Source organism: Martes martes (assembly GCF_963455335.1).
Source record: "Martes martes genome assembly, chromosome: 9".
In the NCBI taxonomy this organism is placed as follows: Eukaryota; Metazoa; Chordata; class Mammalia; order Carnivora; family Mustelidae; genus Martes; species Martes martes.
In genome coordinates, this window is record NC_137896.1 from 105,416,046 (window position 1) to 105,486,805 (window position 70,760).

General features: G+C 49.8%; 1 protein-coding gene and 2 long non-coding RNA genes across 3 annotated transcripts; all 3 read right to left on the reverse strand.

The window, feature by feature from the left end:
- Window positions 1-6,484: 6,484 nt before the first annotated feature.
- LOC308349921 lies at window positions 6,485-11,284 on the reverse strand. The gene is made up of 3 exons (XR_013967496.1): window positions 10,859-11,284; window positions 10,618-10,711; window positions 6,485-10,222 (listed from the first exon to the last, which is right to left on the reverse strand). It is a non-coding gene; the product is annotated as an uncharacterized lncRNA (long non-coding RNA).
- An 18,632-nt stretch (window positions 11,285-29,916) lies between these two features.
- LOC308349489 lies at window positions 29,917-40,331 on the reverse strand. The gene is made up of 3 exons (XR_013967451.1): window positions 40,132-40,331; window positions 38,270-38,456; window positions 29,917-32,134 (listed from the first exon to the last, which is right to left on the reverse strand). It is a non-coding gene; the product is annotated as an uncharacterized lncRNA (long non-coding RNA).
- Window positions 40,332-45,835: 5,504 nt separating this feature from the next.
- Window positions 45,836-55,945, reverse strand: PKDCC (protein kinase domain containing, cytoplasmic; the record flags this gene model as incomplete). The annotated part of the gene is made up of 7 exons (XM_080814241.1): window positions 45,836-46,811; window positions 47,038-47,211; window positions 48,742-48,849; window positions 49,101-49,180; window positions 49,843-50,114; window positions 50,775-50,897; window positions 55,307-55,945. 7 exons carry the CDS (start codon window positions 55,943-55,945, stop codon window positions 46,726-46,728), a joined length of 1,482 nt encoding a protein of 493 aa, XP_080670367.1. The 3' UTR covers window positions 45,836-46,725.
- Between the last annotated feature and the right edge of the window lie 14,815 nt (window positions 55,946-70,760).

Sequence of the window (70,760 nt, forward strand, 5' to 3'; positions counted from 1 at the left end):
AAGAATACGCCCCTTTTACTTAAGCTGGCCCAAGTTGGTTTCTGTCCCTTGTAATCAAAATCCTGATTAATACTCAAACTCCTGTAAGATCCAGGGATGGACACTTCTGTATCCCCCGCAGAATCCAACAAAAGACTTTGCATACAAGCAGTGTTTTGTTCTCCATTCTTTGCCCCAATATTCTTCAACCCCCCCCCCCCCCGGCTTATGTTGAATCTTGATCCAACCATCTAAGTGTATTGTCTGAATCCAGACTCTTCTCTCCTGTTCACCTTATATTCTACCATGAGATCAGTCTTCCAAAACTTTGTTTTCCCCCCATGTGTTGCTTTCCAGCTCAAAATTCTGGCTCACTAGCCCCTAATTTTGCTTCAAGAAACACCAGAGGAGATGTTCCATGACAAAAACAGTTCAATGGCTAAAGACTCTTGGGAAATCCGGTTCCCCTCTCTTGACTCTGCCACGGACATCAGCATATTAAAGGCTTTGAGAAGTTCTGCTTATAAATCATCTCCACCACTAACCAGAAGAAAAACAAAAACAAAAACAAAACCCAGTTTGAATTTGTTTGATTTCATGTTTCCTTTCTTAGTATAACACTGGCAGTGCAAGGGGAAATGCCTGCAGAGCTTTTTGGCTCTCTGTTTAAGTGCCCCACACATGAGTTACCTGGTTTGATCGGCCTTTTCTCCCTCGGGGGCAGCCAGACACCCCAGCTCGCTTCCTGTGCTTCTCCTCTGCGCCTCTGGCCCAGTGCCCCTCGGTGTGGGAGGCTCCTGGTCCACTCCACCTCCGAGCTTCATCGGCACTACGGAGCTTTCTCAAATCACTCAAGTCCATATTGTGCCTATACTTTCCTCACCTCCTAAAGCCCTTGTGATCGGAACCAGAGGTAGCCTTTAGACCTACACAGTCTTGGCTCTCCACCTAAATCCTTCATAATTATATGTTTACCAATCCAAGAAGACTGCAAGTGTCTGAAAGGTGGAGATCACATCTTTTCTTCTATACTATCCAGTTTGGGACTAGCACAAATGCACTGAAAGATCTGGGCCAGCTCCCTGAGAGAATGACCAATGTTTTCTCTCCATCTGCTCGTGAATGGTCTAGTGTTGGCAGGTGGAGGTAAGGATCCTCACGCCAGGCTTTCTCTGAGGAACACAAGGACAGCGGAATGCTTTTGAAGAGTTACTTCCACCAGGGCAAGGTTCTCTTGGGTGTAGGATGTTAGAGGGATCCTTACCTGCTTGTAAGCAAGCCTGGAAACAGGGGTTGTGCAAGACAACCTTGACACAATTAAAATTCCACGCTCAGAAACAGCCTAACCGCTCTTGCACACCAAACTGGTTGACTCTACAGAGCACGTTCATAGCATGAAACATAAATAGCTTTAACAAATCATACTGTTGAAGAATATTTAATGACTTTGGGAGATATTTAGGATATACTGTTATATGAGAAAACAATTCCAAAAAAAGCATCACACTGTTTTTATAATTTGATTGAAAAGAATATTTAGGCATTGAAACAGCATTGGGAAGGTGAACTAACATGTTATCACTGGTTCTATCTGGGTGGTGGGATCACAAGTATTTTTTTTTTAATCCCTTCTTGTATTTTTCTGGTTTTCTACATTAAACATATATGACTTCTGTAATCAGGAAAAAAAAAATTATCCAAAATACAACTCCATGTTTTCTCTCTTTCCCCAGCACTTGCTTTCACATTGAACATTTTAAGTCAGGTCCAGAAGCCCAGAGAATCCTATTTTAACTTTGTACCTTAACCCCTTGTTGGCTGTGGCCAGCTTTCTTTTTTGCTAGGCGTTGGGCTAATACAGGAATGTCTCAGCATCCACTGATAATCTAGACACTGTTCGGGGTCAGCATCCAAGTATAGAGAGATCAAATAACCTTTGCCTCTTTCCTTCCCCAGCCATGTTCTGACTCCTCCCTGTTCCATTCTCTTTTCTCCTAGAAATAAACTACTGACAAATTACTGACAGATGTGGATGTTAGAACCCCCTTCTGGGGGCTAAAAAGAGACACGGAGGAGAGGCATAGGATCACACATATCCACAAGAGTACGGGTTTACCTACTACTGCCTAGGATTCCAGCTCAGCTGCTCTGCTCCTGTGCTGATCAGAATAATAACTAGAAAGAGTTAACTCTTGGAAGCAGCCTGAGCAAGCCAGAAACCCTTATGTTGGAAATGGAGAAACGAAAAGATCCAGGGAAGCAGGGAAAGAGCAAAAGCATCAAGAGCTGCCTGTGTATGTATGTGTGAGAGAGAGAGAGAGAGAGAGATTGAGAGAGAAGAAGGTGCAGGGGGTGGGGGAGGGGTGTGGGTTGAGTTTTGGGAGAGTGAAGAGGGACAAAATGGGGCAGCTCTGAATGGAAAAAAGAGAGGTTCGTTTGTCTACTGAGAATACACTTAACCCCTTTGACTTATTCTCATGAGACTGAGTAAATATTTTAACTGCCTTAAATTACATTTCTCTACAGGAGTGCTGTTTCTTCTATTGTGTTTTTGTGCTTTACCCTGAGCAACACAGGGTTCCCTATTGTACTTGGGTTACACAAACATGAATGCATTCCTCAAGAATGGAAGAATTCCACGGAGAAAATGACAGGCGCTTACCCTATTTCAATGCCTACTGGCCACTCTCTTAGCACCAGGTGGCCTCCGTCAATGCACATATATTTTATGTAATGAAAGGTGCCGCTGAGCGTGCCCCTGCTCTGCAAGAGGCACTGCTCTATGGTTTGAGTATCTCCTGTGCCTTGGGGTCTTGTTATCGTGTCTGGTCAAGAGACATCCTCTAGAGCCTCTGCCCACAGTCTTTTGGAAACTAAGCGATGCTTGGGGGTGCTTTAGGTATGTTTTGAGGTGAGGTCTCAAGACTGTAAAGGCTTCTGAAATTCTATTTCTCTCTAGGCAGGGAAAGCTTCCTGCCCCAGACCCTACTCTGGCCTCAAGCCCCTGAGGCAGAAACATGGCTGAAATTCCAGTGTCTGTAACCAAATAGTCTAGAGGACCTTAGAAGCCTCATTTGACTTGGTTTATCCTGAGTGCACAGGCTCCTTGCATAACACTGGCATCTCTGGAGAAAGGATATGTTGGCAGTCAGCCTCGAGGCTGCAATCCCTGAGGGAAAGGAAGGAATGGCCTCCAGAAGGCCTGTGTTAACAGTGGACACAGTGGGGGCCAGAAGAACAGTGAACCCATCTGCATCCAATGATTGTAGAATTCTGGTGAAATGGGCCTGGAGAACGCCCGAGAAACGTCTGATACTGCAGTATCCTCAACAAAGGGGCTTAGGGGAACAGGAGAAGAGAGAGGAGTTTCTGCCCCTAAGACCTCACTCACAGGATCCTCTCTTTTTGCCTTTACTCCTTCTGGCGCCTGTCAAACTGCGTAAAGGGCACACATAAGGCTGGGAAGGCAGCTAAAAAGCAACTATCCACAAATGGCAATTGGGTAAGTCAGTGTTATTGTCCCAGGGCTGCATTTACTCTGTATGTGCTAAGTAAATAAAGTCACTTCATTCCCTACCACGTGGGAGATATCTCTCTCTCTTTCTCTCTCGTAATTATAAGCATGCAGCTTGGCTGTTCCTTTCAACTGCAACTTGACTGACTTCGCTCATTCCTCACGTGTTGCTAGTCAGCTCCAGTCGCTCTCAACTAGTTCCATTCTCTTCTTTGTTCCTGGACTAGCCATTTATGATGACCAAGGAAATAAGTTCCCCTCTGTTTGGATTCTTTTCATTCACTATATATATAGTCTCCCTACCATGTGTGAGGCATATTCTGAGCATTTGGGATATATTTGTGAACAAAACAGACAAAGATTCCTGTGTGTTTTGGGGGAGGGAGATGGATAATAGACATAACAGATGTAAATTACACAGTATGTTAGAAGGTAATAACTGCCAAGGGGACCAAAAACCCCCCAAGATTGTGCGGGTTAAGGGTGACCAAGAGTGTCGGGATATAGGGGAAAGGGCAAATTTCAGTATTCAAAGGGTGGTTAGGGTGGAACTCATTGAAAAGGTAAGATACAAAGATTGAAGGAGTGAGAAAGTCCATTAGGTAGATTTCTGGGGCAGGAGTGTTCAGGTTGAGGGTAGAGCTAGAGCAGAGACCTCCATGTGGAAACATGCCTCGTGCATCAGGGAACAGGAACAGCAAGGAGGCTGGACTCCCAGAATGAGCGAAGATGAGAGAATCAAGAGAGAGAGAGACAGAGAGGGAAGGGGTCAGTGGACTGGACAGATGATGCAGGACTCTTCTGGCCACTGTAGAGATTTAATATTTACACTGGGAGAAATAGGGAGTTACTGAAGAATTATCCTAAAAGAAACAGAGGGGGTGTCTACTGAAGGGTTTTGATTAGAGAAGTGCTATGACCTAAGGTATATTTTAAAGAGGTAAGTCTGGCTTCTGTGTTGAAGGTGAGAGTAAAAGCAGGGAGACTTGACAGGCGGATACAGTAGTAACACAGGTGACAAATGATAGTGACTTGGACCGTTCGGCAGCAATGATGGAGATGAGATGTGGATTGGGATGGACTTCAAAGACAGAATTAATTCCTGTCATAGGAAGACAGGAGTCAAGAGTGACTCACTTTTGGGTCTGAGCACCTGGAACAAGAGAGTTGCCATCAATTGTGATGGGAAGGTCTGCAGGCAGATCAAGTTTGGGGGAGGAACTCATGAATTCCGTTTTGGACATCCTGAGCTTGGAGATACAGAGCAGACAGTTGGAAATACAGGTTCAGGGTTCAGAGAAGAGGTCTGGGCTAGAGACATAAATGTGGGTCATGGGCATATTTAAAACCACATACTGGGACGCCTGGGTGGCTCAGTTGGTTAAGTGGCTGCCTTTGGCTCGGATCATGATCCCAGCGTCCTGGGATGGAGTCCCACATCGGACTCCTTGCTTGGAGGGGAGCCTGCTTCGCCCTCTGCCTCTGCCTGCCACTCTGTCTGCCTGTGCTCGCTCTCTCTCTCTCTAATAAATTTAAAAAAAATAAAAATAAAACCACATACTTCTATGAGAACAGAAGAGGTGGATGTGGAAGAGTAGAGGACTGAGGTCTGAGCCCTGGGTATGTCAACATGTAGAGATCGGGCAAAAGAGGCGGGACCAGAAAAAGAGACCAAGAAGGTAGGAGTAGTGAGGTAGGAGAAAAACCAGCAGAGTGTGGTGTCCTTGAAGCCCAGTGAAGAAAGTGTACCGAGGAGGAGAATGTGGTCAACTCTATCAGATGCTATTAAACAATGAGAACTGATAATTGACCACTGGCTTTAGTTGACATATAAGTCATGGTAAATTTGACAAGAACAATTTCTGTGGAGTGGTGAGGCTATAAGCCTGACTTGGGGGTGGTTTAAGAGAGAACTCGAGGAGATGAGTTGGACACAGCAAGTGCAGAGGATTCTTTGAGGAGTTTGCTCTAAAGGGGAGCAAACAAATGAAACAGAGGCTGCCAAGGGAAATATGGCCATTAAAAGACCTTGCTGTTTTTTAAGATCTGGGAGAAACAATGGCATGCTTGTGTACTCATGGAAATGGTCCAGTGGTGAATGACAGTTTGGTGTAGGAGAGAAAAGGAAGAGTTGCTGAAGTAATGTCCTTGAATAGGTGAGCTGTGATGGTGGGAATGTGCAGACTTCTCTTCCGGTTGCTTGTATTTATCTACTGGAAAAAGAATCCAATTAGGAACTGAGAGTGAGGTTGGGAAGGAAGTGCTCAGGGTTTGAGAAAAGGTATGGAACTGTCATCTAGGAGCCTAAGTGAGTGAACAGATCAGGGAAATATAGGTATGACCGCCACTGAAGTGCCATTAGCACAGACTTAAAGTGAGACGGAGCTCTGTGGCTGTGTTTTTCTCAAGCCATGTTCAGCTCCCGATGTGGAGTAGTCAGAGTTGGATTTCACTGGGTCTATCATCAGGCCAGGTGAGTATGACAGAGAAAAGAAGCAAAGAATTGAGAGTGCGTAGAAGAAAGAGTGGGTGGGAGTATAATTAAAAGACTGATCAGAAATTTACACGAGGTCAGGAGGGGAGTAAGAACATCACAGGCATGGACCACAGCAAAGGCTAGTGGGCTCAGCAGATTGTGGAGGTTCTGGTGGGATCAAAGATGGTTGGAATCAGGCAAGGAAATGAGCTGGAAGGGCAGAAAGCTGGGGTCAGTGAGTGGGCTGTGTGAAACCAAGATAATGGAGGGGTTGCAATTGTGGGTAATCACAACAATCATAATCATGGAGGGAATATTATTAGAGGAAAGGCGTTAAGGGACTGAGTGGCCTGGGTGTTGGAAGGGTCTTCTGCGTGTGTATGGCAATCACCAATAGTTAAGACAGTGAGGGGAAGAGCGACAATGAACCAGGATCTAGAATAAATTGAAACATGATCCCTGGGGGTCAGGAGAAGACAGTAGTGTTCGGGTTTTTTTGGTTTGTTTTTTAAGATTTTATTTATTTATTTGAGAGACTGAGAGAACAGAGCAGGAGGCAGGGGCAGAGAGAGAAGCAGACTTCCCGCTGAGCAGGGAGCCCAACACGGGGCTTAATCCCGGGCTCCTGGGATCATGACCTCAGCTGAAGGCAGCCGCCTAACCAACTGAGCCACCCATATGCCCCAAGACAGATTATGAACTCTAGAGGTCACGGAGGAAGAGTTTCAGGAGTTAGGGAGGGCAGAAGGTAGCCACAGAATAGGGAAAATACAGAGCCTCATGGGGATGAGAGGCCTGGAGACAAGGTGACTTGGGAGCCAGGAAAATTGTAGAATTGACACAAACAGGTACAAGGATGCAATGAGATTAGTGCTGTTGGATGGAAAGTGGATGATGGTGGCAAGACTGAGTGCTGGGGTTCAGGAGTGATTTCAGGGGCTCCAGATGATGGAGGAAGGCTAGGGAAGATCTCTGAATAGAGTGTGCCCCTGACTCAGCCTGGCAATCACCTCCACCCTCTGTAATTTTTCACCTTCTCCAAACCCAGGAGTTACGACAATTCTGATTGCCATATTGTCCACTGGTTTTGAAAGAAATCGGATAGACTTTTCCATCTGATTCCAGAACTTCCTTTTTCTCTAAAAGCCCTAAAAATACTTCACCACATCCACCACTCTCCCCCTCCCTGAGCATACAGCCAGGGCTCTGCTGACACTTGTCACGTGGGCTGCTGCCCCAAATAGGTCTGAGTTCAAATAGTCATGGAGCTGCCAACCTCCCAGGTGGGCATTTGGGGAAGGGCAGGACTGCCTCAAGGTCTGTCAGTCCACCTAAAGCTATGTCATCAACTCCCACATCTCCATATGAAGGCTCTTCCCCTCTCTGCCTGCACAATAAATTGCTTTGGCAAGAAGGGCTTCCAAATTCAGGGAAGATGGTTTTCCCTCATGTAGTCCACGTTTCAGAGAACACATCTGCTCACCATCTTGGTGAATGAGATCGTGCTTCAGTCCCTGGCTGCCCGGGCCCCAGTTAATCACTTGGTCCTCATCTTCATTCAGCTCCTCTTCTGGGCTTAGCTCTATCCTGGTCAAAAGCCAGACCCATTCCTTTGGGCTCACTCACAGCCTGAATCGGCGGCCCTCTAATCATCTCCAGGGTTTGCTTCTGGACATTACCCAAGGCACTTCCAGAAGGAGGATCAGGGAAGGCAGCCCAGGTTGCTAATAAAAACTTGGTGTTCGCTGAGTTAGGAGAAAGGATGAGCTCCTGGGAAACAGGTGATGTTTTTGTTACACATCCACAACAGCTGTTTGAACACCAATTTCTCATCTTGTGGTCCGCTAAGACCCTAGAAATCTCTGCTCTGCTCTGGTATGACCTGATGCCTTGTCTGGAGGGAGCCCCGCTTTCTCTATCTTCACCTTAGTTTACCACAATTAATCTCCCTAACACTCTAAGTATGGTAAAATGTCCATACTGGTATGTGACTAGGCAGGTTCAACAATTACCTCTTTAGTGAATATTTGTACTTTAGTGAAGGAGATGAGGGCCAGCAAATTCCAAAGCCAATGGAGCAGGCAATAGAAGGGAAGACAAGATGGGACAGTTGGGACTGTGGTGGAAGGCAGAGCACTTGGTGCAACCAGACCTTCAGATTGGAAAGAGAAGCTTTAAATATCTAGATATTTCTGTGCAATCTTCCAATTTTAAATGTTTGGTAATTAACTCAACTTAAAAACAAAATGCTAGGGAAGCCAGATGAAATTTATCTTGGGACCATGGCCCAAAGTGAGATACCAGTAACCTGTACAAATTTAAGCACACATCTGATTCTTTTATGGTTGAATTTTAGTAAAAAGGCCACTTGGGCCTCCATGTGGTCCTGAAATCACATAGGAAGGGCTGGTCCAGGGCTGACCCTGATCTGGGTGACTTGCATCCCGTCCATTTAGAATCCTGCTCGTACGGACAGCTTGCTCCTCTATACACCAAGGTCTTAGAGTTGGTTGCCTGGGCCACTCAGGAGAGCCACCAAGTTCAATGAGGCTGCAATCACTCAGGTCTGCTAGGGATGGGTGAGGGTTGCAGGAACATCTTGCTCACTGTGAAAGGCAGTTAAAGACTGCGGCAGAGCTGTTTCCATTTCTGGTCAGAGAGACCATCAGAGTTGGTTATCCCACAGCAGAAGTTCAAGTCATGACCACTGGAGTTAGATCCCTGGATTCAAACCTCTCTGGGGCTGGCTGGGTATCTGCTTCCTCCACTGTAAGATGGAGGGTTGACAGTACCTTCTAGATAGAATTCATTGTGCTAGAGCTGGCAAAGTGCTTCCTTAGAACAGTGACTGAAGAGTGTGCTCCCACAGTGGGAGAGGAATGTGACCACATTTTTAGAAGGATTACCTACTATGTATTAACATGGGGCGTTCTCTAGTTCAAGTTTCTTTTTACAGTCACATTTAAAGTCTGTTTCACGCATCATCTTCAAACCTGCTACCCTCTCTCCAAGCCATCGGGTCTCTGAGTTTCCTGGGGACATTTTTTTGTGTGTATGTCTGAGTCCCTTAGCCTTAGGTGATAGAACTTTAGTAACTTTCCCCCCAGTGGAGTCTCTTGCTGCCCAAGAGGCTCTGTTTTGGTGAGCTGCATCCCTCAGAGTCCCAGACCCAGGAGACTGTCTTAGAACATACCACTGAACTCCTGGGAACCAGCCTGCTGGGAAAGCAATTCTCTATTCTAGTGGGGCTTTATCCCCTTGTTGCACAGACAACAACACCTACTCTGCCTCCAGCCTGTTTCTTCCCCCACAAACAAAAAGTGCTACCGAAAATTTAGAATCAAACTGTAAAATCTGCTTGAGGTTGTTGTTTTCCAGCCAAAGGCAGCATCTCATCCATCTTGAAAGAGAAGTCAGCCTTTCTTGAAGACTGGCCTCAGGGGACAGAGGAAGTGCTTACCTTTGGGAGTTAGGGAAAGGATCCCGAGTAGAGGGAAAACCCTCAGGCTGGGGAGTGGGGGAGGTGTGTTAGAGACAGAAAGGGGAAACAGGCTTCTGATATAGATGATGTGCACCCCTCCCACCATGGAACATCAGCCTGCAGCAAGGCAGTAGCTCAGGTTCAGAGAAGGATGGGTGGGAAGGGGGCTGCCCGAAAGCTTGGTCTCCTGGCTGGACTAGGATATTTATAGCACCTGTGTTTCTGGACCTGTCTCTACCTGGATTTATGCGGTCTGCGGCTGTAGCATGTGCGGGGAATGAGGGGGCACATCTTGCTGCAAGGGCTGATTCTTGGCCTTGAGACTCCGGCTGGAATGAAAGTTATAAAATCAAAACAAGGGGCCGTCTGGGGGAACACCGAGGCAGAATGGCTCTTTCGTGTGCTGTGTCTGCAGAGCAGACCGTGGTCAGGCTTGGCTAAACCCGGGGCTTTCCAACACCACCTAGTGTTTTATTTATGGCAGCTGTGGGCCCGGGTGAGGCAGGTGTAGGCGGTGGGGGAAGTGAACACCATCCTCCCAGTTGCCTGGGGCTGTGGCTCTGTTTCCTCGCTCTTCCTCCAAAGGGTTAAAGCCTGAAAGAATGTTCTCCCTCTCTGGGGATCTGCACTTTGAAAGAGGAGCCGGGAGAGCACGTGGTAGCCCATCCTCTGGGTTCCGGAACAGCAAAACTGGAGTCCAAGTTTGCAGCCCCATCGGCCACGTCCTCATCTTCATCTTTCCCTAACCAGTATGTGTCTGGCTGCTCTCAGACTACATTAAAAAAAAATAATAAAAAAAATGTAAATTGCTGGGGCACCTGGAGGCTCAGTAGATTAAACCTCTGCCTTCAGCTCTGGTCATCATCTCAGGGTCCTGGGATCAGCCCCACACCAGGCTCTCTACTCAGCGGGGAGCCTGCTCCGCGCCGCCCCCTCCCTTCCCCGCCCAGCCTGCCTCTCTGCCTACTTGTGATCTCCGTCAAATAAATACATTTAAAAAAAAATCTTTTAAAAAAAGTAAATTTTTGTCTTTTACACTTCTCAAGAACCCGGAGGGCAAATAATCCATAGGAAGTCTCTGCCTTTGGACCTTCGGGCATTCTGTACATATATGAGGGAGCAGTCATGAGCAGCCTGGGCTGGGAGGCAGCCATCTCCCGTGCCTACCTGTGAAGCCGGCCCTGAGTGCAAATTAGACTGGAGAAGAGGCCGCGGCCGGGTGGATAGGAAGATCTACGAAAGCGAAGGGCAGTAGCGATACCTAGAGAAACAAAACCTCGCTGATGTTTATCCACCACGTCGTTTTTCTCATTTAACACCCCAGGCGGCACAAAGGAGGGTGCGCTATTGTTACGGTCACCATTTCACAGATGGCAAAACTGAGGCTTAGAAAGGCTAAGGGACTTGCCTGAAGGTGACGCAGCAAGTGCGAACTTCAGTTTCAAACTCGGATTCTGAGGGACTCCCAAGGGTCGACGGCGGCCGGGGAGGGGGCGCAGCGAGGGACACCGGAGGCGGCAGGGGGGCCGAGAGAGGCGGGGGAGAAGGTGCCGGCGGCGGCGGCCGCGGCGGCCGCGCGGGGAGGAGCCGAGCCCGGGGACGCCGCACAGGCCCGGGCTGCCGGAAAGGCCCGTTTGGTGGCCCAGGACCAGGGTCGGCTGGCCGGGAATCCCGAGCCGGGCAGCGAGGCCCGGGCAGCTGCCAGACGCGCCTGGTGACTGGCCCGCGCCGCCCGGCCCCCACCTCCCGGCCATGCTGCGGTCGGGCAGCGAGCAGGCCACATACCGCGCGGCGCAGAGGAAATGGCTGGAATTCCTCCCGCGGCGCCTCGCTCGGGCCAAGGGCGGGCGGGGCGGGCGCCCGAGGGAGCGTGCGCAGGCGCTGCGGGGCGCCGGCGGGGGTAGGGGTAGGGAGGCGGGAGGCTGGGGCGGGAGGCCTAGCTCCCAGCCCTGGCTTGGGCGGGGGTCTCTCCCCGGGGAGCGCTCCCGGAGCTCGAGAAGGGGCACGGGCCCGGCCTCCGCAGAGAGGGGCGGGCCGGCCCAGCCTCCTGTCCCCTCAACCTGTCCCTGACTCAGGTTGTCTTGGGTGGCCATGGGGGGAGGGGTGCTGCACTCCATGCTGATCAGGCATCGAGCCCCCAGCCTGTGGGGTGACTCGCAGCGCGCACCACACAGAGCCGGCGTGGGTCCCTGCTGAGGGACACGCTAAAGCTCTCCGCCGTGAGGCCTCTGCAAGTCCCAGCCTACACTTTGGGAAGGCCCTGGCCCGGTATCTCCCAATGTTCTAGGCCCTGACCTTCTGTGGCTTTGCTGCGCAGGCCTTTCTTTATTACCGGCCTAGGAAGCAAGGGAGCAGTTGGCTTGAAGGGAGAGGCTGTCCCCGCAGGAGCAGGCAGCCGCTGGATGGTATAGGGTGAGAAGTTGGGGGGCCGCATGCACTGTTAGAAGACACAGCTTGAGTACTTTATTGGCCGGAGTAATGAGGGGCAGACTGTTTCAGAGTGTGGAGTCATTCTTAGGGTCAGCCTAGCCTGGAAAATCTCCTGTGCTTCCCCTGGACAGGACCAAAACTTAATTGGGGGGAGGGGAGGATTTGGATGGAGGACCTTAGGTTGGGGTCCAGGTAACCTCTGCTAGGAGGATAGCCCCTAGGGGCTTGAGCAGGGGCTGTATGACTCAGGATCTGTTCAATCAGGAATGGCATTTGCCCCCTTACTGGTAACTCACCCCCCCCAGCCCCCACTTGTGCACTTAATACACTCTCCAGGAAGATCCACACTTCCTTTCTCTGGCTGGCGAGTCCCACTTGGGCTTTCAGCTCACACATCTTTGTGAATTCTTCCTTGACTCTCCACTCTATTCTCCTCCCTCAATCTGCTTCCACTGCCTGCCTTATTTCATCTTTCACACCGGACGGCGATCCATTTGTTAATAAATAGATCTTCCCAGTTAGACAGTGGCTCCACAAGGTGGAAGACTGAGCGAATCTTATTTATCTTTTTGGTGCTTGCCTTACAGGAAAGACACTTTAAATGTTTGTTGAATGAGTGAGTGAATGAATGAGAGAAGGAGGAAGGAATTGGGTGCACAGGTACAGACAGAAACAGAGATCAAAGGAAAAGCAGTTGAGATAAGGATCCTGATAGAAAGCTTAATCTCTGCTCCCTGCATATATAGAGGGAACCTACTATCTAGCTCCCCCCCCCCTTCTGTCCTCTCTGATCTGCAACTGCCAGGTGGGCCCAGTCCAGGGGGCCTGACAGCATTACTTACTCCAAACCACTCTGACCCTCACAAGAGGATCCAAACCTTTATCCTCATGCCCATTCTCACTCTTCTTTAAAAAGGATTTTATTTACTTGAGAGAGAGAGAGAATGAGACAGAGAGAAAGAGAGAGAGAGAGCACGTGAAGAGGGGAGGGCCAGAGGGAGTGGGAGAAGCAGGCTCCCCGGTGAGCAGGAAGCCCTATGACGCCTGATCCCACCCAGGCGCCCTCTCACTCTTTCTTACCCTGGCTTTAGCCTCTGGGCTTGGCTTTGTTGAGATGAACATGTTTCTGTCTCCGACCCTTCCCTATCTCCACATCCAATACTTCCCACGCTGGCCCTCCTCATTTCTCTGCTTCCACATTGAGCGGTGCTGTCCATCTTTTCAGAGATCTACAGCACAGAAGGTGACGCCCTGGCCCAAGGCTGGCAGCGGCGACGATGGTGACTTGACTTTCCCCTGGAATGGGATGGCTTCAAGCCTGGAAGCAGGGCAGGGACAGAGTTTCCCAAACTGACCCACGTCGCTTCTGATTCCAAGTTACCAGCTTAGATTTCCACTCTCTCCACGGGCTTCTGAGAAGCCAGACAAAGGCGTGGGGAGGGACTCCCTTTAAGTCCCTGGGAGGAAACAGGAGCCAGAGGCAGGCCTGTCCTAATGCTGTTGCCCCTCCTCAGGCGGTCCCTGGTGGGTGGCGCAGAACCGGGGAGGGGTAGGGTATGAGGTTTCATTTCCAAGGCTGCCCCGGACACTCATCCATGAGGGGCAGGCTGAGAAAGCCTTGGCAGACCCTTCATACAGACACAGGCAGACAGAAACACGGACAGCTCACAGTGACAGTGTTGGTTCTGGGAATTTTGGAAGTCAAAACCCCTTCAATTTTTCACAAGAAAAAGGAACAGATTTTGGCATCCTTGCTCCAGAAACAGGAACTGACCAAGACAGTGACCTCTGATGATCACTTCCTCATCTCCGTGCTCAGAAGGGGGTGTTTCCCTAAGGCCTTCTATTTTCTGCCCAGGGTTCTGTGGGCAGGAGCCCTAGGGTTTTATGGCACCGTAGAGGAAGGAAGGGAAAGGGAGATAGGCATGGCAGAGGGAAGAAGGGGAGGCATTTTTAAAATGGCGTGTCCTTGAGAATTGAGGAGGCCAGGATCCTGATGGGCACGGGGTTGGGGTCAGAAGGCACCTTGTAGACACTCGGGGTTACTTTCATCTCCTTGTGGAAAGAGCATCCATATTGTGTTTCTCTTAGAGCTCACGGTTCCTTGGTCCTGTATCTCGTAGCACTGAAGGACAACAAACACCTTGACCTGTCTCACCTCCTCTGCACTGACTGAAGACCTGCTACATGTCAAACCAGTTGCTAGGTATCAATTGAATCAAAGACAGCTTTTCCGTTACAGATCTTAGACCTGAATCAAAGGAACTGGGATTCACATAAGAAAGCATTAAGAGAATGAAGCTGACAATAACTATTGCCAAGAGAGGAGGGAGAGGCCACATCAGGTTGGGACAGAGTATAAAAGCCTTAGGAGGAAGCTGACTTTAGAGTGGGCCTTGAAAGGCAAGTGGGGATTTGCCGTGTAGAGATGGGGACAGAGGACCTTCCAGGGTGGGGAAGGTCATGCATCAGCAAAGGTGCAGGAGAGAGAAAGTGCAAGCACGTCAGGTACCGAGAGCATAGGGCAAAAGCGGATACAAAGGAGTAATAGAAGAAATGGCTGGAGTAGGAGTCCCTGAAAAGGGCAAGCCCTTGGGGTAGCCCAGGTCTGGGGGAGAGACAGTCTCCTGAAGCAGCTGGGGTACAGAGGGATCTGGGAGGAGGTGTTGGGGCCCAGAGGGGCACTGGGCAGAGGTCTCTGGGTCAAAAGATCTCTGAATAGACCCAGTTGGCTCTGGGGCCCTCTCCTTAACAGGGCACTTCTCACGTGCGTGCGATGGGAAGGAATTTTCTCAGCAACAGGCAGAGAGAATTGTATTGGTGGTTGTGTTTTTTTAAGTGAGCTCTCCACTCAACGTGGGGCTTAAAGTCACGATCCTGAGATCGAGAATAGCATGCTCCATTGACGGAGCCAGCCAGGTGCCCCTGGCTGTTGTGTTTTTTAAAGATAAACTTTACCTTCCTAAACTGTGAACGCCTAGAGAGCAGAGGTGGTATTTCCCACAGGTCCTAGTACTCCCTGGGCGCTCAAAAAAGCAGAAGGGAAGAATCAGAATCAGATGCCACATTATGAGGGGAAGTCTTGGGGGTGACAACAATGGCTGAGTTTACTGTTTTATCATGAATCCCCCTCTGGGCCCCTCTGTGACTTCTATGAGCCTGATACCCCCACTACTTTCTCTGTACTTCTCTGCTTTCCCTGGCTCCCCCCGTCCCCCACCCCATCTCCCGTATCTCCCATGGAGCATGTTAGCATTTCATCAATTCATTCCATACATATTTATTATTTCGGTTTGCCAGGTTCCATAGTAGACATGGGAACACAATGGTGAATAATGCTAATGATGGAAACAGATAAAGGCCCTAGAAGGGCCTGGGATCCGTCATGCACAGCCTCATGGGGTCTGAGATACCGCTTGGCTAGAAGAGGCAGCATGGTCCTCGCTAATTATGATTTTATGGCGCCATCTGCTGGCCACATATAAACACGTAGACAGGGTTAGGTGTAAAGGTCAGCTCGAAAAAATGTGCTATTAAAACAGAGAGCAACACAGCTGTGTACATACCTAAAACACTATGTGTTCACAAAGAGATATATATGGAAACATAGATATATAGTCACAGGTAGAAATTCAGGATCTGGCACAGTACTTAACCTTTGGTAGGACTCCACGCAATACAGTTGACCTTTGAACCCCACAGGGTGGGGTTGGGGGTGGGCAGGGGCTCCTACCCCCGCGTAGTTGAAAATCTGCCTATTACTTTGGACTCCCCCAAATCTTTTTTTTTTTTAAAGATTTTATTTATTTGACAGACAGAGATCACAAGTAGGCAGAGAGAGAGAAGGAAGCAGGCTCCCCGCTGAGCAGAGAGCCCGATGCGGGGCTCGATCCTAGGACCCTGGGATCATGACCTGGGACGAAGGCAGAGGCTTTAACCCACTGAGCCACCCAGGCACCCCTGATTCCCCAAAATCTTAACTTGCTTATAGCCTACTGTTGACTGGAAGTTTACCATTAACATTAATGGTCAATGAACACATACTTGGGTTTTTTTTATATGTGTGTATATATATATATATATATATATATATATATATATATAGTATTCTTACAATATAGTAAGCTAGAGAAAAGAAAAATGTTATTAAGAAAATCGAAGAAGAGAAAATACACTTACCATACTGTACTGTATTTATAGAAAAAAATCCACTGGACGGGGCGCCCGGGTGTCTCAGTGGGTTAAAGCCTCTGCCTTCGGCTCAGGTTATGGTCTCAGGGTCCTGGGATCGAGTCCTGCATGGGGCTCTCTACTCAGCGGGGATCCTGCTTCCTCCTCTCTCTCTGTCTGCCTGCCTCTCTGCCTACTTGCGATCTCTGTCAAATAAATAAATAAAATCTTAAAAAAAATCCACCAGTAAGTGGACCTGCACAGTTCAAACCTGTGTCATTTGAGGATCAATAGTACTTGGTAGTCTACAAAATAAAATCCAAATTCTTCAGATCAGGTTCTTTCAGGCTTATTATTCATTGCCCTTTCTAGCCAATTGGCTAAGAGTGCTCTGTTGTCACTACATTCCTTCTCCCCCCACCCCCCACTAATTCTTTAAGGCCAAGTTCAAATGCCACCCTCCCCCGCCTTACCTCTCTAGCCAAGGCAATGACTTTCTTGTCTGGATTTTCATAATTTTATGATATTTATCATTTCACTGACTTGCATTTTAGCTACGGGGACGTGTGTTTCTCCTTTTCTAGTCTGTAAGCTCCTCGAGGACACTTGACTTGTGCTTGACTCGTGTTTGTGTCCCCCCGTAGTGCCTGGTATATGACTTTGTACAAAGTTGAGGCTCAGTACGTATTTGTTGAATGAATGAATAAATGATATAGTCATAGACACGGAGAAAGGCAAAGGTAATACAAGAAATGAACATCTATTTCCATATATTTCTTTATCCTTGCAAAAATAATACACATTTACGTGATAGCACAGAAACACATGTACCTATGCCTGTAGCTGTGAGTAAACACGCTGTTTACATGAAGCCCTTTATTATTTCTGCTGTCTTCATTCTAATAGATCTTAATCCCACTCACTAACAGCAAGAGCCTTTTCACTCCTTTCCATTTCTAGTTCTTTCTTTTCCACTTTTCCATGGTCCCCAAACTGTACTTCCTAAAACACCTCTTTGAGGATATTATTCTTTAGCTCAAGAACTAAACATGGGGTTCCTGGATGGCTCAGTGGGTTAAAGCCTCTGCCTTCTGCTCAGGTCATGATCCCAGGGTCCTGGGATGGAGCCCTGCATCAGGCTCTCTGCTCAGCAGGGAGCCTGCTTCCCCCTCTCTCTGCCTGCCTCTCTGCCTACTTGTGATCTCTCTCTCTCTGTCAAATAAATAAATAAAATCTTAAAAAAAAAAAAAAGAACTAAACTCAACAGTTCTTGTTGCTTTGCATGCTAAAATCTGGGGGAAAAAAACCCAACCCAAATCCTTTCTTTTCTACTCTCCCTTCAGGTAAGGGAGTCACAGTTATAACCAGTGAAAAATGAGTGGAAGTGGTTTCTGGGAAAGTTTGTCACTGCCTGTTAAAAGAGATAATTGTGGTTGGTGCCTCTTGACCTCCCTCCTTACTGCTTTGAACGTGGTTACAAAGGAGCTGCAGCAGCCACTTTGCAACCATGAGGGAGAAACCAAGCTGTTGCTCTTGACCTTGCCGAGTAGCTGAACAAATGCTACCACTTCCTTGTTTATATGAAAAACATGTAATAGGGGCGCCTGGGTGGCTCAGTGGGTTAAGCCTCTGCCTTCAGCTCAGGTCATGATCTCAGAGTCCTGGGATCGAGCCCCATATCGGGCTCTGCGCTCATCAGGGAGCCTGCTTCCCCCTACCCACCTCCGCCTGCTTCTCTGCCTACTTGTGATTTCTCTCTGTCAAATAAATAAATAAAATCTTTTAAAAAATATAATAAACCTCTGTTTAAGTCATTGCAAGTCATGTTTTTTGTTATGCTCATCTGGATGCAGGCTTCCCGTGGAGCAGAGAGCCCGATGTGGGGCTCGATCCCAGGACCCTGAGATCATGACCTGAGCCGAAGGCAGAGGCTTAACCCACTGAGCCACCCAGGCGCCCCCTCCAGGAGTATTTTTTTTTTTTTAAGATTTTTATTTATTTATTGACAGACAGAGATCACAAGTAGGCAGAGAGGCAGGCAGAGAGAGAGGAGGAAGCAGGCTCCCTGCTGAGCAGAGAGCCCAATGCGGGACTCGATCCCAGGATCCTGGGATCATAACCTGAGCTGAAGGCAGAGGCTTTAACACACTGAGCCACCCAGGCGCCCCGATCCAGGAGTATTTTTAAAGTGATCAGTGGCTGAGCTCCATTTTACACATTCTGACTTAATTCATATGGGATGAGGTCTGGGACATGGACAATTTTACAAATTCCCAAAGTAGATGCCAAAGTAGAGTCAGGGGTTACAATCTCTGATTCAGAGCCTGACTTTTTTTCCATCCTCACCTAACACCACCACGCATGTGTACGGCTCACTATGCTTTCTCTGTGTTGGTTTTCTTTCATTTCTTCAAACGTGCCAAACTCGGTTCTGCTTCAAGAGACTTTCGTGGATGCGGTTCCTTGTGCCTGGAAAGCTCTTTTTCTGTTCATCCTATGTCCGCTTGTTTTTTCATCCTTCAGGCTCAGTTTCATTATCTCTTGTTCAGAGAGGCCTCCCTTAATCATTTAAAATTGTCCCCCCCCCGCCCCGCCCCGGTCATTCTCTTGTAACTTTCTAATTTCTTTTTAAATACTTATTGCCATGTGAAAAGTATGCTTGTCTTTAAAAATCTTTGTTGCTCCAGACTATAGATCGCAGAAGGGAAGATGAGGACTTTATCGTGTGTGGTTCATTTGTGATCAGAGCCCACCATAGTACCTGGTGTATAATAGGTGTGTTAAGAACTGTGAAGGAGGCTGAAATTCTACTTACAAGCTGACAAGTTAGCTTGCTGCTCTTTCATGGTTGCTGGCAGAAGACATAAGACTCTGAGGTCAAAGAAAAAAAGACTTTATTACTCATAGCAATAGCAATGGCCAGAGCATCTGCATTTGCACTGCTTCCTTGAATCCCAGTTCTCACAGGGTGATGTGAAGAGGTCCAGGTGACACATGCAAAGGCAGTGGGTTACATCACAGAAGAGGAACACTGAGCTTAGGGAACCGGAATCATTTTTAACGGGCAGTAAGCCTACTTGACCTTTGCCTTGCAGGGAGGCATTATCTTTATGACGCTGGATAATACACAAACCTGCCCTTTGCTCCACAGGGAGACACTATCTTTAATTGTCAAGGCTGTTCATTGTACCAACATGCTTGAAAAGATGGTCAGGAACAAAGAAGTCAGTGCCTTGGCCTGCAACGTGTGCAGAAAGGGGAGATATGCACGGAGAACCCTTGGATCACCGAGGCTTTCTGCCTGGGTCGAGCCTCTCTGCCTGGCACCCTTTACAGACCCAGCTCAGGGATGGGGGGGCAACCCACACACAGTCTGCAGGGCTCGCTGGATTGAAACGCCAGATTAGAGGTCCGGGAGGTTGAGGCAGCAGGAACTTGTGGGACAGAGTACTAGCAAGGAGGAAGCTATGCAGAGAGAGAACGCTAGCCATTCACATAGGGTTTTCTTGAGTTTTGGCTAAATACTAAGCTGTGCGTGGGTGGGCCAAGTCTCTCCTAAGTCAGGCAAGAGCCAACTACCGGAAAAACTACCACCAGGAAGCTGTAAGCCGAACAGTGTCCAGAGCTTACATCAGGTTGGGAGATGTTTGAGTTCCAGCCAACCGGAACGGAGTGTGGAGAGACATTGACTGAGGCTTTCAGCAGATATCTTAGTCGCTGGGTTAACATTGGCCCTAGAGTAAAAGGTAATCCAGATCACAGTTTTTTATGCTTGGTACCATTGGTATTTTGGGGAAGGGTAATTCTTGTTTTGGGAGGCTTTCCCGTGTACTGTATAATATTGAGCAGCATCTCTGGCCTCTAACTATTAGAAGCCAGTAGCCCTTTTCTGGTTGTGACAACCAAAAATGTTTCTAGACAGTGCCAATATGCTGGAGATAGGGCTGGGAGAAAATTATACCTGATTTAGAACCCCTGCTCTAGACCCACGGTAACAAAGCACAAAGACAAGCCTTGAAATCTTTTAGATGATCTTCAAGTAAGTCAACTATCTGCCCCCACCCCCGTCTCAATAATCTTCAAAGCAAGAACAAAATTCAGCCACTCAATGATGAAACATTCACATTGTGCAGCCACATCCAATAAAAAGTTACCAGCATGCAAAAAGGAGGGAAAATATTACCCGTATCTAAGAGAAAATCAGTGATGACAACTAGATCGATAAATGGCAAATATTATTGAATTAGCATACAAAGAACTATTATAAGAACTATTACAAAGAACTATTAAGAGAACTATTATAAAGATGTTCAGGGATTTTTTAAATAAAGATTTTATTTATTTATCATTCAGGGATTTTTTAAAAAAGATTTTATTTATTTATTTGACAGACAGAGATCACAAGTAGGCAGAGAGGCGGGAAGAGAGAGAGGGGGAAGCAGACTCCTCGCTGGGCAGAGAGCCTGATGCGGGGCTCGATCCCAGGACCCTGGGACCATGACCTGAGCCAAAGGCAGAGGCTTAACCCACTGAGCCACCCAGGTGCCCCAAGATGTTCAGGGATTTAAAGGAAAACATGAATATGATGAGAAGATTAATAGAAAATCTAAAAATGAACCAAAGTATGAAATTTTCTACAACCAAAAAATACAATATCCAGAGAGAAAAATTCACTAAATGGACTCAACAGCACATAAGTCAGGAATTGCAGAAGAAAATATCTATGAATGGGCAAGCATAGCAACTTTCCTGTCTGAAGCCCCCAGAGACTCAGTGTCCTGTGGGATAATATCAGGAGTCTAATACATATGTAGTTAGAATTCCAGAAAGAGAGAAAAGAGTGAATGTGGCAGAAACATATTAGAAAAAAATGTCTGGAAAATGTCCAAATTTGATGGAAGCCAAAAATTTAAATATCCAAGAATCTCACCAAACCCCAAGCTGTATAGACACAAAGAAAACCACACCAAGACACATCATATCATTGCTATAATCTAATCATGAAGAGAAAAATCATAAAAGCAGCAAGAAGAAAAAGACACATTATATACAGAAACCAAAGTAGGAATGAACATTGAATTCTCATCAGAAGGAGTGAGAGCCAGAAGAGAGAAGAATTATATTTTTTATGTTCTATAAGAAGAAAGATGTCTATCTAGAATTCCTTATTCAGAAAAAAATATCCTCCAAAATGAAAAGGTCATTCAAAGTCCTTCAAATGAAATGAAAATAAAAGCATTTTCAGACAAAACGAAACAAAACCCAGGGGTGCCTGGGTGGCTCAATCAATTAAGCATCTGCCTTTGGCTCAGGTCATGATATCGGGGTTCTGACATCAAGCCCCATATCCAGCTCCCTGCTCATGGAGAGTCTGCTTTTTGCTCTCTATCTGCTCCCACCCTGATCCTGCTCTCTTTCTCTTAAATTTTTTTTTTCTTTTTTAAAACAAAACAAAAACCCCTCAAAGTTGAGAGAACTCGACACTGGCATAATGTGCGATGCGAAATGTTAAAAGAAATCCTCCAAATTGAAGGAAAATGATAGCGGATGGAAACTTTAACAGAGAGGGATGAATTATCAAATTGACAAAGGAAGAGATAAAAACATGAATAGAAATAAAACACGAAATTGCATTTATAATTCAAAACCTTCCCACAAAGAATACTCCAACTCCAGGCTTTTCTGGTGAACAGGTAAAGTAAAAAATAATACCAATGTGTCACAGACTTTCTCAGAAGATAGGAGAGAAAACACTTCTCAACTTATTTTAGGAGGTTAAAGGAGGGCTTGGCAAATATTTTAGACTATTCTAGGCTGCTGCTATTCATTCGGCTCGTCCTCCTCTTCCTCCTTGTTCTCGTCCTCCCTCCCCTCCTCCTCCTCCTCTTCCCTCCTCTATTCCTTCTTCACAATCCTTTACAATTGTAAAAGCCATTCTTATGTTTCTGTCCAGAGCAAAACTGCCCAAGTGTCAGATTTGTCCTGTGGGCCCTAGTCTGCCACCTACTGGGCAAAAGCATTAGTAAACTGCACAGATACTACCAAGGACTTCATGAGGCACAGCAGAGAAGAGCTGTAACGACTTAGTTAATACTCCCATCAGACAATGTACAGACAATGTATTTGGGGGTTTTCCAGGTATCTTTTAAAAAAAATTAATTTCTAGTTTAACTCAATTTTGGCCAGAGAACGTGCTTTGTATAATTTCAAGTCTTTAAAATTGTTGAGGCATTAGTGGGTTGTATTATATGTCCTTCAACTTTGCCCTTGGGGACCAATTTAAGGTTATGGAACAGAGGGGTCTGTAGTGAAATGGAAAGAACCAGGCCACCTGTTGGAAAATTAACGCAAAGAGCCAAGCATAGTGGGGGAGATTTTCCCCACTTCGGGGAGAACGCAGCATTGGAACAGTGCTGTCTCAGGCCCCCCTGGGCTCCAGCAGGGAGTGGTATTGTGGGAGCAGAAGGAGGTCTTTCATTACTTGCAAGCTGTCCACTGGGGAGCAGCATTCTGACAAATGACACTCGGGTGTCCTTAGAGGAACTAGAGGCACTAAGTGTCCTTAGGGGAACACTCCTGGCCATGACAGCTTCAGCATTCCCATATAGAATGAGTTAGGGGCCAGAGGGGAATGGCAAAGGGACGCACACTGGGGTTTGCTTAGTGAATGCACTGTTTGTGCTCAGTTGGCCTGCTAATGTGGGATGGTTTTGGGGGGCACTGCCACTTTCCTTCACCCAACTGCAGTAGGGAAAACAAAACATGTTCCATGGAAATATAAAAGGACAAGTACAAAACACATACAAGTATGATTATTAACTCAATTTATAGGGTGGCTGTGTTTCTGTGAACCAGTCCTTTCAAAGTTCAGTTCTCTCTTAATATTTCATATGCATCTTGCCTTGTGAGGTAGCAAACAGAAAATCATTACTCCAGTTTATTACTGAGGATGAGGAACGGCATGGTAAAAATTGTATGGTTAAAGGATGTTCCCTTAGAATCTAAGCTCCCTTGGGGAGCTGCCTAGTTAATCTCATTCTTTTAGTGTCTGTAGTAGGACTTAGTGCAAGTATGTGTACAACGAATATTTGTTGAATGAGTGAAACTGCAGTCATCAGTCACACTGTAAAGCAACTAATCCTTTATGTTGCAGGTACAGTTCCATTTTCTCTGTCTTATAAACTTGGTTTGAATGTTAAACTTAAAAAAAAAGTCTGGGCATGGGATGCCTGGGTGGCTCAGTCAGTTAAGTGCCTGCCTTCGGTTCAGGTCATGATCTCAGGGTCCTGGGATCAAATCTCACATGGGGCTCCTTGCTCAGCATGAAGCTTGCTTCTTCCTCTGCCCCTCCCCCCCTCATGCACTTGTTCATGCGCGCGCTCTCTCTGACAAATAAATAAATAAAATCTTAAAAAAAAAATTCTGGGTACCATTATTAATGTTGGCCAAGGGATGTTTGGTTTTAAGGGAAGGGCAGAGGAGAGGAAGGGGAGGAAGAGAGTAAGTGCAGAGGAAGGCACTCATCTGTCAAGGAGAAGTCATAGAAACTATGTATTACTAGCAGCCCTACCACTGCCCATAGCGGGTCAGTCAGTTTCAAAAAAAAAAAAAGAAAGAAAAAGAAAAAAGGCAGCATCTTTGCTTTACATGATGGCGACTGAGTCCTAATTAAAATATCCACCCTCCAATGCCATCCTATTTCTGTATCTGTTTTGGTCCAAGTCCCAAGTGAAACCTCAGATGATGAGAAATTTTCATTTCAAACTTTCATCAAGGATGTTTGCATGTGCCCTCTTTCCCTGGACTAGTTGCTTTCGAGGATGAAGGGCTGAGTACAGAGTTAGGGAGGGGTGGGGCTGAGCCCAGCCCGAAGCACTCAGGGCTGGGTGACCATGATGTGAGCACCCCTCAGATTCGGTGGAGGGTCCGTGGACTGACGAAGGGGCAGTCCAGCGCAGGGTCTGCATGATCTCCATTTTCTAGCCTTTTCTCGCTCCATTCTGCAGGCAGAATGGAAAGCGGGGGCTGATTTCTGTGTGGCTGGGGGCTGGACCACAAGCTGAGGGATGGCTGCTGGCTGCGGGCCCTTTACAAGGGGGCTGAATTGGGAAGGAAGGCGGCCTCCTCTCAGTGTATTTCTCCCTTTTGGCCACAAGATGACAACACCTCCCTTCAAACAGAACCAAAGTCATCTGACTCGTGACACAAAATTGTAACTTACTCTGAGGACATCCAGCTGCCCTGAAGAATTTGGGGAAGGGCTTGGCCACTTTGACTATCACAGAGTTGTTTGTCTGACCACATTTACTGAGGACATACTGTGTGTCCAGCCCTGGGCTGTGTGTTGGGGTTGAGGGGGAAGGCGGGGGTATAGAAGTGAAGAGCCCACGAGGCTACCCCTTCTGTGGCTCTCAGAGCCTAGTAAGGGAGACAGGAATTAAGCAAATAATTACAAAACAATGAAGTCCTTTCAATCATAGTAAGTGTTGTAAATGATAAATAAAAAATGTTACTGAGACCACATTAAGAGTAAAAATGTGATCTCATTAGGGCCGCTGGGAAAGAAGGCTGCTCTGTTAATGACCCATCATGTACCCTATTCACCCCTTCACATACCCTGTTACCCCCACTGGCGCATACGCCATCATATTTTCAGTTTATGGACCCCCCAACAACATCCCATCATAAAATCCCATCATGGACTCCACAGCAATTAGAGGCACTATTTACCCCTTACACCCACACCCCCCAACCCTTAACACATCCCTTATCGATTCTTTACCAATCTCCACCATGAGCCTTGTAAACCCCACCACTCATCCCTTTGGTATACTTCCTCACAAACCCTCAAAGACCCTGGTCTTACTCAGCTTGGCATCTCAAAGCCTCCCACAGTATGGGACAGATAATATGTTCTTGAAAGTATTTGGCAAGCCCAAGACCAGATGGTCCCATACCCTACCTCACATACTCTATCACAGCCCTGTCATGGCTCTTATCACAGAACCAGGGTCTCAGGCCCCAGACTGGAAAGGCTCAGGACTCGGCTGCCTTCTTTCTATAGGAGGGGGCTGCGAAGGAAGCTGCTCCCCTGCCCCCATCAGGCCCCATCAGGCTGGACGGGCTCCCTCCCTCCACAAGCTAGGTACTGCTTGGGCCCTGGCCCAGTCCTGCAGGCTGACTTGGTCTGTCACCCACACCCATGAATGGTCACCCTTTTACCTCCAGAGGGCACCAGGCCCTGATGATGGGTCTGCCGGGGACGCTCCTAGTCTGAGGCTTCGCCTTTCCTCCTTCTCTGAAGGAACAGAGAGCAAAGAAGGGAGCACCCCAGAGCTGAAAGGGGCTTCGGGGAACCATCCAGTTCAACACCTTCCTCTTCTCCCACTCCATCTCCCTTCCCCGCCCCCTCCTGTTTATCTAGTCTTTCTTCGGGGAATGTAAACACATGGTTGCTTTACTTAGCAAGTGAGAGCTGGAAGAAAACGTAAAGACCAAGTGTAACTCTGTCATGTAACAAGCGAGAAGACCAAGGTCCGGAGAGCAGAAGGCATCTGCCCACACCTCCCAGTGGTCTGGGCAGAGCCAGATCTCCCGTGCTCCCTGCTGTGTCCCAGAGACCACCCCTTAAGCGCCTCTTAGTGCACATTAGCCAAGCGATGCTACTTGCATTAGGAAGGCTAGTCCAATGCAAACCACTCTAGAGATTGCATTTCAAAGATTGATAGACATGACTTTTGCATTATCTGCTGTTTCAGATTAGCTAGGCTGTGCCTTCATTCTTTAGTGCTGATATTGGGGGTGGGAGGAAGGGGGAGTGGGGGGTAGGGAGTCAATTTTTGAGTCCCTCTTGCAGGCCTCAGGCTCCAGCCTGCAAGACTAGGCCTGAGAAGGATGGGGTGCTCCATCCCCTACTTTCAGTCCATCAGGAGATTTCATTGTTTAAACAAACATTTCAGCGAAGCCATCCAGCTGGGCAGTGATTTATGGCTCTGGCTGCAGTTTTTCCCCAACAAAGATAAACAATCGTACAACTCTTGGGACTGGAGCTGGGACTCCTGGTTCTAATAACTTGGAGCCGGCTGGACCACGCCAGCCATCGCCTGGTCTGGGGTTTGGTTAGGATGTGTTCACACTGGTCCTGCGGCTAAGCCGCAAACCTTGGAGGGCCATGTTGTGTTTGGAAGCTAGACGCATTGCCTACAGGGCAGGGGAGAGTGGCAGGCAGGAGAGAAATAGCTCAGGGTTGAGGCTTCAGGCCCATCCCCCTCTCCCAGGAGGGCAGCAGCGCGGTGCATTCTGCACCGTGGTTTTGGTCAATAGCATCTGTTCTTCCTTCTTTTGGTAACATTATGTCAATTTCCTCCTGTGGAGTGATTTCAGGATGCATCCCATGCCGGGGGCCTCCTAGAATCCGCTCAATCCTTGGCTCCCAGAGCAGAGATGTGTTCAAGCCCTACCTATCACGGTAATACATTGCTGTGGTCATAGTGATTGGCTCTATGTGGACATCTAACCCTTTAAAAGAAAGAGAACGGCGATGAGACCTCTGCTGGAGCTGCTAGGAAAGAGGCAGAGACCCCTTCTCTTCGGACTTGAATTTGAGAGGATGTGCAAGTATCATAGACCACGAGAGCTGTTGCCAGCATCCTGCCTCCATAGGGGACAGCCTCTTCAATAATGGAGCCGATACACAGTGGGGCTGAGGGTGGAGAGAGAGAAGAGGGAGACACAGTTCCTCCACCCTGTGAGTCCCCTTTTTGTTTAAAGGTATCCTTTTACTTGCACCTGAAAGAACATTAACCAATACCTAGCATCTGACACAGTAGGGGAGACCTAACAGGGGAAGTCAGCTCCAGGAGCCTCCAGCCCAGCGGCTTGAGTATGGTGGTTTAGCCAGAGAACGGTAACTCCTTGGTTATCTCCCACTCACCCCTGTCACTGTCCCACCCTGCCCCCATCAGTCTGATTACTTGTGTCTACAATTTATTTCAACAAAAGGTTAAGGAAGTGGGCAAATGAATGAACTACAGCTCATGTTTCCCCTAGAGTTCTTGGTTTATTTAGGACAGATGGAGAAGCACATCTCAGGACAAGAACAAAGAAGGTGACTTTGACTGTGCAAGGGAAGAAAATCTCACATCTGATTATCGGGGACCAGTGAAGACTTTATGGCGAAGGGGTGTTTGGGAGGAGTTTTGAAAGATGAAGAGGATTTTGGTAGGCAGAGATGGGCAGAGGCTTTACAAAGATGAAAGAGTGTGATGAAAATCAGGGAGGAGGGAAAGACTATTAGGGGAATATAGAAAAGTGGAGTTAGACTGGAGGGCAGGAGACATTTAGGGGAATCAACAGCTGGCAACGTAAGTTGGTGTCATCTAGGTAGATTCTTCTAATGAGAAGCTTGTTCTTAACTCATGTGGTAATGGGGAGTTATTAAACGGTGTTGAGCAGGGCTGTGCCTTGATTGGACTTACTCTTGACTATAGATGGAAGAGGGAGAGACTTAAGTGGAAAAGCCACTGAGGAGGTATTAGGAGATAACCTTGGCTCAGTCATAGGGCAGGGAGAAAGCAGGGAGAGGGGAGGCAGGGAGTAAAAACAGGAAGTCGTTCTAGTTGCCGTTCATTCTTACTTTAAGAACTGTGAGATTTCTGGAGCACAGCTTAAAGTTCAAAAGTCATAAAAGCAAAGGTTGATATATTTAACTACATAAAACTTGAAAATTTTAAAAATTCCATAAATAAAGCCAAAGGCATGGAAAAACTGGGAAAAATATTTGCCAGACATATGACAGAGGGTTAATCTCCTAAATATATACAAAGACCTTTTAGAAATAAAAAAACCAAACAATGGAAAAATACACAGAGGATATTAACAAACATTTCACAGGAAAAGATACAATGGTCATTAAACACATGAAAATATAATAATTATATTAACATTTATATAGTTTTATATTCACTTACACTTTTCACAATAACTATATGAAGAATGTATTATTATCATGAATCCCATTTTTAAAAAAAAATATTTTATTTATTTATTTGACAGAGATCACAAGTAGTCAGAGAGGCAGGCAGAGAGAGAGAGAGGGGGAAGCAGGCTCCCATGAATCCCATTTTTTAAAAAATATTTTATTTATTTATTTGACAGACAGAGATCACAAGTAGGTGGAGAGGCAGGCAGAGAGAGAGGAGAAAGCAGGCTCCCTGTGGAGCAGAGAGCCCGATGCGGGGCTCGATCCCAGCACCCTGGGATCATGACCCAAGCCGAAGGCAGAAGTTTTTTAAACCACTGAGCCACCCAGGCGCCCCATGAATCCCATTTTTTGATGAGGAACCAAAAACATATGTTCAGTAAATTGCCAAAGTTACCCAATTAATAAATGATTCATTTGGGATTTGAACCCAAGCAGTCAAGGACCAGAGTTTGTCTTCTGAAACTTATGCTACACTTCTTGCTCAATATCACCTATTCTAAAGAAATTCTAAATGAAAGTATAACAAAACATCATTCTTTATATATCAGATAAAAAAGTTTGGTGGATGATTGGGAAAACTGGGAGGGAGCTAACACTCCCGTATTGTTGATAGAAGTATGAACTGGAAACAATAATTTAGGAGGCAATTTGGCAATATCTATCAAAATTTTAAATACACATTTGATTTAACCTAGACATTTCATTTCTAACATTTTTCTAAGGGATGTACAAAGGGAAACATACAGAGGTGTTTATTGTGCCATGTTCATAAGAGCAAAAGATTGGGAACAAGCTACCTATCCATCAGTAGGGAATTTGGTATATGGATTATGGAACATCTATAAGACTGGCAAGAATAATAAGGCCTATCTATTTGTATGCTATGGAATAATTTCTGAGATATGTTCAGTGAAGAAGGCAAGGATAACAGGGGGTAGAGTGTGCCATAGCTTATGAATCTATATTTTACGCTCACCAGTGGAAAGTGTCTGCCCCAGGGGAGGGGAGCTGGGTGTCTGGGTCAGGGATGAAGGGGAGCAGGTCTTTTCACTATGCACGTTTTGGTATTATTGAAAAACATTTCTAACATGTTCAGGGATCATGTTTTCAAAGATATAAATCTACAATAAAATATAGTGCTACATGGAACAAAAACCACAAGGGAAGATGTGGTTTCCATTTCACTCAATGTCCAGCTTGTCACCCCTTTCGTTCCAATGGGAAGGAGAGGTGGGCTGTGCTGTGGGGTTGCATGCAGGTCTAAGGACAAGGAGCCAGGTCTTGGGAGTTTGGTGATCTTGACTAGGGAAGAGATATCTTGCCAGGTGGACATTATTTTAAGATAGGAAACATGCAAACTCTCTCTTTTTTTAATGTTCCATATATCAAATTTATCTCCCTTCTTCTTTAAAGCAAGCAAGCAAGCAAACAAACCAACCCACAAAGAGAATTAAAATCCCTTTTGAAAAATCCCAGTCTGTTGCAAATGAACTGGGAGAAAAAGGTTTTGCCCTTACCAGGCAGAGTGGTGCAGCCATAAAGAAGAGTCAGAGAAACTCAGAAGCCAGGTGTTGGCAAGCACCCATAAGCCACTGTTTTCTCACCTCTGGAGTGGTCCCTCACAAACCTTACTTTGTGTGCCCTTTACAAGGATGCTCTGTTTTCAAGGTGGCTGGTTTGATATTCTATAGGTGGCTTAGGGAGGGTCTGAGCCAGGCTGAAGCAATTGGATGGGGTAAGAGACATGGAGGAGACTTTAGGGTGGGATGTGGGGACTTTTGAGATTTTAGAGAAAGGGAAAGCAGAAAGAGAAGCTAAAAGCCTGAGTAGCTGAAGCCCAGAAAGCAAAATGGTACAAAAATAAGGCTAGGAGAGTGCGTTTTGGTTTTCATTAAAAAATTTATTATTATTATTATTACTGTTGTTGTTGTTGTTATTATTTTTTAAGAGGGAGAGAGGCAGAGGGGTAGGGGCAGAGGGAAAGAGGGAATCTTAAGCAGGCTCGATCTCAAAACCCTGAGATCATGACCCGAGCCAAAATCATGAGTTGGACCCTTAACCAGTGGAGCCACCCAGGCACCCCTAGATGCATGTGTTTTAGAGACAACACCATACAGAACAACTTTGTGGACTTTTTGGTGCACTTGTTCAATACTTTCTTTAGAATAAAGTTATAAAAGTTGACTATCTCGGTCAAAGTTTCTGTGAAATTTTGATTCACATCACCAAATTGCACTCCAATAAGATCTTACCATTCTTACCCAGGTGGTGTGTGTTTCCCTCTGCCCCTATACCTTTTGCCAATCATTTGGGATGAGGCAGAAGGATGAGAATTTGAAGGCATGCATATCCGACATTCTTCTTTTTCTCAGTAAGAGAAAGGAAGAGATCCTGGCCCCAAGCTCAGAATGAAGGACTCAGGGGTAAGACGGGCTCAAGGAGAGTGGAGGAGGTGAGAAGGATCAAAGTGAGAAGACTCAGAGCTGCTGCTGTGGGAAAAATTAAGCCGTGAATGGGAATAGATGAGACCTGATGATGGTTTATCCAATTGTGTTTTTCTTATTTGCTTTAGGACAATCTCCTTTGCTCTGGGGGTGCCTTAATGAGGATTTCTGTTCTTAAATTTTAGAAAGAGAATAGGGTGGACAATTCAGTTTAACTACAAAAGCATTAATTTAGTGCCTGTTATGTGCTGATTACAAGGCATGCCAACAAAGGAGAACTTGGGCCCCCATCCCAAGCTATTCCCGTCCAATAGCAGATACAGACCTGTTGTTAGTCAAAATCAGAATGCTGTGTAATACAGGTCTGACAGAGAGAAGGAAAGGTTGCAGTTGTAACACCGAAGAAAGAGTAGCTTCTTTATATGGGAGAGCTTGGCAGGGGGGCCAGGTCTGAGTCCAGGTTTTTTTTTTCCCCTTAAAGATTTTATTTATCTGAGAGAGAGAGAGAGAGAGAGAGAGAGAGAGAGAGAACAAGTGGGAGGGGCAGAGGGAGAGAGAGACAGAGAGAGAATCTGAAGCAGACTCCAGGGGCCCTCAAGTCTCTGCGTTCTCAGTTCTCAACATCTATCCTTCTCCTCACTGTCTCAGAGGAATCTTCATTGTTTATTTTTGGGGAGTGTAGAGGAAGGGTGGAGAGAAGCTTTGCTCTCACTCAAGATGTTCCTCCTAAAAATTTTAATCTTGCCCAGACATCAAAGCTTGTATTTTTCCTTTTCTCCCTATCACATCCTTCCCTTGCGGCAGAAGCTGCTTGCCTCTTTAGTTGGGATAGAGCATGGGGCGTGGGGGCAGCAGGGAGCTCCTGAGAGGAAACCTGTTGGTCATTATCTCCAGAATGTTTCCTGCTGTGTTTTAGTAGTTGGTCCTGAGGCCACCACCCACATGGTAGCCCAAGAGGCTACCTGCAAGTAAGGTAGTAAATGAAAATCACTTGGGGACCCATCTTGCAAATGAGATCTCCAAGGTGGCAATTTATATTCCTCAAATGAAAATAAGCATGAGGCTATGCGGATTAAGCATGGCCTGGGTTTCACAGAACTTTTCGTTTTTCTCGAGCAGTTGGTGGGAGACTCTGACTTAGGACCCCGCTGTGGTTACATGTCCCAGTCTCTGTGCCTTGGGTCTCTGGTCACTTAGTTTTGCCTGCACTGTCAGCCCATTTCAGGGAAGGATGAATTTTGGGGGAGTTGGTGTCCTAAGAAGTGGGGCCACGTGATCGGGGACCTTACACAGAGGGAGTGTCTTGTTAGTCTGGGGTCCCAGACTCTGTTGTGTCCAGCTAACACAGAAGGGATCCCAGCCCGAGCCAGACAGCAACTTCCATTCAGCCTCGAGCCACATGCTGACTTGGTATCCTCCTTGGGCTGCTGCCCCTAATAGGTTTCAGGGGAGAGGCCAATATAACCCACAACTGGGAGAGGACCTCACCGGGCATGAGAGGAACTCATGGGAGGCAGAGGGCGAGGAGAGAGAGAATAAGGGTTGCGAGAAACTGCTGAGCAGAGAGGACAGCTGATGAAAATTACAAAGTCTGATAATCTTCCATCTTCACAACTTTTCATCTGAAGCATGAAGTGTAATCAGATGTTTGAAGAGCCTAGAGAAACAAATGAAAAAAAAAAAAAGTAAGAGCGGGAAATGGAATCTGGGGGCAGGTGCGGCATCTGTATTATTATTACAGTGAAGACAGATATTGGAACTGGCTGTGAGATTGGTTTTGGAAATCCTGTTCTGTTGCTATGGGTAAACAGGCCCTGGGGAAAAATTGCTTTTCATTTCCTGAGATAGGAAGGGTAGGAACGGGGTGGGAGGAAGTGGTCATGAATCCCTGGAGACAGCAGTATCCGAGCCCTTCTCAGCCAGGATGTTGGGTTGAAACCAGATGGCCAGTAGGTCACGACAAAGGACACCAGTGGAAGGGCACGTCCTGGGCCAGGGCTTCCCACGTCTGGTGTCAACACACCGGTGGTCAGGAATGGCGGTCGGTCAGTCTTTCTTGAGCTCCTGCTGTGTGCTGGGTGAGTGTGTTGTGGCACACAACCTAGGCCGTTCACATCGTATCCCAAGTGAATGCCATTCCTTGGAGCGTGTCCCAGTTATTTATTGTTGCATGACAAACCACCACAAAACTTAGCTTTTAAAAGCAACAATTTATGATAATTGCTCATATTCTTGTGAATTGCCGGGGCTTGGTTGGGTGGTTCTCACTGAGGGTTTTTCATCTGGTTTCAGTCAGATGTCTCTGGGACTGCAGTTCTCTGAAGGCTCAGTGGGGCTAGGCATTCGAGGTGGTTCACTCATGCGACTGGCTGTCCACTTGGGACTCAGCCAGGGGCCATGGACTTACACGTCGCTTCTCCGTGTGACTTGAGTTTCTCACAGCATGTTGACTGGGCTCTGAAGAGGGAGGGAGTGTCCTAAAAGCAAGTGTTCAAGAGGTCCCAGCATTATGATGTGGTCTTGAAGGCCTAAGAATGTCATTTCTACTGAGTTCTATTGGTCAAGTCCAGGTTCAAGAGAAGGGAATTAGACTCCACCTCTTAATGTGGGAGTGACATGCAGGAACAGGGAGGTAAGGAATTGATGGTGGACTCTGGGAGGCAAGCTACCACTCACACCACTTAGGACCACTTAGAAGAGTCCTGTGCTTGGTCCAATGCTCTGTTGTCATCATCTTGTAATCTTTAATCATTGTTAATAAGGAGCTCCTCTTTGCATTTTGCAACAGGCCTTGCAAATTAGGTAGCTTGTCCAGTATAAGCCACATTGTGAAGTATTTGAGCAGCATGGTGAGGGGTAGGCATGTGCTGGGCTCTGTGCTCTGCAGATGGGGCTCCTGCCCGTGGAGAACTTGCAGACTAGATGAGGTTAGGAGACTTACAGGAAACACTGAAGCTAGTGAATGACAATGTCTGAGCAGAAATTAGGCTGTGGTTCCCAAAGGAGGGCCAAGATGGTGTCGGGGAGGTTCTTCTTCTTCTTTTTTTTTAAAGATTTTATTTATTTACATATTTGTCAGAGAGAGAAAGAGAGAGCACAAGCAGGCAGAGAGACAGGCAGAGGCAGAGAGAGAAGTGGGTTCCCTGCTGAGCAAGGAGCCCGATGTGGGACTCGATCCCAGGACTCTAGGATCATGACCTGAGTCGAAGGCAGTGGCTTAACCAATGGAGAGACTCAGGCATCCCGGGGAGGTTTGTCTTATTTTGCTTATTATCTTGGGTTATATTTAGACTCTCAACCCATGTTGGGTAAAGCCTTCCTTCTCTTCTAGGAATTTTAGAAATGTCCATTTACTCTTCCCACTGGGCCTTGTCCCTTACCCTTATTCCTAGGACCCTTGTGCTGAAGGCTTTGCAGGGAGGGGCTTTCCATCTGAGGAGTGGCTCCTAGGGTGGGGATAAGGGAGAAAGGGAGACGCAGAGGCACATGAACCTAAAGCCCAGCTCAAGCTTAAAATCTTGAGTCACTGGAAGATGCCAGAAGGAAGCTGGGCCAAATGTGGTCAGGTTTTGGGGGAGGTGATGGAGGGAAGGGAAGAGAAGAGGGAGCTCTCTGGTCTCCTCTAGGGAACATGGTGAGTTCTCTGGTGCCCTGGACAATGCCTCCCTCCTAGTCCTCAGGCAGATGCCTCACCATTCAGCAAAGCACAGGGCATTCCTTTTTTTCTTTTTTTTTTTTTTTCCCCAGGGTAGGAAATGGCTCAGAGGCCAGGACCTAGCCCAGCCCCTAATTAGGGCACAAAGCCAGACAGCCCCCTAGGGAGGGTACCACCTCTTTACAAACACTGCCCAGTTTCCTCCAGGGGGATCTTCCTGCTGTGATGAGTGTACAAGATAACCTTCTGTGTGTACACACTAACAGGGCATCAGAGCCTAATGATTTATTTCTATCTTTGTGAGGCTGGGAGGTCTAAGGAGGGCACTGCTCCATGGGAAGGCAGTTCCAGTATTTCCCTAAAACAGAGACACATGCAACTGGCCCATCCAAGGCCTGGTCAGTCATCGTTCTTAGCTGGTCAGTTGTCTATTTGCCCTTGACCTTGGTGGGCTGCTCTATAGGATCTACATTTCCCAATCTCTTTGCCTTTTGGCTTCCAGGGAAGTTCACTCAATGCGGGGGGTGGGGTGGTTGGGGTGGTCCTTGGCAGAAGATGAGAAGGAAGGAAGGAGGGGGAAAGGTGGAGCATTTCTTTCTCTCTGCTTCCTTTGGTGTCTTCGGGAGAATCTAGATCTTTTCATGGCTCCAGCTCTTATCAGATGACCCCTCTCTCTGTGGTTGCAGTTCCCACTGGACAGGCTTTCTCATTTTCCTTTCTCCCTCTGGCCCTAGAGTGGAAGTGGCTTCCTCCCTTGCTCCTGTCTGGATTGTCTTATCATCCCTGTGTGGCTTCTTAGCTCTTCATCACTAGGTATCGATTATGTTTCCTCCAACAGATATCTCTGGTCATTTGCCTTTTACGTATCCAGGAATCCCTGGAGGCAAGGAAGGGTCCTGTGACCCTGGCTCCGGATGGAGTCAACAAACCTTAGCTCCAGGTGGTCCAAATGTTATGCACACCACTAACCGTATTCTAATTCTGAGAGCAAACTGAGAAGGCAGTTGGCCTGTTCCCACCAAGTCCAGGTCCCTAGTGCTCCTTGGAGCACCTTGCTCAGGACGAAGAGGCCCAGCCATGGCAGGGAAAGGCATAGTATGGCTGATGTGCACAGAGGCTGGGTGGGGGTGAGGTGTGCTCCGGTGACTGCTTTCCACCCTTATGAGGTCCTCTCATCTGGTGCACACTTTCACTCTTTGTGCTTTTATGCTTTGGTAGCTAGCGACTAAGAGTATGTCTGTGGGTTGAGAAATAGTGTAAAAGTGTAGCTCAGGGGCCCATGTAGATGCACAGTGTGAGGCCGACTGGCCTACATGGATGAATACGAATTAGGTTTCCATATCTGTAGGGATGTGGGTCCAGCATAGACAAACCTCGAGTGTGGCTCCCAAGGTCACTTGGTCTCTAAGACAAAGTCTTCAGGGTCACTGGTAAGACATGGGTCTAGAACAGAGTTGAGGAAGCAGTTGCTGGCTGGGCCTAAGAAAGAGACACATGGGAGCCGAACCCAAGGCAGGAGCTATGGGGACCTTTCCTTCCTTATTTGGGGTCCAGCTCCCTTCAACTGTGTTGATCACTGCAGCTCCCTCCACTGGGTACATGGCAGAAGACTGTGGCCAAGGCATTTGCCAGATGACAGTCAGGGGAGCTGTTGGTCCCTGATGGACTGGGCTTTCCATTAAAAAAAAGCCTGACCCTATCTATTTTGGTTCTTCCTCATTAGCAAGTAGGATTTGGGAGAGAAAACCAACAAGCAAAGGGGCAAGAATCAGGAAAACCGGTGCAGAAGCTGGACGGAGAAAGAGAGAGAGAGAGAGAGAGAGAGAAGTTGCCCCATGATGACCTTCAGCTTCTCTCGCCTGCATCCCCCTTGTGGGGAGAGCACAATCTCAGGCCAGCCCTGAAGGCTGTACCAAGAAGCCTGGCCTGGGCCCAGGGGTCAGGGTCAGGGGTCAGGCTGGACCACAGTAGGACCTTCTCCATGCAGGCCTTCTCTCCTTCTGAAGCCTGGAGGCCAACCTCTGGCAATGCCCCCTCTCCCTTCTTTTTCTGGGCCTGCAACCTTGTCTCAATAATCTGTGTGGGGCCCTGCTTTATTCTCCCTGGCCTCTTCCCCACTAGATCCAGAGCCCTACTCTGGTAGGGCTGGGGTCTGTGGAGGGAACTTCACGATGCTGCGTGCCTGCTTAGATTTCAGAATACTCCTCTGGAATTGCCCATTGCTGTGGCCCATCTGCTGGTCGGGACACCCTGTTACCAAATGCGGGAAGATCCGCCGCTCCCCTCCCCCGCTGCCCACGGTTGCCGGGCTGCCACCTGCTGTGTGTTTCCACACCCTTGCACACTGCATTCTGCCTGTCACTCTGGATGGCTGCCCAGCAGCTGCAGCTGAGACTGTCCTGCCAGCACCTTCCGCAGCCCGATGGGTGGTCCTGTCCGGTCCTGGCCCTCCCAGCTGGCCTCATGTGCTGCGTGTACTGAGCTGCATCTGGCTGAACACATGGCTCGAGTAGCCTGGATGGGCCCGGCCACCTTGACCTCTAGAGAGATAGGCATCCTCCCTCAGGACTTCTTGGAGAGGGTCAGGTGTGGAACCCAACAGTATAAGACAATAATGGTCACGACAGCTCATGTTTACTGAGGACTTACGAAGTGACAAGCTCAGTGATTTACCTACTGGATGTATACCTCGCAACTACCCTATAAAATAAGGGTTATTATGTCCCCATTCCACAGATGAAGAAACCAAGGCTGCATGATACGAATGAATCCATGTGAAGGTCCCACAGGACATAATTTATGAAGTGAGGATTAGGCACTTTTCCTTTTTGGTTCTGCTTTCTGGGCATCAGGAAGAAAAAAATAAGAGAGGACGTTTTTAGCCTGTAGGTAATTAAGACCCAAAAAACAGAAGGGAGGAGGATGGACTGGACAAGTCTATGCTGAGGACAGGTGGGCAAATGAATAGACCATCCCTCCTTGTCCAGATGAAGGTGGCAAGGTGACACGGAATCAGGAAATTTCCTTCGAAAGGTATGGTTTGTAAATAATTGCCTGCCATGTTTTTGGAAGACTTTGGCCCCTGGTGGGGGAGAATCTATACTTGCACTGGCTTCTGCCACCAGCTTCTGCTCCTCTTAGGAACACAAGATCCCCTATGTCCTACTGCACTCTACAGGCTGTGATGGGATCCAGCAACAGGGTTGTAGCTGCAAAATGGATCAGGCTTTGTGGGCTCCCGTGGTTAGTCTTGGGGTCCTACCATCATCCCAACTGCCCAAATTGTCGTTTTCAGATAGTCCAAATCATTCAAGAGGAAATTCTGCCTTTTGGTGTTGCCAAAGAGGGAGCCGTTTTGAAGGGGACCCTGTGGTGGAGAATCCCACTGTGAGGGTGCCATGAGGGTCCATGGAGCCCAGGCATGATCCGAGTTACACAGGTGCGCCCCACATGGTAGGCCATGTGTGCGGCTGCCTGAGCTCTGGAACCTGCGGGGTCCTCTGTGCTTGGAGTAGTCTGGATCTGCTGACTTGGCAAAAATGGGAGTGGGGGTTGGTCCCCATCTGGAGGGGAGAGGGAAGGAGCCGCCTGTGGCCGGGCCGTGGAGGGGTCTGCCAGCTTTGCCCACAGCCCTGAGCTCCCCCTTCTTTTCCCTCAACCACAAGAACAGCGTAATTCTCCTCACGTTACAAGTAAACATCTGGCAGCATCTGCCATGCTCAAAATAAACCAAGAACTAATAGGAGGCTTTTGTAACCACAACAGGTCTGGATAGGGAAGGAAGGGGTGGTTCACTGTGTGTAAGCCAAAGCTGGCTACTTGCGGAGCCTTGACTCCTTTGTTTCTTGATGGGTGGCTAATTAGTCGTTCAGTGCACAAGCTCCTAGAGGGGCCTGCTGCTACAGTTTGCCATGGCTTTCGGGGCAGTTCCCAAGGACATCACATGAACCTTGTGGGGCCAGATGGTCCATGGCACAGTAGGGACTGGGAATGATGATCAGTCCTGAGGAGTTAGCTGCCCCTTGCTGCACGTCCGGGGTCAAATTACCCAAGGACCTGGGAAGAGGGAGAGAACAGTGTGGCAAACCAGTGTGGTCACTGCAGGGAAAAGGGCCATCTTTCGGAAGCAGAGCATACCTGGGTCAACCCTCCGAAGCTGGTAACGCATCTTGGAAGACACAACAATATACACAGTGACTCCTCAAGTCTGATCGACAAGCTGGAAACAGCCCGGGTCTGGCTGGCAGCATCTGACAGCTCTGACGGGGCTCTGGGATGAAACTGGCCATATTCGAAGGGCATCAAATCCATTCCTCCTAGCCCGCTAAATGTAAGCAACAGACAGAAAAGCAAATTAATATCACAAATGTCACCAACTTTCACGGTCTGGTAAGAGAAAGGCTTCCAGCCAGGGATGGGCTCACAAGACTTCAGAATTCTGAGGACTACTATCCTTCATCACCCTCATCAAACAGCCGGAAGTGGTGTAGGGCTCATTGAAGAAGAGTGAGCAGGAGCACACGGGGAAGGTCTGGGTGCCTGAATGCTCAGAGATCAGGCAGCTGGCTGTAACTTCAGAAAAGGGTTTTATGCTAAAGGTTACAAACTGGCTGCCAGCTGGCTGAATCCAGCTTGTAGACATGTATTTGAAGGCCCACAAATGTCTTTATTTTTGAATTTGAATGAGAGGCCAAAATGTGCAAATCAGGAGAATCACACACATACCAAACAAACAAACAAACAAAAAATACAAAAAAACAAAACAAAATCCCTCATAGTCCCTTGAAATACCTATGCGCCCAGGCCTAAGTTCTCCAGATGGCACCAGGCAGCACAACTCCCTTCCCTCCCTGCTGGCTTCTACAGTCATTTGTGATTTCAACTCTAGTATTAAGCCATCAAGCACGTTTATGGATCAGGGAGTTAGTAGGGCTGACTTTCCAAAAGTCCAATTTAAATGAAGGTTATATAACAAAATGGGAGAGAGATTTCCCTCCTACTTTAGGTGAAAAGATTGAGCTACTCCTTTAATCCACTGAAACAATTACCTAATTAAAATCATTTTTTTTATTAAGCAACATCACAACATGCAAGAAAAGTTTAAAAGTTAAAAAAAAATGCTAATTGGATTGTCCTCCTTGCAAAATTTTTCATCGTGTGCATTCCTTTCAGTCTTTTTTTTACATACATTTTTCCATAGTTTCATACGTGGGTGTGCTTTTTTCATTGACCACTGTAGTTTACATATTTTACCCCATTGCTTTCTAATCCGCATTTTTTGTTATTCTAAATAATGTTTCGAGGAACATCCACCTGCATTTGGATCCTTTCGTATTTTGAAGTATTTGCTCAGAATATAGTTTCAGAAGTAGCATGAATGGGATCTCTCTCTCTCTCTCTCTAGATATATATATAAAATAGCTTGCAAATTAAAGAGTTAACCTGGAAATTCCTAACCCACAAGTACCTTATATGAGTCTCTTCATCTCAGCAAATCATTGGAGAGGTTGTAGGGAAAAAAAGTTCATTTCAGCATCTGTGATAGCATTGTGGGTAATTAAAAAAAAAAATTCAGCATGTGAAGTCCATTCCGGGAATAGCACTATCTTGAGACCCAAGTCAAATAGTACTAAATGTGCTAAGCAGAGGCCCGTGTTTAAAGAAGAAACTCATTTGCTCTTAATAGCTGCAAAATGCCACATAGCTCGACGATGGAGTCAGAAGACTCCGCAGATCATCAAAGCCCGGTTCACAACGATAGGGGAGGCCAAGCTACAAGACAAACTGTCTTTCCCCATTAAAGCATCTTTGTGCCCTAAGTACAAGAGTCATTTCTTAGAACAATGGCTGCCTTTAAAATTTTTTATTGATGGGAGAAAAAAAAAAAAGCTAAACAGGACCAGAACATTTAAAGGTATTTTATATCCTATAAACAACCTAAAGAGGGGTGTAAACAAGGTGATATGTCATAAAATGAAATGTGATACAGATAACCTTACCACTATCTTCTGCAGGAGTTCAGACGACTAACGGCGCCTTAGATCTCCGAGTCGTGGAAAGCAAGCACACTGTATTTTATTTTCATTTTGCCTACACGTCTGTGTCCAAGGAATTCAGGAGACTGACCTGACAGAAGGGCAGGACGAAAGGAGAGTCTCTTCTCCCGACTGGCCTCCTCCGTGCAGAAGAGCCTCAGGGTGCTCCAGGGGCTTCTGGGAAATGGCGCCCAGGTTTTGTTCCCACGCCAAGCCGGTCGGCAGCACCTCTCAGGGCGGGATTATGGAGCACTTGAGCAAGTCCCACCTCCTGTGGAAAGGCAGCCTGTCTTCGGTGAGGAGAAATCGTGCCTCCCTAATCTACTAGAGTCCTTTGAAGGGCCAAGTAAGTGTATGGAGAAGGGGGAAACAGTAGACACACTCTGTTTACACTTTTGCGAAGCTTCTGACAGCCTCCACCCCAGAGCCTGTTGAGTCGCCATGGGACGGGAGGAATGTCTGGGGACCGTAAGGAACTGGCTTAGAGATAAGAAATAAGGAGTAAGGATAAATAAGCCTCTCTCTGAATGGAAAAGTGTTAATGGTAGGGCTTCTTGGGGGGGTGGGGGGACTGATGCTCCTGAGGGTCCCAGTTAACCCGGTTAACTTGCCTCTAGTGACTTGAGATGGGACCGTCAGGTGCTCTGCTTTCCCGAAGCCACATGTGCGCATCAGCCTCCTTGCCCTATCCTCACAGCTCCTCCCTCGCCTCGTTGAGTTTGTGACAGCTCTAGTGACATTTTTGTGACATCTCTAGTGACATCGTGAGGTCCTGAAAGGCAGGGGCATGTCTGATAATTCAGTATTCATGGTAGTGATTAGCACTTAAGAAACATTTTGTGGCCTGAGCCCTCGAGAGGGTGGGGGGGTGCTGTACATTGAAATTGCCTGGCTTGCCAGTGATGTCCTCCCCCTGGAGAAATCTCAGCCAGAAGCTGTAAGTAATCTGCAGGAGACTCGGGAGACTGATGAGTGGTCTGATGTTCAGCACGGGCAAGGGCCAGTTGAGGAAGGCATTAGATGAAAAATAACTCAAATTACACTTTGTTTTTATGATACATCTTTTGTTTTTATTATACATACATAATTGTTTTTATTATACATTATACATTTTATTATATATACATATATGTATATTATATATGTATATGATATATAATACGTGTATATGCACAGATTATACATTATACATTTTATTATACATCGCACAGAGAATACATATAGATATATGTTGGTGTCTATATCGGTTTTGAGAAGAGTAGTATAAACCGTACTTTTGAGGGTGACAGAAGCTCTCAGTGACAGCCCAAGGAAGAGTTTTGGGTCCCTATAATCCAGTGCTGCTTAACCTATTTTCATGATTGCCCCCTCCCTTGCCAAGTCCTTTTGTGGATACTTTTATCCTAATTGCACCACCTCATGAAATTTTAGTAGCTTGAATATATTGTGTATCTGTTTATATACTGTGGACCTTTGGAGGACCCCTAGTCAGTGGGATTTCTAAGATTTTTTCATGTCCCGGGAGCCCAGTTTGGTCTCCCTGGGGATGATCACAGCCCTCATAAGAATGCAGGCTGTCGAGGACTCCCTGACAGTTATGGACCTCACATCAAGGTCCCTCTGGCTTCAGGTGGGTTTGTCCAGTGGAGAGCTCCACAGGAGCTGGGGATGGGGCAGAGGGGTGGGGAGGAGAGTAACACAAGAGAACACATTCATCTGGCTCCCTCCTTCTGAGGTCACTCTGCCTGGCTGTGTCCTTTCGTCACTTGACTCCTAGGTTCTCTGGGTTCTGGTAACAGATTATATTCCCTTCCCTTGGGAGGGGTTCGTAATGGCTCTACTGCTACTGGCCCCGAGTTATGGCACTTTCCCTTGGGGTTCCCCTGTATCTACATGTTTATAAATCTATCTTATGTTCAGTGTGCTTTCTTGTTCCTGTTGGGACCCTGGATGAGAGACGGGGAGGTCTTATCACTATACCTCAGAAGAAGACCCTGGAGCTGGGAGGAGGCCAGCAGAGGTAGGTGAGTGTTGGAGGGTGGGGGATGAGGTCGGATGGGGCAGGAGGACAAGGGATTACAGTCCTAAAAAAGGAGGCTGAGATGGGCCTTGTTCTGATTTATGGAGTGGGGTAAGAGAATGAACTCTTGGACATGGTCATTGGGTCTAGAACTTGAGAGGTAATTTTAGGAAATAGTGTGGTCGCTGTCTTTCCCATAGTTGGGATTTATCTCGCCCTTTCTCCACCTGATGGTGTAGCACTGGCCTGGATTCACAAAGAAGTTACCAGGGGAAATGAAAGTCCTGTATGATAGGCCTCAAAGGCACCCTTAAAAAATGTCGAGCTCTTTGGGGAACACCCTCAGTCTTACGGAATGAGCCAGAGAGGCAGACCTTGTTTCCTTAAATTGCCTTGTGGGTTTTCTATCAAAGGCAGGTGTATATGGGTCTGGGAATCACTGATCTGGGTTCTGGGGGACCCTGTGCTCCCCCGTGAGACAGTGGGGAGAGGGGCAGGAACACAGGTTTTCAGAGGCTAACATCCTGGCTCTTTATCTTCTGGGCCATCCCCTGCTTCAGAGCTGCCACGGGGATTAGATGAGAAAGTGCACGTAAAGGCAGCCTGGCCCTCTTCCTAGTAGACTGAGTAGTCTCATGCTTCAAGTCTACCAAGTCCTTTGCGGGCTCTGCCCCTGGGAGCAGGGGGCAACCAAGCTTTACATGCTTGGGCTCCAGACGCCAGAGAGTAAAAGCAGGAAGCCGCCGTTGTCATGGATGGCGGGCGGGTGGGCACATTATCCTGAGGCCTCCTAATCCCATTTTCTGCTTTCATGTTAATCCTCTTCCTCCTGTCTGCCACACACTCAACTCCCAGGGCACTGACCCGGAGAGCCCAGCTCCACCTCCTCCCAGCAACAGCAGTGCTCCCCATGGGGGGTGCTGGAGGTGGGGCGTGGGGACAGCCTGGCTGTGCCTCAGTCCTCCCCAGCCCACCTGGATAGTCTTCCCGGCCAGGTCACAGGTGAACACTGAGGGCTCAGCTCACTCATAGCAACGACAGATCAACCGTACTTCCTGAGCACTTACTGTTTGCTGACACTGACGGAGACCTTTACTTACATGATTTCATTTGGTTTCCATAACACTCCTGTGAAGCACGTATTATTTATCTGAAATTTGCTGATGAGGAGACGGAGGCTTGGGGAGTTGTCACAGCCCAGATGACACAGAGAGCAAAAACTCACGACACATTCCTCCAGAGCCTCTTGGGGGATCAGTCCCACTTGACCCCTCTCCTGTTGCTTCCTACTTGCCCACCCCTGGGAAGGACCTACCTCTGGCTTCCCTCTTCTGGAAATGTCACCTGAGGCTTCAGTTGGGTGAGTGTATTTCTCTCAGGCACGAGGCCCCGGGGATCAATGGCTACACAGCAGAGCGGAAAGAACATAGACTTTGGGGAGAGGGGGTGTGGTTCTGGCTTCCGCAGGAAGGGGACAAGATGTACCCAGGAACTGAACGTTTTCCAGGGAGACAGGTGGCTACATGGTAAATGGCCATCTAGGGGGAGGGATGATTTTGCCTCAGGCTTCTTACTGTCCCCTTCCTTTTCAGGGCACTCTGTCAGGACTCCATTCCCAGCTGCGAATCCCTTTTCTCTACTCGGCAGGACTGAAACTGGCCATTTTTGCCTCCAGATAGCTAGGTTCTGAAGCAAGTTCACTCACCGAGGAAGAAACAATCCACCATCCCCTCAGCAGCCTGTGCCTGAGTCTTTCTAAAAAAGTTAAATGTGCTCTGGAGCTCCGTTTTAAAAAATGTATTTATTTATTTAGATTTTGAGAGAGAGAGCACAAGTGAGAGAGAAAGCAAGAGCATGCGGGGGTTGGGGGGCCAGAGGGAGAGGGAGAGGCAGGCTCCCTGCTGAGCAAGGAGCCTGAGGGTTTCGAATCCAGGACACTAGGATCATGACCTGACCTAAGGCAGATGTGTAACTGACCCAGCCACCCAGGAGCCCCTGGACCTCCATTTCAGTTCGTCACCCACTCCAAGTGAGCAAGGGCTCCCCAAGTTTCACGTGGATTGCTTTTGCCGCGACTTTCCCCTCTGGAACAGGCTTGGAAGTTAGGGTGGAATTTGAATGCTTACCAAATCCCTTACTAGCTGTCATCTAGGCTTCAGTTTTCAGGTCCGTAAAATGGGGTTGATTATACCTTGCTGAGGCCAGAGCCTGCCCCTCTCCTTGGACCACTTCTAGAAACTTCTAGAGCCTAGAAGGCAGTTCTGGGTTCATCTTCAGCCTTCTCTTTCCCTCCTGAGCCATACACTTCCTGGGCCTTATAGGCCTATCTGCTAACTGTAATCAGGGTCTTTGCTTCCCTCTGGACTGTACAGACCCTGCAGGCTTCCCTGCCCCAGTCCCATGACACCACCTTGGTCTCACTGTAGCAATGTGGGTCCTCCTATCCTCAAGACCCCATGTGCTGGTTGGCAGCTGGAGAATTACAGAGGGCAATGGAAATCTAACACCGGACGGCATGGGGGCAGGCTACACATGTTGTAGCGAGTGAATTCAGCTGAGGAAAGGGGTCTGGAGGCTGAAGAAAGCAGAGGTCCTCCGTGGAAGGGTGGGGCCTGAAGGGGGGTGAGCATGGCTGGGATCTGACTTGGCTGAGTCATGGGGTGAGCTGCTGTGGTGGCTCTGACCTCCCCACAGTCACCAAGTCCAGGAAGCCAAGGGCAAGACATGGTACGTGTGGGCCGGGCACCATGGTAGGGAGTTGCAACCTGGAGGGTCTGAGTAGCATCCGTGATTAGGGTTCCAGAACTAAGATTGCCTCTTCAATCCCTTAGAACCGCAGGGCCATCTAGGACATGAGAACTTACAACAACCACATCTGCTGAGGAGAAATCAGGTTCTGAGTTAAAGTTTGGTTATTCTTTTTTAAGTCCTCAAAGGTTTGTGTGCTTTGAAAATATTCTAGAAGCAGAAAAAGGGCACAGGAGAGAAGATGCAGGATTCAACTTAGAAAATGTGTATCAGTTAGGCTGGGCTCCCTCTGGCCTCAGTGTGATTGATCTTGAACACTTAGGTCCTCATTTTCTCTCTGGGCTTCCACATACTTGGGTCTTCCCTTGCTAGACCCTCCCTCCTAAAGCCCAGGTAGAGGGGACTGGTCTTTCTATAAACCTTCCTTTCTCCATACTTTCCATATATTTCATGTTCAGAAAAAGGCTCAGTGAAACAAATTGCCCATTAGCTTGTGGTGGGCAGTGGTGATGACCAGGCCCAGCCCTGTATGGGACAAAGCTGACCTGACTACAGGTTGCTCAGAGGCCCCCAGTGTGGCTGACATCCCACCATCAGGACACCGGTCCTTTGGGTAAAAGCCCCAGATATAAATAACTGGTGTGTGTTAAAGCATGAACGTCCCTGGGGTAAGAAGACCCTCCTGTCGATCATCCGGACGGATGGATGTGAGGGCCATGGAGCGAGGTGGGCGTCCTGGGAGCAGGGCCTGCCAACACATCTTGCCAACTTCAGTGTTTGCCACGGAGATTTCACTCCTCCAAAGGTCATCCCCCATAACCTCCCCACTTGGGGAAGTGCCCACACTTCCCCAAAGAAACACCAAAGACATTAACCGAGGACCAGTCAGCCCAAGAAACTGGCTTGGGAAGAGTCCTTGCCGTGAAACGTCATTTATTAATTGATTGACTTTTTTTTCTTTCTTTCTTTTTTTTTTTTACAAAAATAAACATTTTAATGAACAAGAAGTACAAAAGCTTCTGGAGATACAAACTCCAGGAGCGGGGAGAGGCTGGTTTTGGCTGCTTTGCGGCTTTCACTGAAAGCAAATGAGGCAGAAAGGCCCCGGCCCCACCCCCACCCCAAGTCCTGGCTCAAACAGCAACATGCTCCTTGACCCCGTGTCTTGGCTCATACCTTGTGTGCTCCTCTGTCCCTGCCCCTGCGCTGGCCTGTGGGTGCCCCTGGGTTGGGTGGCCAGAGGCGGCCTCCCCAGGTGCAGAATCCCCCACATCCCAGAGCATCCCCATCAAGTCTTCTGTCCGGAGCTCAGCTGAGAAAACTCTCCATGACTGATTGTCCCCACGCAGCCCCCACCAGATCGTGACATGCAGCAGCAGCAGCAGCAGCAGCAGCAGCAGCAGCAGGAGCCCTGGCTACATTCTCACACTATGAACACAGTGATGGGGCTGCCCACAGAACTGTCCCAGCGAGGGCCAAAGCCCCTAGTGTGGGTATCAGCCTAAGCCTTGCTGGCCACCCAGAGGGTTGGAGAGGCAGTCAGGCCCCCGCCCGGCTCCCGTGATTCCTGGCCCCAGGGGCCAGCAGTCCCATACCTAGACCGGTAAACTCACATTTTAATATTTGGCATTATTGCACGTTGTCCTGGTTACCTCACTGTCTGGGATGTCAGCCTCGCCGGCAGGGGCTTGCAGGCGACACGCAGTGCTGCTAGTGCAAGGCACACCCTCCCTCCACAGGCGAGCCCAGTGGGCGGGGCTGGTCCGCTGGCAGCTGAGCCCCCAGAGAGGTCAGCCTGAGGCCCTCACATATGCCGTCTTGTTGGGATCAGGGACCACGTGGCTCCATCCTGTCTTGAAAAATACCAGCTGCCGACCTGGAGGCAGAGGTGAGAGGTAACAGGGCTGTTTCCCTCCTGGGAGGTGGGGGCCGCTCTCCCCAATGGGACTGCCTAGAGGACATGTAGACTTGTCTTTCATCATTCCAGCCTTCTCGCCTTCTCATCAAAGCCGGCTTCTGACAGGGGACCACTACCTGTCAACCTCTTCCAGGGAACGCCTGTCACCTCCCTCAGGTTGTCCTTTCCCTTCCCACTGGCTCACCTGTCCAGGTGGTCTGGTTGGTGACCACGAAGGCCTGGCACTGGGCGTGGCTCTCGCAGACGTCCATGGCCTCTGCCAGGTTGAATACGGAGAGGAGGCAGCTCCCGTGGTGGTAGGAGGGCCAGCAGCGGTAGTCTTCCTGGGGGATGGTGCTGTCTGGGAGGCGCTGGTACTCTGCGGGTTTGGGGATGGAGCATGAATGAGAACTCTGTTTCCAGGCAGGAGGTTCTGGGGCTGCTACCTGGAATGGCTAAGACTCATTGCCTAGCGGAGAGCTGAGAGCTTCAGTGTTTGGGAGACCCACAGCTCCCAAATCTAAGGGTGCCCAGTGGGTTCCGACAGCACCTGACAGCGGACGCATAGTGGGATAAACGCACACTCAGAGCTTGAGGGGAGGACGTTCTCAACATTTAAGGCCGGGCTTCTCAAACTTCAGTGTCCCTGTGACTTTCCAGGGATTCTTGCTAAGCTGCAGATCCCGGTTTCGGGGGTCTGGGGTGGGGATGGGGGTGGGTACTTCTAGCCAGCTTCTGGCACTGCTGGTCTGCAGACCACACTTGAGTAGCATGAGTTTAGAGCACCCCTGGGTCCCACTTCCTTTGGGCCCTAGGGAGAGAGATGAGGCAAGCTCCTCCGGGGGCAGGCAGTTGGGGATTTCTCAAGTTAAGAGGGATGCAAATGACTGTGAAACACAAAGACGACCATTGGGGGCCCCACAGATCAGGTGTCTGAGGGGAGGAGGCTGGAGGAAAAATCTTCCCATTACACAGAAAGGGCCCCCAGAGGCTGTGTGAGCTTCTCAGTCAGGAAGCTGCTCAGTGGCCGGCTGGCCGGTCACCTGAGTCCTTCCTGCTGCCTGGGGAGCCCCAGCTCAGGGACTGATAATGCAGAAGCCCTGGGCCTCTGGCCACCCCGCCCTCTTGCCTCCTTCTTCTAGCAGGGACTAGACCAAAGTCCAGGGCTGGCTGTGATTTATGGCCCCATAAACGGCGTCCTCAGGGACAGAGCCAGCCATTGTTCACCTCGTTAAACTTTATTTACAGGGCTAACGAGGGCTCCCCCACCCCTAAGACTGGCCAGAGCTCCTTGAATACAGAGGCTGCCCACTCCTGGCCCCCCTGCCAACCAGGATAAACCCCAGGGCCTCAGCAGAGGGACGACAGCAGAGGCTGGAATTCTCCCCTAGCTCTTGGGCTCCTCAGCTGGCTTCCGAGTGGAGCCACAGCCTCAGCCAGCCTCCCTCCTAGCCCCAGAAGGGCCGAGGAGGGAAAGAGAAGCCCACACAAAAATTGTATTCCAGCTGTGTAAAAGGAACCAAGTTAATTGCTCACACACACTTTGCCTGGCATTGAATCCCCATAAGCATTTTGTGAGGCAGGAAATACTAAACCCAATTCACAGGAGCGAAAAGGGAGGCTCAAGGTGTAGGGAAGCTTCTCAAAGTCACACAGTCAATACAGAGTGGGGTCCGGAGCCACCTAGAGAAGGGGGGACGTCGGTGCCCCCTTCCTCCTCCTCAGGGTCAAGGCAGAATTATAGTCATTCTGGCTCAGAGAAGAGGCCTCCAAGTAGAGGCTAAAAATGGTCAGTGGTCTTTCAAGTGGGCTTAGGAGGGCAGGCCACTTAGCCCAATCAAGGGGGTCACTCACCCTCCCACCCATTCCCCAGCTCCCGGGCCCCTGGAGCCCTGCAGAAGCCACTCACCAGCTCTGTGGCCCGCTGTGCTGTTCTGCAGATACTGCCCGCTCCGGAACAGGTGCAGCACCCTCTCCAGCTGGGCCAGCGTCTCATCGACTCCCCAGCTGAGCTCTCCTGCACAGCACAGTGCAGCTATGAGTGGGTGCCTGGGCTCCCACCCCTCCCCGAGGTTGGGAACCAGCTGCCTTTCCCGCTCTTCCTCTGGACCCTGGGCCTAAATGAACAGTGGACTGGGAAGGGGTTTTGCCACAGAATGCCACTTCGGGAAATGATGGCTTCTGGGCCATGTGCTGTTCTGGGTCATTCTTGTCCCCCTGTCTGCTGGGGGAGGGTGACGCGAAGCAGACGGGGCTTGGAGAGCTCACCTGTGGCGTTGACAATGCTGTCCAGCAGAGGCCGTAGTGAGGGTGGGGCACTGTGGGGCAGGAGGTATGTGAAGAAAAACCTGGGGTAGAGAGAAACCAAGGGCTCAGTGCTCTGGCCTTGGGGACACATCCTCCCTCTGCCCCAACTTGGGACAGAACCATACTCTGGCCAGGGAGCCTGATCCCTCAGGCCTACCACCTAGGCATAACCCCAGAGCATAACAAGGAGTCTACTTTGACTCAGGGTGGGGATCAGGGCACATGCTAAGGCCACCCCTTAACTTTACACCACGCTGCAATCTGAGGTCTGTTTCCCCCATACCTCCCAGGACTCCCTCACCACCCAGTACCACCCTGTCCCCTGAGCTGATCCTTGTCACAATAGCCCCATAGCTGGGGCCCAGGGAGGAGCTTCCAGAGGTGAAGGACCAGGAGAAGAGGTAGTGCCAGTCCCACCAGCCCTACGCTCTGAATCTGACACTATTTTAAGAGGCCTCCAGCTGCCACCCCCACCCCAAATTCTCCTTGGAGCTGACTATTTTTAGCATCATCGTCAGGAGCCTGAAGTTCCCTTCTTAAGTGGGTGGAAGACTTTCCCCACCCCTGCCACTCCATTGGACAAGGCCGAGTCTCCCCACCCTGGCTGGCTTCCTGGACCCCATGTGGGCTCTCCCCTTGCCATGCCCTCCTGGGGTCCACTCTCCCTCCCTGGCCTTCCTGGGGTGGGGGGGACGGAGGTCACCTGTAGGCATTGTAGAGGTTGCGCTTCTCATTCATGCCCTCACACCAGCCCTGGGCCGAGCAGGGCAGGCTGAAGTTCCTGGCTGGAAACTCCAGGACGCAGTCAGCGCTGCTGGCACACGGTGTCTCCTCCACGCGTGCGTCGTCCAGATCTGTCACCTTCAGCTCCCCGTCCACCAGCACAAACTGTCGGGGGCGGAAGTCCAGCAGAGTGACCGAGCCCAGTGGGGAGTGGGCCAGGTGGTGAAGGAGCCGGCCCAAGCTCAGGCAGATCTGAGGGGCAGACACAAGGCTGCTCATAGGCTTGTCTCTTGGGAGGGGTCTGGGGGACTCCAGGGATCACCCCTTTGGGGCAGGGAGTGGGGGCGGGGGGTGGTTTTGGCTTTTCTCTTAAAGGCCCCAGTGCTTACTAAGGGCTGAGGGCCAGGGGCCTCACAGAGCAAGCCAGTGATTTTCTATTCACCCTGGGCTGGCCTAACCTGAGAATGATGTGGTAGGAAACAGGCAGCATGGAAGTCTGGGGATACCGGGTCTCCTCCCTTGAAGCTGCATCTTGAGCGGGTTTTAGTCCAGTGCATGGAAATAGAGGGAGGATCAAGATGACCTTAAGGTCTTTTCTAGTCCTAGGACACTGGCCCTCTTACAGCCAGGCTGCGAGCGTGTGCGCCCGCGCGCGCACGTGTGTGTGTGCGCGTGGGTGTGTGTAAGGGGAGCAGGAGCACAAAAACACCAGGATCCTCTATGTCTTACTTCTTTTTTTTAACCCTTTGGCTGATAGCCGAGTCAGCATGGCTCCATCTTTCCCTCCTTTTTTCTGACTGAGGAGGAGTCCAAGCTGCTCTGGGGGACTGGCCTTCTAAGGGAAAACCTTCCCAGCAAGGAGCCCAGGGCCCAGCCCTCCTCCCTGCTCACTGGGCCCTCCTCCCTGCTCACTCGGAAGCGGTCCTCCCAGGAAGTCTGCAGCAGCTGGATCATCTCCACAGGGGCACCCAGCTCTGTGATGGTGGTCAGGGTGTCCGGGATGTCCTCGCTGTCCTGGTAGCAGTAGCCATAGAGCTGGGGGAGGCCCAGGGCAGGTCATTAGGTCACAACGTCGGCGTGGGGACAGAGAAGGGCTGGGCTGTCAGAGGTCCCCCTCTCTCTGCACTACCCGCCTCCCACCCCCATCCCCAGATGGTTTCTTCAGCTCCGGCCAGAAGAGAAGAGCAGCACTGCCCAGGGAAGCCTGCCCTCTGCCCCTGCAGCCATAGCTCCTGCTGATGGACCTGGCTCTTACCTCCTGCCACTCAGGTAAATGGGTAGGTCTGGACACCACGTGCCAGCCATGTACCAGGCACCGTGCTAAATGTTCTACACGTATAACCTGATTCTTATAATAACCTTACACAGACATAGTAGGTACTATTCTTAATCTCCAATTTACAGGTGAGGAAACTAACTCAGAGAAGTTGTAACTTGTATAACGTCACACAGCTAATAAATGCAGGAGCTAGCATTCAAATTTATGTCACTTGGATTCCATAGCCTGGTTCTTTCTAATACCATTTGTTAATCAACAAGCCAGCAAATGGGTATTACACCTCCTCCCCTGCTCCAGTCCTCTATCCCCCCACCAACTTTTTTTTTTTTTTTTAAGATTTTATTTATTTATTTGTCAGAGAAAAAGACAGCAATCCCAAGCAGCAGGAGCGGCAGGCAGAGGGAGAAGTAGGCTCCCTGCTGAGCAAGGACCCTGACGCAAGACTCCATCCCAGGACCTTGGGAATATAACCTGAGCTAAAGGCGGACACTTAACCAACTGAGCCACCCAGGCGTCCCAGTCCTCTATTCCTTATTATTTCTACTTTTTGGCAACTTCATTTTTTTCTCAGCTCTGATCTTGTGGGCAGAAAAAGAAGCTCCCTGAGGCCTGGTAACAAACATTTATAAGAACAAAGCAGCTAAGGGGCACAGCCTTGGGTGTTTGTTGCATATGTCAGTGAGGGTGGTCATACCCACCAATGGCAGTAGTAGTTAAGGGATGGTTTCTGGGGAAGATCAGTTCTTTGGGGGCATGCTCCTAAGGGCCTGCCCACTCCACGGGGCCCGAGGGTGGGCTTGGTATAGCTCAGCTAGCCAGGGACTTCTGGGAAGCACAGCCTGACTTTGTCATTAACACCTAAACTGGCATCCAGAGAGAGAGCCCTGCTTCCTCCACACTGCACATCGGCGGGGATCAGATGTTGCTCAAAACAACCAACACCATGTGGGGTAGGAACACAAAGGCCGAGTTGTCCAGGCCACAGGAGGGAGAGGGGAGAGCTGCATAATGTGGGGGCTGGGGTGGGGGGGGTGTTGCGGTGCAGGGGGGAGCCAAGCCCACAGGCTAGATGTCCCTGCATACTGTCACCCTCCTTACCATCATTCACACCCCTCCCAGATCCATTCCAGGCCCTCACAGACCCTCTTCCGTCCCAGGAGTGCCCTTTCAGCTCCCCCTTCCTGGAGCCAGCTGAGAGCAGGCCCGGCTCAGGGCCGCCATTAGATCATTGGGGCTGTGAACTGGGGGATCAGGGGACAGTCTCAGCCACCCTCTCTTCTTCCCTCTGTCTCTGCTCCCTCACCTCGCATCAGCCCAGGGAGGCCCCAGGCCCCGGTGTGTGTGTGGGGGGGGGGGGGTAGGTAAGGGGAGCAGCCCTGGGGCCTGGTTCTCATTTTCTTGCCCAGAGTCTGAGCCTTTGTGGGAAACTTCTGAAGGTTATTAAACACCCGGAGGTCGTTAAATGCGCTGTTAACGAGGTATTAATCAACACCCCTCAGGAAAAAATAAAAAGACACCATTAACCCCCCCAGGAAGCGTGAGGCTGAGCATTTCAGTTGCATCTTTTGTTCTTTTGGAAGAAGAAATATACTCTAGCAGGGCCAGAATCTGGGCCCAAGCAGGCCTGGGACCCCATCTGAGGCCTGAGATCCTGGAACTGTGGAGGTTGGGGGGGAGGGAAGACCATTTTGCCCTTTGACCCTGGGCTATAGAGGCATCCATCATGTGAGGAGTGTGTGTGTGTGTGTGTGTGTGTGTGTGTATGTGTGTGAGGGGGTGAGGGAAGAAGGATAGAGCAAGCTTGCCCAGGCAGTCCCCAGAGACCAGAGAAAGTGCTGGGAGGTGCACAGTGGGACATCTACCTGGACATTTTCAATTAGAACTTACAGAACCAACTTTGGGGTTGCCAGAGATGGGGACGGGGCCTCAGGTGGCATGGGGGAGCCAGAACTCTAAGAAGCATTCTTTGGCTCCTCCCCGGTTCGGCAGTCAAATGGTTTTGAAATTTTAAATGAGTAAGAGGTATTAAGACATTACTTCTAGTTCCCCGCACAACCTCACTGCAGCCTCCTGAGCGAGAAGCCCCATAGCAGGCTTCTGTGGCAGCAGAGTTGGCCCCGCAGAAGAGGCCAGAGGGACTCTGGCTGGCGGTCAAAGGATACACGAGGGAAATTGCCCCGAAACAGTTCCTAAACTCACACTCAGGAACCCTTTCTTCTCGCTGATGGTAGCTTTTTACCTTTCCCCAGATGGGAAGGCCTGGGACCCTTCCCACCTTTTAACATTTGTGCCCTAGGGCAACTGCCCCTAGTATCGACCCAGTAAGAGTCACACAGCCTACCTCAGACAGACCCAGCCTTGGTCTAGTGAGGGGATGGGTGAAAACTCTTCAGCTGTAATATGTATGTATTACCTATGTGATATAGATGTTATTTTTGGGGGGCGCTTTCAGAATCGGGCGGGGGCCTGACATGAAAGCGGAGGACCATTCTGTGAGATGCGTGGGGGCAGTTAACTAGATGCTGGTCAGGAAGCTTGGGTGGGGTGAGGGAGGGAGGGAGAAATTCCTTAAGAGACAGGAGAGCACATTAAAACCTCAAGCCTGTCCTAAGGGTGGGTGGGGGGGCTCTTGAGTCAATTAACTAACACTTAAGGTCCTGCTTCTCCACTGCCTCAGAGTCTGGCTGATACCCCAGGGTTGCCAAAAAGTTCCCAAGAGCCCCTGGGAAGCGAAGAGAACAAGATCCTCCCAGTGAGAGTGGCCACGTAACCAGTCGCTCACTCCCTGAAGCTCCAGGCACAGTGTCAGCTGTGCAACCAGGCATAGCCACCCGCAACTGTTGGCTCTGGCCGACCTCCTGCCACCAGCTCAGGGCCTAGGACCTGGTCACAAGTGTCCGACAGTAGTTGGGGGAGCCTGGGGAGACCTGGAGTCAGCAGGAATATAAATAGCTCTCTGGCCTCTCTCTGTCTTGTTCTGCAATACCCACGCAGGCTTGGGGGTCTATCTCAGTCCTCACACAAGGAGGGAGGGACTCCCAGATTTCTGGTCAGTTCTGCTGGTAGGTTCCTCTGCTGGGGAGTCTGCCCGCACCCTCTGTTCAGGGGGCCAAGACCAGTCAGGGATTCCCCTCTCAGTCTGCTCAGGCATGTGCAAAGGGAAGAGTTTGTTTAATCCTAGGGCCGACTCAAGGACAGAGAGCTGGGGGAGAGGAGGAAGTGGGTGTGTTAGGGCAGTGCTAGGGCTGTGAGAGGCCCAGTCTCTTAGTTTAGCCTGGAGGGGACAAGATGGGGTCTCATCTCTCCCCTCCGCCCCCCAGTGAACAGGAAAGACAGAGTCCCATTTAGTAGGAACCTGGGCATTTGGCCTTTTCAGTCTTCCAGCCACTGACTACATCTGCTCGGAAAATGTGACCCCGAGACCCTCAGGCCCGTAGTCTGTCCCCTGAGCACTGAGCTAAGAACCTAAAGCTTCCTCAATGATCCAAGGGCTGTTTTTAAGGCCTGGAGAATGGCGGGGTCACTTCTGGGAAGGGCTGTGCATTTTCTGGCCTACTACCCAATTCCCTCTAGTCCTTCCAGTGGCTTCTGGGTGGGGGATGGGGGATGCTCTCTGGGAATCAAGGCTGATACAGGGTCTCTAGCCCTTACCAACCTTGTTGCTGTTCCATCCCATCTTCAAAGCCAGACAAGCCACTGGAAGTTGAGAGAAGTGGGGTTCAGATTCCATCAAGAAAGGGGGCCCTATCACTGCAGTTGGAATCCTGACTCAGGGATGACCTCTGTGTCTTGGCTTAGGGTCATTTCCCTGGTGCTCAACACCCCAGCTCCAGCCAGAAGCAGGGTCCTAAGTACTAAAGACTCGCATCCCTACCTCGAGTTTTGGGACCCTCTGTCCTGGCCTCTGTCTTCAAAGGATATGGGGGTGTAAAATGAGAGACCCAGGAGTCCCTCCATGGGTGAAGAGCCGCTCACTCAGGAGTAGGGGGCAGGGTAGTGTGGTGGGAAGCGGCCGCGGTCGGGGTTCTGCCCCCAGCTTAACCTGAGCACAGTCACCGGGGCTCTGTTTCTTTATCTATAGGGCCGAGGGTTCTCTTCCAGTCAGAGTGACCGGGCCTGGGCACGTCCAGCCAGCACCCTCACCCCCTCACCCCCGCCGTCGTACCTGCAGCACGTTGGGGTGCCGCAGCCGCTCCAGCAGCACCATCTCCTTGAGCAGCTTGTGGGCCGCCAGCCGGTAGCAGCCCCTCCGTGCCCCGAACTCGCGCACGCAGCTGCCCAGATCGTGGCCGCTGAAGTCCACCGCCTTGAGCGCTACCGCGGCGCCGCCGGGCAGGCGGACCCGGTACACGGCCTTGGTGTAGCCTGAGCCCACGTACTGGGCGCCGGACACGTTGCGGAGCGCGGCGCAGCCCAGCCGCGGGCCCGAGCCGGGGGAGCCCGGGCCGGGAGCCGGGGGCCAGCTCGGGGCGCCGTCGGGCACGGGCCGGGCCCGCGGGGGCCGGGGACGCTGCAGGCCCGGCCCGCCCGGAGCCAGGTCCATCAGGCGCCGCCGCTCCGGCCGGCCGGCCCCGGGCCCGGGGCCCCCGCGGGAATAGCGCTGCACCTCCTCGTAGCGCGCTCGGATCTGCCGGGCCAGTTCCCCGCGGCCCCCGCGACGGCCCGGGCCCGGGGCTGGCGAGGGCCCGGGGGACTGGCCTGGCCGCGGAGGCTCCGACCCCGGTGCGAAGAGCACGTTGAGGACGGAGCCCAGCAGGAAGGAGGCGCAGAAACCCGCGGCTACCGCCGCCCGCCGGCGCCGCATCGCTCCCCTCCCCCCAGCCGGCCGGCCCCGCGCGGCTCCCCGGCCCCGGCCCCGGGAGGCTCAGGCTCCGAGGCTGCTCCGCTCTGAGCCCCTCCGGCCCCCTGCCCAGTCCGAGCGCATGGCCCCAGCGGCCCCGACCCCGGCCCCTCGCGGGCCGCACATCGGCCTGACACTTGCCTCCCTCCCGCCCTGCCCCCGCCGCTTATAAGGCCCGGAGCCGCCCCCGCCCCCGCCCCCTCCGCCTCCGCCTCCCAGCTCCCGGCCGGAGCCCGTCCTCGGCGCCGCCCCCTCCGGCCGCCCGGCCCGGCCTTCCCCGCTGACTGACAGCGGGACCTCCTCCCGCGGCCGTCCGGGCCTGGGAAGCGGCGCGGAGGCGGCTCCGGCCCTGCCCAGCCCGCGGGCCCCCCGGGCTCGGGCCGCGAGAGGGGGATGGGGCGGCGGCGACCCCGCGACGCGCGGGAGCTCCGGTCCCGGCGCTAGGGCGCATAACGGGGCCGGGGCTGCCGGAGAGCTGGACTAGGAGGCGGATAACGGAGCCGGCCGGGCAGGGTGGGGAAGATAAAGGGGTGAGGCCGGCGGGTAACGGGCTCCGGAGGGGACGAGCAGCTGGCTCTGGGGTGCTGGGGTCCGTGTGATCTCAGAGCTCTCTCCGGGAGCCCAAGACCTCCCTCCGGTGGGGCTGGGGATGGAGGCTCCTCGCCCCAGTCCCGGATCCCGGGGTAAAGGGGTGGGGGTGATGTGGGGAGGTGGACGTAGAGAGGCTGGCACCTGCGAGCCTGTGTGGGTCGGGAACTCTGGGATCAGAGGATCGAAGATGCCCTATTCAGCCTCAACCACCAAGTCTTTCTGGTTTCTCATTTTCCTTGACCCTGAAGCCCCAGATGGAGCTCCTTTCTCCGGGGTCCCCGCAGTGAGCTGCTGATCGCGAACCATATGCATGCTAGTAGTTTGTGCAAGAGTGCATTTGTAACCCACGGACTTGGGTGGTCCGGGCTGTCTGTGGAGTGTGTGCATTGGTGTGTCTGAAGGGGCCACTGTGGCGGAGGAAAGGAGCGTGTACCCTGTGTGTGAGTTGGTGCTGACTCCGCCAGAACTTCTGGTCCCTCCTCCTCCCTCCCTGATTGCATCATTAGTGCTAATTGAGGGGCTTTCACACGCCAGTGCATTAGCTGTTTGGAGTGAGCTCCCCCCTCCTGGGAGAGATAAGCTGCTGCCCCTCCCCATCCCAGCCCTCCACTTCCCCACCGCCCTGGAACTGTCCACCCAGAACGTCTCACCTTCCTGGGCACCTTCCTGCCACCCTCTGGTTCTAGGCTGGTTAATCTCTTTCCTCCCCGCAGTGTCAGAGATTGGCTGGAGAGGAGTCAGGGAGGTGTCAAAAGGACACCTCCGTGAGGGGGTGTCAGAGAGGGGAGATTTTCCTCCAGGGGGCTGAAGAGGTCTGGCATTCCTACAGAATGGGGAATCCCTGTGAAGAGAGAGGGGACAGGAATCTCTGCCTGATTCTTTTGGACATGGAAGGGCACAGGAGAGGACTGAGTCTCTGAGCTCCCATCTGCGATTCTACTGGCGTAGGGGCATCCATCCCTGACTCTTGGGGTCCCCTAAGACTGGAGCATTGGGGCCCAGTCTAACTTGACAAGCATGGGAAAGGCAGAGTGAGAAAAGCCACGGTTCTCCTGAGAACCTTGCGTTTGGTGGGTTCGGTCTGGTCCTGTTTAGCTGCTCTGCCCTGTTGCTGGCCCACCGCTGCTGGGGGTGGGGGGAATGCTCTGAGCAGATGCCCTCCCCAGCCCTCACACCAGATGTCTTTGTTCTAATTAACTGTGCTGGGAAAACCAACCTGGGTTTGTAAACAGAGCTACTGGCTAAAGTCAACAGGGAGCAGCAGCAAACAGCAAACATTCTCCTCACACAGCCTCAATCCAACCCAGCCCCTGGGGAAGAAGGGAGGCTTGCAGTCCTGAGGCCCCCCTGGCGCCCACTGGCGCCTATCTGCCTCTGTGACCCCCCAAATGGCTGTTCTCTTCCCAGTTCCAGGCTGTTCTCTTCTACTGGTGAAGACTGGGGATTCTGGGAGGAACAGAGTTGCCTCCCAAGATAGGCTCTGCCTCTCTTCCAGCCATCTCCTCATATCTCCCCAGCCAAACCTCTACATCCAGGAGGACACCATGGAGTGGGGGATGGGGGGAAGATATTCTTTAGAGCTTTCTTTGGGGCCTGCTCTGCTCTAGGGTCTCGGAGGAGCCCCTGAGATAAGACTTGGCATCGTGAGTCTCTGCCTTAGAGTTGGTGCATATAACGCGAACATTGTTACGTTTGTTACACATCAAGTAGGTATTATAATAACATGTTCTGAAATTAGATAATTATTCCTATGATATCTTTGCCAAGCTTCAGTGTTTCTATCACGGTTTGAAAGTTCAGTGCACACAGGGGCCTGAGAAGCAGGCACAAATGTACATACAACACATATGTAGAAGCCCACAGAGCAGTAGCTCCACACACAGGAACAAAGGCATTTCAACTCTCTCCTCACACCCACTCTGTCTCCCCGCCAGCCCTCAGACACACAGACATATACAATCTTTGATGGAAATGGGTTTTTGGCCTCTGAAAAAAAGGGATTGCACTTTTGGACAGATTAGAGTTTCTGAATTGGCAGTTCTTGAGTTCTTAACCAAAATCTGCTTGTTTGCTTTTTCTTTTTCTTTTTTTCTTTTTTGCCACCCAGGGAGAAGCACCATCCTTTCAAAGAGTTGAAAAAGACACAAAATACTGTTTCAAGCTCAGCACCTATAGTGTCGCCCCCGACCCCTCCCCCCCCCCCCCGCTGCTCCCCTGCTCTCGGAGACCTGGCAGGGCCAGTCTCCTCCTCAGGCCAGTGCCCAACTCTGAGCACTGAATGTCATCTTTACAGGAGTCTTCCTCCAGTTGTCACTCAGGGCCACAGCCGCCCATAGACCAGAGTGTCTGCTCCTGTGAAGGCTCAGGGCTGCAGACAGGCCCTGTCTTCCTGATTCTCCCTCTGCCCTCCACACCCCTACCCAACCCAAAGGCTCACTTGGAGAGCAATCCTTGGGAAGGAGGCAGAGAGTTCAGACTCCAAAATGCTAGATTTCTCTGGAAATGTCTTTCAGATACCTCCTATCTGCATGTTTTGTCAGGCTGCCAGGATTGTGATACCAACCTCTCAGAAGCCCTCTCCATCGTCTCCCTTTAACCTCCAGCCCAGATCTCAAACGCCTCTTTTGGAGTATTTTGCTCTTGCTTGAAAGCTTGGAGGATATACTGAACTGGGCTGCTGGGCCTCTGTGAGGTTCCCCAGCCCTCCCTCCAGCCCTGTTGGCCCCTTTTCATTTCCCCGCTCAGAGCCAGACTTCCCCAGCCCAGTACCTGCTCTGTGTCCTGACTTGCAGCCATTCTCCGTGTTTTCCCAGGTTGCCCTCCCAGCTCTTCCTTCCTGAAGTGCTCTCTTCTAGCCTCTCCGTGTAGTCTTTGTTAGCTGGTTCTTCTAGGCCTCCCAGAAAGTAGCAAGTTACAACACTTCTCCAACAGTGGTGCCTGGGTCCCTGGGACCTTGATGGTGTATCTTCAGAGTTCTGTGGAGTTATTTCCTTTAAAAGGAAATGTACAAAATACATCCCTCTGGTCTTGGAAACTTTGATGTAGAGTCAAGAACTTGGGACTTGGAGTCAGAGAAACTGGGGCTCAAATCTCATTAGCTGAGTTACCTTGGGCAAGACAGTTGACCTCTCTGTGTTGAGCTTTCTCATGAAGAAAATGGGAGAAAATTCTGGTACCTACCACGTGAAGTTTTTGAATGATGAAACTCAAAGACACGTAAAGTGCCCGGCACAGGGCAGGCCCTCAGTATGTGTGATCTATTGCTAGGATTCACAGTTATATCAAACAAATGAACGTCTGTGACCACATTGCCTGGTTGGCTGTAACTCTGCCCAGAGGCAGAAAGGACTTGACTTCCATTCTGGCTTCCACTGGTGAAATCCCTCAGCCTCCTGGGCTTTCACTGTGCCTGGAATTTTCACTTTTTTCCAAATCAGCAAACCAGTGGTCAGTTGATCAGAAGAGTCCTCTCTGCCTCGCTGGCCCCACAGTGCGCTGTGGGGAGAAGACCGAGAATCAGGGCCTGACTGATGCCAAAGTGACTGAGAGCAGGATAGGCCTCTCTGGGGCAAGAAGCTGGGGGTGGGATGGATTCAGGAGAGGAGCGGGGAGGGAAAGGGGTGGAGTCAGGCAGCTGGCTCTCCCACCCCCCACTTCCCTCAGGTAGGAAGTGAAGCTGACTTTCCAAAATATAAAAAACAGATGATGAAGGTCAGGTTTCCTACACACTGGAGAGCGGGAGCCCCAAGGCAGAGTCCCCAAGAAACGATCTGAGACAGAGACGGGGGCAGAGGGAGAAAGAGAAGAGACAAGATAAGACAACACGACGCAGAGACAGGGACACAGAGACAAAGCCTCAAATCCTGAGAACGATAGTCAGACAAAGAGACAGAAAGCTGTGACTCAGGAGAGATCTTTCTACTCGTTTCTGGAAAAGAGCTTAGTTCCACTGTGTCGGTCCCAAGATGCAAACGTGAGCCATTATGACTCCATGAACCTGTCAGAGGGTGAGGCCCTCCAGGACCCTAGCAAACTTAAGGCTTTGTAGCCTCTGAGAGCTCTCACTGCCCAGGCTGTTCTCTCTGGGTCTGGGGTCCCAAGTGTCCCTCTAGTCTCCCTTCCTGGGCAGGGCTCTTTCTTTTTCCATCCTCCCTCCTGCTTAAACTCACCCACCAGCCCAGAGAGCTGCACCGCCGCTTCCCTTTCTTCCCTTTCTCTCCCTTTCCTCATTGGCTGAGATGTGTGTCCTCCTCTTACACTGCTTCCTTTGATTGGAGGAGGTGGAGGGTGGGGGAGGGGCAACAACAGAGAAGGCTGAGAGGTACCTCTTTAGAGCCATTACTTGGGTGAAGGAACAAGGGGCCTGCCTTGGTGTTGGACCCAGCCCAGAACTGAAATTCTGTGAGAGCTGAACTCCAGGACCTCTGTTCTGGGGCAGTTGGAGAGGCTCGTAGGTGAATGGAGAGTTGACCATTGGATCACTACTGGATAATGGATGGACTCTGGTGGCAGGGGGTGGTGAAGGGAGACCTTTGCCTTTGTCCAGAGGCCTTTGCATCGGAGAGGGATGGGAATGGAGCATAGGAGCTGGGTGATTGGATCTGATACATTATACCTTCTTTGACCAAGCCGAATGCACCCTGAGGGTACATGGGGCCAACTTTCCTTCTAGGCCCTTGTCAAATAGGACCAGTTCTTTTCAAGCAACCCCAGGGCTGCGGTTTGGAAAGTGGAGAGAAAAGGGGAAGAAAGGGAGGCTGTTGAGTTTGTGCATCTGGTTCTGGACCTCTAGAGGGCTGACAGTCCTCTCCCTCTTCCTGGCTGCCCCGGGAGGCTGGCTGGGACCGAGGCCTGGGAAGAAGGTGGCTCCTTACTGTTCAGGAGACCTGGGCCCTGCTTGTACCCTCAAGAGCTTACGGTGTAATTGGGAAGATTCCCTCCAAACCATCAGGGACTCACACCAAGGAGGGTCTGGGGTGGGCCAGCAGGAAAGAACCGGTTCCTCCCTGGAGCTCTGATGGAGAACCATCTTGAGCCGAAAGCCTGCTGTGTGCCAGGAACTATCTGGCTTCTTGACCCACACTATGAAGTCAGTATGGTCACACCTGTTTTATACAGGAAGGGATTGGGGCTCCTGAGATTAAGGAATCTGTTGAATGTCACACACATCTTCAAGGGGCAGAGCAGACCACCATGAAATGGGTAAGCGGCAACTTGGGCCCTGATTTAGGTTTTTCTCTCCGTTCGTTGTCGGTTTGGGAAAAGAAAAATTCCAGTCGGCACAGAGATGGGGAGAAGCAAATCCATGCCACCAGTGGGAACCAAGATGGAAGTGTGTTAAGGTTATCTTTGTCTCCAGGAAACAGAGTTTGGTCATAAAGTTTTATTATTTTATTGTTCATATTAATACTAATGATAGGGCATGCTTATTAAATGCCTTTCATCATGCTTTGATCCACTTAATGCCTCTAGGAAATAAATACTATTATTATCTCCAATTTTCAAGATGAGAAGATTGACGTACTGAGAGGTGAGGTAACCGGTGACAGAGCTGGGATTTGGACACAGATGCTTGTGCATGCAAGGCTCGTCCTCTTCCAGGTTTGGTCCTGCTGCCTGTCGTTTTAGTCCCCGGGCTGGGCTGATCTCAGCTGTAAAAATCCCAAGGTCAATCTTTCCCAGCCTGGCATTGCTATCTGACAGGGATAGACGGCTGTCTGATGATACTTGAGCTGGTGAGGAGAGAAGGAGGGAGACGCAGAAAGAGGTACATTGAAGAGCCCTCCCCCGCTCACTCATGGGGAAACCCACAGACTCAGAATTAGAGACTGAACCCCAACAATGTGTTTTTCAGAGACCCCGGCAGACCCTGTGGATCATTCCGTCCTTCCTCTTCCCTGCAAGGGGAGACGGAAAAAAAATCAAAAGTGATGTGTTACAAAGGGTTAACGAGACTCGGGAGTCTGTATGAAATTAAAATAATTATTTGAGAAATCTCAAAAAGTACAAAGAAGGAAGTAGAAATTATACAAAATCCCTCCATTAAAGGAGATTATATATCATAAGATGGGAAAGCCACCTTGCCTGCCCTTCCAACCCCTCTTATAGAGGTAGCCGCCATGAATGCTGGGGTAAAAACTCCCTAAGATGGCCCATGCATTTATCATCTCCCCCAGTCCCATGAGCTTCCCTGGTGATTGTCTCATTTCTGTACCAGCAGGCTCCAAGACACCTCACCGTCTCTCTGCTGCTTCTAAACTCAAACTCAAGTCCTGGGCTTTAAAAAAAAAAAAAAAAAAAGTCTCTTGGATTTGCTCCTTTATTTGCTCGCTGCCATCCTCCCCAGGCCAGGCTCTTCCTCTCACATCTGGTGTGTTGATTGGGTCCCCTCGAAGTTCCCCTCCCACCTCGAAGCATGTATGGGCACCAGATTCATCTGCCAAGAACATTGCTTCCAACACATCATTTTCCTGTTCTAAAATCTTTGATGACTCCCCGTCATTTGGAGGATAATTCAGCTTGGCGTTTAAAGTCAGTTGCGACTGAGTTTTTCTATTCTTGTATTCACAGATACTTCCTTACTCCACAGGGCTGCCTGGCTGGTTTCTGCACCAAATCTTTGAGAACATTCTGCTGCTCCTGCCTGACAACGCTCTTTCCCCACCTACCCAAAGCTTGTGCATCCTTCAAGGCCCATCTCAAGGCTTTCTTTGTTTCAGCAAGCCCCTCCTCGATTGTTTTAGTTCCCATTTATTGCTACTTCCCCAAATGCTTGAACACCAGGAAGCTATACCTTGTGGTTCAGAGTACCCTGGTTGGAAGAAACCTTGGGTAGGACCATAGAATAGTAGTTCCCAGCCAGGAGCCAAAGGATGTCCGAGAGTCTATAAGTGTACTGGGAAGTGGGGAGCGATTGTCAATATCTCAGAAAGCCTATAGGAAGTTATACATATTTCGTGATAAGTTTGCCCAAAGGAAACATTGCATTTCTTTCTTTTTTTTTTTTAAGATTTTATTTATTTATTTAACAGAGAGATAGAGAGCACAAGTAGACAGAGCAGCATGGAGAGGGAGAAGCAGGCTCCCCGCTGAGCAGGAAATCTGATGTGGGTCTTGATCCCAGGACCCTGGGACCATGACCTGAGCCAAAGGCAGCTGTTTAACTGACTGAGCCACCCAGGCACCCCAGGAAAAATTGAATTTCTTTACTTGTGGCCAGAATCGCATCGTGCATTGGGCTTCTTGTCCTGCTGAATGCCATTCGTTGTTTATTAAGAAAAATGAGAAATTCTGTTATGTTAATGTATCCTAGGAAGTAGACTCTAAAAAATCTGGAGTCTGTGGGGGCAGCAGGATGAGTAAAAGGGACCCTTGATGGTGAAAAAGTTGAAGTCAGTGGTGCTGCCCAGGCAGTACTTCTCCCTGGCATTTAAATAGCCAACCACGGCCCCACTGTCATGATGGACAAGCTCACTCTCTTACAGGGGACCAAGACATTATTTGATTGTAATAAATCTAAACCATCTTTCTCCGGACAGCCCTTCAAGTCTTTGAAGATACCTTAAAACCTCCATTGGCTTCTGATTTCCTGTAGGCCAAAGGCAAACTTTCTTCTGTGTTGTCATGAGCCCCGTCCCCCTACTAGAGCCTTATCCACTCCTGCTACCCCCTTCACTGTGCCCTGCCTCCCTGTCTCTGCTCAGGACCCACTTATCCTCCCCTGCTTCTCATTTGCACCTTGCTCTCTCCTTCCACTTACTGTTCCCCCTGCTTAGAACACTCTTGTGTGCCCTCTTTACCTGGTGACTCCACTCTTCTTTAGAGCTTGGCTCCTAAGACACCTCCCCAGAGAAGCCTTTCCTGATCACCCCCAGTATGTATGGGTGCTTGCAGTCCTTTGTACCTATCCACCGCAACACTCATTGTGACCGTAATTTCTCTCATTTGTGTCATTTGGTTGAAGTGTGTCAACTCTGGGCTATATAGTCCATGAAAGCGGGGCCTTGTTTGATTTCTGTTCCCAGTATATCCCTTAGCACGGTGCCAGGGCCTATAGGCAATTCATTAAACATTGACTAATAGTGTTATTTTCTATTTCATGAGTCTGTGAGAAACAGGAAATGTGTGCAGAAGCATCGCTTAAGCTATAATCAGGGCCTATAATAATTTTAGGTGTGATTACTATTACTGTTTGTTCAGTTACATTTTGATCTCCTAGATGGATGCAGTTGTATACCCCTTCCCTTGGGCATTCCTTGGCTCGGTAACAAATGACCTAGTGTGTAGACTCAGCTGTTTTTTCTCTCCTCTTTCTGTTTTAATTGGTTGTTGACTAAAAAAGTAATCCAAATGAAGTTCCCTCTACATGTTCAATCTTACCCTTCCTCTCATTCCTTTCCCTTTCAATCCTTTTTTTATTGATCACCTACTGTGTGATAGACACCAAGCAAATAACCAGGGACAAAAAGACGGATGGAGGACTCTCTGTCCTGAGATTATTTCTTGACATATTCTTACATTAGAGGGTCTCCTGGGTCTCTCCCCAGATAATGCTCCTTTGATTCCTTAGTCATTTGATAATGCTCTTCTCAAAATGGGGCCCCAGGATCTTTGCACTGTTGTTCCCTCTGCCCGTAAAGCTCTTCTCTCAGATCTTCCTGTGGTTGGCTCCTTCTCCCTATAGTCAGGTCTTGGCTCAAATGTCTTAGCAAAGGCCTCTTCTGACCACTCTCTACAAACCACTCTGTTTTGTCCTCAGAGCACTCATCGTCTGAAATTATCTAGATATGTCTTGTTATATTTTCTGTTGTCCGTGTGTTCCCTCATTAGGATGTATGCACCATGAGAGCAGGGGCTGTTTTGTTCACTGCTATAGCCTCAAAGCTCCAAGTAGTGGTGACATGTAGTAGGTACTCAGTAAACAATTGTGGAAGGACTGAAAGTGGCATTCCCCAATCCTCTGCCAACTCAGGCTGAGGCCATCCCCTCCTATGGTTTGGATAGCATACATCTACTTATGTGCTTGTTCTCTGATTTTTTTCAGGGTCATCAACTTTGTGCCAGTGGCTAAAGAGCAAGTGTTTCCTCATCAGCAGGGGAAAAAAAAAAAAAAAAAGCTCTCCTTTTGTCTTAAACAAACCCAATCTCTTTACCATGAGCCTGGCTTGTTGCTTTCTGCAACTGTGACCCAAATGGCTCCCCAGAATTTACCTGCCTTGTGTCTCATTCCGTCAGGGCTCTACTTTGTGACTTTTAAGGTGACAATCAGTTAATCCAATAACAGAATCCTGCTAATGTGCTAACGGGAGAGGGTGAAAAAAGGCTCCCAGCTCCCTCCCTTCTGACTCAGGTAACATCTGTGCATTTAACAGGGCCCTTCTGGAGACAATTAAATAAATGCTTTATTGAAACAATAAAATTAATAGGGGTCTCATGGAACTCAATGAAAGGTTTTCAAAAATTAACTTCATTGTTTTTTAAGCTTCAAATTAAGCTTTGCTAGGCAAGGAGTGAGGCAGGACCAAATTACATTAAAGTAGGTCCCTGCCCATAGGACCACCCTTGGGGGCAGGGGGTTGAGAACCTAAGCCTGAGCTTTCCCTGGGGAACGGCCACTGTTGCCATTCTGGGGTCCTGGCTCCGATAGGCTCCCACAGAAAGAGGAGAGGTTTTTCTAGATTGTAGGTCTGGTTCTGTTGCTGGGAGTCTGTAACCATATAGATTGATTAACTCCACGAGATCTGGGTGCCCTAGGTCAGGTATCCCATCAAAGGAAATGTCATCGTGACATCTGTCATGTTGATTGAATGAAACAGTGCACATTGGGAATACTCTTTCTGCCAGGAAGTGGGTGGGACATTTTTCTGGTTCTTCATTTCTCTGGATCTAGGTCCATCTACTCTACCAAATTGCCTCACAATCCCTGCCCGGCCTTGTAAGCTGTGGTCACCTGTTTCTCCCTAGGAACCATTTTCAGCCTCAAGAAAAGCCTGAGAAGTCAAGAGTTTGTCAAATCAGACCTGAGGCCAAAGTTTTCGGAAAATCTGTGGGTGGTTCTGCTGGTGGGGGCCGGGGAGCAGGTGTGATGTGGGTCTAGGGGACATCCTCCTGAAGGATTTGGCCCGCCTGGTTGGTGATGGGACCCTGGATGGGGAAATTCCTGTGAAAGATAGGGTTCTCCGTCCAGACGGATAGAGCTGGCATTAGACTGTCTTCAGGACTCCTCATTATTCCTATCAAGGTAGCACATTGATTCAAACCATCTGTGGGCTTGTGAGGTCTGATTAGACTTGGCGTTTCCAACCCTGGGCTCCCGACTTACGCCCTATGTGAGTGTGAGGAGCAGGCTGGAGGTGCTGTTGAAGTCTGGGGTGGACCCTGTCTCTGAGCTCCAGACTCCTTGTCCCCAGTGACTCAGGGCACCTGCCCCTCCAGGCCCCACCCTCTCCTGGGCTGCTGACAGGCACTGGGAGGGGTTCTGAGCTGAAAGCCAGAAGGCTTCTGCTTCCAGCTCTGCCCTTAACTAGTTGTGTGGCTTAGAGAAAGTTGTTTAGTCTTTCTGTGCCTCAGTTTTTTCATCTGCAAAATGGGGATAATGATACCGACTGCGGTTGTTTTGAGGATCAAATAAGGTGCAAGTGTGAATCACTTTGAAGTGCATGAAAAAAAGTTTGTATAAAAGTTGTTGTTTTCATTGATGGTGTTCACATTGTCAGGGAACAGGGCTCTTTTGTTGCCCAGGCTCAGGACATCTCTGGGCTCTAGAAGGGAGCGTGAAGCTCCTGGGGGTTTTGTTTTTTAACTCCTCTGGCCCCACATTTTCCCTAGAGGGCTTCTACCCTCATCCCCTTCCACCACCCTCCTAGTCTCCCAGACTGGAGATCTTAGAGGTGTCTTTAACTCATCCCACTCCTTTATCCTCTTATATCTATTCTGTCAACACATCTTCTTCCTTTGAAATCTATCCCAGACTCACCTTTTCTTTCCTGATCCTACTGCCATCACCTTTGTCTAAGCCATCATTACTGGGCTTCCTCAGGAGCTCCCCAGCTGGCTTCCCTTCTTTGCTCCCCTCCCCTCCATGCCTTCTTGGGGGGGGGGGCTGCCAGATTAATCTCCCCAAGGGCCACTTTTTATCAGGCCACTCCCCTGTTCAAGAAAGCTCAATGGATCCCTAATTATCTCATCAAGGCCCTGCTCCCTTACGTGTTTTCAAAGTCTTCCACTCCTCTGTTACGTCTGCTCTATGCACCTGGTTTCCCATAGTCCCCCTGCTCACACCCCACTCTACCAACAGACCCATTTCCATACGGTTCTCCAAAGAAGCTCTCCCTGTTTCTGCTTCTGTGCCTTTGCCCGGGCTCATGTACCCTGCTTGGAGTGGGAACCCCTTCTCCTTTAGCTTCTCCTTCTCACTGTCAATTCTCTCCATACCCTAGCCACCATCTCCCAGAAGTTTCTTAGGAGGTTGTCTCATGGGACTCTCTCTCCATTCCATGTATCCCTTATTTCTTCTTGTTTATATTTTGCAGTACTGATTCTCTTTTATTTCTTGTCCCCCTGCCTGCCTCCCTTACCTAGATTATAAACTCTTCGAGGGCTGAGACCCTGTCTTGCCTGTTTCCCATAACATCTAATCAAAGGCCGAGGCCCTGTAAAGTCTTGGTTGATTGTGTGGACAAAGAGGTCTGCCTTGGTGCATGGAGACTGAGTGTGGAGATTGTCTATTCTAAATAGAGATTTTTGTGTCCCCTCCACTCCTCCCCCACCCCACCCCTGCTCTTCAGACCCCCCCCCAACAATGTCTTCATCCATCAGTAATAAAGCAGGAACAATAGGGGGTTTCTTTCTAATTAAAGGGAGCAGTTAGTGTTTCCACTTCAAAGCCCTGGGAGAGAAGACTTTTGTTCTTCAGGCCTGGGAGCTCTGGGAGCCGGGGTTGGGTGGGGAAGTGGAGCTCCAGGCCCAGCCAAGCATTAAGCTCGTGAACCTGAGATACCCCTCGTTTGCAGGCAGAGAAGCTCAAATTTAAAACAACAACGTAATTTAGTAACTTCGGCTCTGATAAAACAGTTGGGGGAATTTCTTCTCTCCTAGCGTCTGAAGCCAATGTTATTACAGGTGTGTGTGCTTGTCTCTCCCACACCCTACCCAGCCCCCGTCGCCCCACCACACACAGCATACACATGTGCCACACCACACCCTCCCACATATGTGGGATTCACAAAGCGTACACGGCACTCACTTAGGGAGCACGTCTCCTCACCCCTGTTCCCAGGACTCTCCAGCCTGCGCTAGCCCACACACCCACGCAGTTCCTCTCATAAGTGCAGGGCAAGGCACTCTGGTTCGAGAACCATCCATTATCTGTTCAGCTGCCAGTCAGCTTGGCAGAGAGGTGTTCTCTTCCTCTGACACACACCTCCCTCTACCACACATCGGCCACAGACTGATCCTCTGTGCTAGGCCCACAATGAGTCCCGCCCTGATAATGAAGTGGCCCGTACCTCTGACTATGACCACGGACTGAGACCCCAGGGTGGCCGCAGGGTGTGTCTTAACAGTAGACCTGAGAAAGAGCATGGAATGGGTCTTCGGTCTAACCAATCATCTCACAAATCTGATTCGTTGTTAAAGGGAGGTGGGAAGAGAGAGCTTTTGGCTCAGTTCTGCTGCTGAAACTGCAAAGCCCACGTTGTCCATCCATTCATCCTGTATCGATCACCTATTGTTTGCAGTACAGTGGTGAGCAAGGCCAGATAGGGGCCTGTCCTCAAACATCTCTGTTCAATTAATAGCATGGGTTTTGGCATTTTATGATCCTGAGTTCGGTCCTCCCCCCTGCCTTGATTTATTAGCTGGGTCACTTTGGACCAGGTATTCGTTACTTAACCTTTCTAAATCTTGACTTCCTCATAGGTAAATTGGGCATAATGATGATAATGATCTCTACGGATGTTAAAAGGATTAAAGGAGGTCATATACCAAGTGCTAACACAGTGCCTGGCACATAGAACATGCTCATTTAATAATGATGGTTCATTTAGTTGTTAACTCATTCTGGGAGTGGAGGATATAGGCATATATACCTAAAATTACAAAACAGCATAAGATCTGTCCTGGTTACAGGTACCAGGTGAAGAAGGAGCCCGGGGAGACTCTGGGTCTGCTGGGGATGTCGGGGAAGGCTTTCGTGGGGCTGAGGTTTGGGGGTAGCAGGGGAGGCAGCCCTGGGATAGAGTCTAGAAGGAGTAGGAGTTGGCTTGGATGCCCAGGCCTGTTTGGTCCAAAGGGAGGAAGTAACAAGCACGTTGCCCTGGGGCAAAGAATGGCATCTCCCTGCAGCCCCCTGCAGACGAGGCTGGAGTATTTGGACCTCCGCAGAGAGGTGCTAGTCCCATGACTCTCTTAATCAACACATGCCACTAAACTGAGGAAGGTGAGAACTCTCTAAGCACCCAAGAGAGTCTCTAAGGGCATTTGATGACGATGGAGGATGGTAATGGCGACACAATGCTGCGACTTTGGTAAAGCACCAACGTGATTTAGAAACAGATGCTTCGGACTTCTGGCTGCACGTCTTCCCTCTGTTCTGACCTGGCCTTCTCGTCTCTTCTCTCCTGATCCCAGCCCCTCCGCATCTCCTCCATACTCTCTTGTCTCTGTGGAGCACAGAGAGACACCCTCGTCCTGGCCGCTGGCTTCCCTCTTCCCCCTAAGGCCCCTTCATCTGAGGTCTGGGCTGGCCGGACCGAGGGGGGCTGTTTCCTCACACGTGATGCCGCCCTGCCGTGGCCTTGCTTGCTCCCCTGATTATTTCTCCTTAATTGAGCGTAAAGAATGTGAGGAATGTGGAGTAGACCGCATGAGGAGGGCTGCTGCAGCCCCCTCCGGGATCTGGGATTCTGAACTCTGGGTGGGAGAAATGCAGATGGCTGCTGAGCCCCACAGAGCGTGTCATTCCTGGGGCTCCCCGCTCCCCCCACCCCCACAGCCCACTCCCCACGGTGGTCTGTCCATTTCTCCAACCTGCTCTGGGGTTTTCTTCCTTCTTTCTGCACAAAGAATTTCATTTCTTTGTAAAACTGACCACCATCTCCTTTCTTCCCAGGAGTCTGCCTTGATTTAAACCCACCTGATATTGGGTTCCAGGTGGAACGCTAGAAGCTCTTCCCTCTGCTCTGATGGA